Source organism: Diadema setosum, chromosome 12 (assembly GCF_964275005.1).
Source record: "Diadema setosum chromosome 12, eeDiaSeto1, whole genome shotgun sequence".
Taxonomy (NCBI): Eukaryota; Metazoa; Echinodermata; class Echinoidea; order Diadematoida; family Diadematidae; genus Diadema; species Diadema setosum.
In genome coordinates this window covers 36,569,424-36,641,512 of record NC_092696.1, presented here as the reverse complement: position 1 = coordinate 36,641,512, position 72,089 = coordinate 36,569,424, and the positions used below count along the sequence as shown (strand labels likewise).

Here is a 72,089-nt window from a genome sequence, read left to right as displayed (position 1 = left end):
TTCATAACAAAATTTATGACATTGGGTATAACATGACATTATTAGACAATAGTTCAAAGGAAATCCCATCATAAATACTTCAAATTTAGAAGTATTATATGAATTTTCTAAAATTTAGGTTGCTTTTAATGAATATTCATGAGCTATGCAAAAATCTGTACCACAGGAATACCACAGGGATACCACAGTGTTACCACAGGAATACCACAGGAATACCACAGAAATACCACATGAAGTATCACATGCTGTACCTCAGCACTCCCACTTAATAGGTAATACTGTAGGAGTATAGTATAGGTTAAGTACTGCTTAAATCAATTGTCATAATTCACAGCATAACTCGCCTATTTATGAGATTCTGGAATATGCGTTTTGTTTTGTTTTTGCTTTGTTTTTTATTCCAGTTGGTACTACTGTGTGGTACTGATAGTCATGTGGCATAGCATGTCAAGAAAAAAAACCCCACAAGAATATCCTGTGTCATTTTTCTGTAATTAAAGTGTACAAGAAAGCAATTGTAAACACAGTTTGTATCCATGCTACTGAATATTCTCGGCACACTACCAGAGGAAATTATTGTGTGCAAGTAACAGGCAATGAAGTGGCATTTGTACATGGTTTTGTGGTTTTGGAAGATGATAGTGATGCCTTTGCTCTCATTAAGTATGTAGAGCATGATGGCCCATTTGTAAAGAATAGAGACGGGGAGAACCATGCTGATGCTGGACACATCAGAGTAGTGAAACGTGTGACCAATAGATTGTATGCAATACCTCCTCAGCTGGTGAAATCATAGGAAAGCATGTGATTTATGAGAGAAACAGGGAAGTTATAACATGTCGCTTTTTGTTCTCTTTCCACAACTACAGATACCCCTAGTATTATATCATTTCTAGTGTTTGATGTTATGCATCCGTAAACAGTATTAAAGGGACTGTACAGTAGTGGTTGAGGTGGGGATTCATGTTTTGAACATTCCTAAGTGAGATAATGAGAAACCTCTTATGAAATATGAAAGAGCATGTGATTTTAAGAAGGATTCAACGTTTATTTGATGAAAATTGGTTTTCAAATGGCTGAGATATCCCCAAAAGTGATAATAATAAAAGGCGACATGCCCCACCTTTATTAGGATCTCTTTGTTTCACCTTGTTTTTGGATATCTCAGACATTTCAAAACCGATTTTCATCAAATAAACTTTTGATACCCCTTAGAATTGCATGCTCTTTGACATCTCATAGAGTGGTTTCTGAATATCTCGCAAAACGTTAAAAGATAAATCCTCAACCCGACCAGAACTGTACACACCCTTTAACACAACATTAAATGCATGATTTATTCATCTGAAGGTTGGATAAATGACACATATAGGTCATATTCTCACATTAAATGAATCTGTTCTTCCATGCCAGTATTTGAAATTTAAAAGATATCAACTGAAATTAGAAAAATAAATAAGTATTGAACATTTGCAACTACCGTGTACTTAAATTGTGTTGTATATTGCCCAGCTATAAGTTATTGGTTTATTACTTCACTGGATAATAAGACCAGATAAGTTGCTTTACAAACTCGATAAAAATCTCTGGTAATTTGATACATACATGTACATTTATTAATAAACTACAATACTTGAATCCTTTGACCACACTGGTAAAATGCTCTCTCCCCCCTCCCCACAAAACCAGAAATAGCCTGGTTTTATAAGGATTAACATGTCATGTGGTAGTAAAAGATCTGAAATCCCATACTGACAATACTATAGCAAAGTTCAATATACACCACAATGTGGTAAACATGACTCATTGTGTGTCAAAGTACTAGATGTTTAAAAAGATAGTTTACGCTTTTGATTGTGAATAACTGAAAACCCATGAAAATATAACGTTCTACAAATTTACACAGTAGGTAGCTAATATAGGCATATAATTTTTTGTTGCATGCTGTTTCCTGCAATATTTTGAAACAGTACACAACAAAATTGTGCGTTATTCAGCAGCTACCCACTGGGTAAATTTGAGGGAAGTTAATTTCATTATTTTTTAGTTATTCAAAAAAAAATGTAGTGTTTTTCCTAAACATCTAGTATGCGGATATTATTGTGTTAAATCAATGATCTGAAATCCCACTGTGTAACAAGATTATGGACACAGGAGTACACATATTTCTATATATACCACACTGTGTGTTCAGTATGCCAAGTATGTGGAGATGATGTAGGTGAATGATCTGAAACCCACAAAGTGACAACACCGAGCACAGGGTTTACACATAGTTCAATATATACCACACTGTGGTAAGCACAAGTCACAGTGTCCGGTATGCCAAGTCTGTGTGGATTATGTGGTAAATGAATGATCTGAAATCCCACAGTGTGGCAACACTATCAACACAGAGTGTACACATAGTTAAAAATGTACCACACTGTGTCAAACATGATTCACAGTGTGTTCAGTATGTCATCTATGTGGGGATTATGTGGTAAACCACTTAAACTGAAATATCAGACTGTGGTAGCATTATGAACCAGGGTTTACACATAGTTCAATACATACCACACTGTGGTATATGTGTACCACTCTGTGTTCAGTATGCCAATAATGTGGTACACTATGTGATCTCAAATCCCACACCGTGACAACGCTTTGACCACATGGTTATCACATTGTTTACACATAGTTAACTATGTGAACACACTGTCGTAACACTATACCACACTGTGGTATATGTGTGCCACTCTGTGTTCGGTATGCCAGTTATGTGGTACACTATGTGATCTCAAATACCACACTGTGACAACGCTGTGACCACATGGTTAACACATTGTTTACACATAGTCAACTATGTGAACACACTGTGGTAACACTGTGTTTGTTCCATAAGGGTTACCCAAACACTGGAATGAGCTCCACCCCCCCCCCCCCAAAAAAAAGACCCTCAATATGGTTTACACTAGTACAATATCGTTCGGATGTATAGAAACATGTAATAGACAGCAATATAAGAAGATTTAAAAAATATATCAAATTATAAGTTACAGTATATAAGTTGAGATTTAACTTTCACGCAACACACTAAAGGTAGTGTTTACCACTGGGATAAATATCACATTCGATTATTATGTGCAGGTTAGTTGTATCACAAAACATTCTACCATGTAAAAAAAAAAATATATATATATATATATAATAAAGCCTAAACCATACGGAGATATCACCATTTCTTTTCAAGAAACCATAACCATGATAACTGTCAACAATTTAGTATATAAAAAAATATTCCTATCAGATCTATTTAGTATATCCGAACAATATAGCATTAATTTTACTGATTTAAGTTTGTGCATTAGTTGTGCTATCCCTAAGTCACAGTTTAGAACTAGTTTGAGGCATTATAAGTAAAGCTGGGTTTTTGTTTTACGTGCACTAGTGGTAAATAATGCCTTGAACGACAACCTTGATTAATTACCGCCATCTTGAATTTTGTGTGGATACTATTTTTATCGCTAAATATTACACATTGGCAAAATTTGTGCCAAATTCCAAGCTCCTATCTCTTTTTGGAAAATACTTTCTGTTCAATCTTATCTGCCTCAGAACAATCTACTGTGGTGAAATGCTACAGTATAGCGACACCTATACACCACTTGGCATGAAAAGTTAGTTTGCAGGTACTTGCAAGTCACTAAATCATAACAATATTGCATGTGACCATGTAAACACATTGTATGCAAAATTTATAATGCATAGATATAATCTTTTCAAGTTTTAGATGTTAACTTGTCAACAGTGTATGATATTACCTATAATTCCAGAAATGTCTCAATCTCAATAAATCTCAATCTCAATCTCGCAGGTTTCAAAACAATTCTTCAGTTTTTCTTTGATGAATATTAAATCATGCATTTTTACATTTCTTCCTTTTTTCAAAACAATATAAAATATGTATTCCCTCCCCCCCCCCAAAAAAAAGAGAAGCAAACAACCCCCCCCCCCCCAATTTATCACAATACACAGCTAAAGTGGTATCAACTTTTATGAAGTTTTGCTCTCCTTCATATGACATCAAATTTGTTGCAATCCAATGTCTCTATCAAATTTTATGTTTGAAATGTTAAATTCAATAAAAATGGCGGCCCTATTGGACCGCATCTGTACTTTGGAGGTTTTTGCAACAAATCTACTGAGGTGTACCTACGGAACTTTGCTTAGTATACTTAATATTATGTATGGTCTTGTTTATAGAGAGAGTGGAACTCGAAAAGTAAGCACGATCTTGGATTTGACCCCCTGTGACGTCTTTGGGAACAGATGCGTGCAAATATATGTAAAATTGGATTTCAAGTTTGAGACATTATAACTCCTGAACCAAATACAATACTGACCCCTAATTTTCTCCAAATATTGATTATATTATGAGAAAGATGTTAATTTCTGCATGGTTTTCATAAACATTTTTAATTTTATTTGTTTTTTTACTTTTTAGAGAAATATTCATGGTGCATTGTGAAAAATGTCTCCATAAAAGCCTAAGATGGTTTGAAATACCATTAAAATGTTCAGAATATATAAAACCATATAAATAGACAGCAAAACAGACAAAATTGTATCAAAATCAAAATGATACATTTACTTTGGCGCAATACACTATGTCAGCTCTGATGGCCTGCAATCTTGAATTTTTTGAGTGATTGATCCAAATTTTGTTTTAAACTTTCTATAGCAAGGTTAGTGTTTCAAGCTTCTACCTCTATTTGAAAGATATTTTTTGCTTCATTTCATCCGCTTCAGAACAATCTACTTTGAAATAATAGCAATCAGCGTCACTTGAGCTACCACTTGGTATGAAAAGTTAGTTTGCAGGCACAAACCCTTGTTTGTCAAAGAAAAAGTCTGCGTTTGCCAAGACTACTACACGCACCACTGGCACTGCTACAAGCGCCAGTGCCAGAGGTGCGTGTAGTAGTCTTGGCGCGCGCAGGCTTTTTTCACAACCAACAAGATCTTGTCACAACTAAAGTGGCCATTTTTACGTAGTGATTTTTCAAGTTTGAAACATTATAACTCCTGATCCAAAGATGGTACTAACTCCTAATTTTCTCCAAATATTAATTATATGTCAATCAAAATTTTTGAAATGTTTCAAGATAATTCTTCAGTCTTTCTGTGATTTATGCTGAATCAAACATTTTCATGATTTTCCTTTTTTCAGAAAAATATCAAAAAATGAGTGTTTTTTCCTTAAAATCTCAATCCAATGATCATAATAACCCACAAAAATGATATCAACTTGTAGATAATTTTATTCTCTTTCATATGACATCAAATTTGTTGAAGTCTGATGTTTCAATCAAATTCTATCTTGCATATAACAAATTCAGTAAATATGGCGGCCATCTTGGACGCCATCTTGGATTTGGAGGCTTTCGCAACAAATTTTTTGAGGTAGACCAGTGGAATGTTGTTTGTTACAATAAAAACTTGAAAATAAGCATGGTCTACTTAGTTTGTAGAGAGAGTGCAACTCACTCGTTAAGTAAGCGACTTTTTGGGGTTTGGCCCTCCGGTTATTGTAGAACTTGTTCACTTAGTATCTAGCTAGTGGGCTATATGACTCGTGGGCAGTAGGTCCTATGATTCGTGGGCTCTATGGCTCGTGAGCTGCGTGACGTGCACCCCAGCTTTGATACGATGCAGGTTTGATGAACACATCTGGTGACTTTACTTTCGATAGACAGGTTTTTCTAAACTGTCGAATGGGAAAAAGTTCACAAATCATTTTTGATTTGTTGCACCGCAACAAATTAGACCTCTAAAGAGTCTGTCCAAGTACACGAAGTAAGGACTTCCGATGAAATACTAATAGTGAAGAGAATTCACCTTTCGGAGTCTCTTGATCAGTCTACAGTTAGATTCTCAGAGTAGACAAGTTGACAACTATTATTCGACAGGTATCCAGGATGATTGGATTTTTCTTTCTGATAGCAAGCTGATGGCGTGCTTTGGATTGACGAGCATCATTTCATAAGCATGTACAAGCTAGCTGGACACTCGTTTCTCCCATCCCCACCCCATAGAATTAAAACAAGACAAAACATTTACCCTGTCAATAGGAGGAGAAAGACGAAAGCCGCAAGCTTCCTCTCCATGCCGAATCCTGACACTGCAATCATGGCAGAAAGACGTAAAGCTTGATAAGTTTAAAAACGAAAAATGAGAAGTTGCTTTTTCGGAGAAAAAGCTGAAATAGATTACTCATCTGATTTCTTTTGGTAAATTTAATGAGTACAAAAATAATGTACTACTTTGCAGAGAATTGGCCACAAGCGTGAATAAATTCATTAATACTAGTCGTGTTAGTATCAGAGTTCCGTTGATTATACAAAGTTTCCTCTTTCAATCAAGGAGGTGAGACGTTCCATCCCCCTGTTTCAGTACAATACATATCAACTTTGTGGTAAAATAAAGTGTTCTAGAGTTTATGAGTAGGAAGTTACATGTACGGTTACTTAAACACTATAGCGGTTACAGCGATCAATATTTGTCTGGGTGCCAGGGGCTGAAACTTGTTTTTGATGCTTTCCCCCTTTTTCGGGGGTGCTTAATCCCAATCTGGATGATACAACTCTTGCATCATTGAGGATTTCGAGATATTCAAGATGACCGCAAAAAAATTGAAGTTCCCACGCATTTCGATAATTACAAATGGTAGAAAAATTTCAAAAATTTGATGGTTTTGACCTATTTCTGGGATGCTGAATCCAAATTCAGATGAAGCAAATCTTGCATCCCTGTGGTTTTTTTTAGATATCCAAAATGGCCGCAAAAATGGAAATTTAAATAGAAGCATTTCCTTATAAAATGTGAGTAAATTAGAAATAACTTCATGGGTTTACCCTATTTCGAGGGTGCTGAATCCGAATCCGGCTGATGCAACTCTTGCATCATTGAAGTTTTTGAGATATTCAAGATGGCCGCCTATATGAATATCAAAAATCTTGACTATCTCAAAATCCTCATCGATTCAAGAGGGCATCAATCAGATTCGGACTCGGATTTTCGTATTCATTTATTCACAATTTATAAGGGAATGCTTAAATTGGAGTTTCAATTCTTTGCAGCCCTCTTACAATAGATATGAAAAAAAAATCGTCATTGCTTTAAGAGTTGTATCAACTAGATTTGGATTCACCATCCTCGAAATAGGATAAACCCATCAATTTATTCTCATTTTTTAAACAATATATACAGAAATACTTAATATTAACATTTAAATGTTTGGCGGCCATTTTGGATATCTCAAATCCTTCAGGGATTCAGAAAATGCCAAACCTGTATTCGGATTCAGCACTCTCGAGATATCTTCAACTTTTCGTCATCTAAAAGGAAATAATATTCCGGAATTTGAATTTTGGTGGCCATCTTGAATATCGCGGAATCCTCAAGAATACAAAAGTTGCATCATCCAGATTTGGATTCAGCACCCTCCAAATACGGTAAAATTTCATTTTTGGCAATTTTTTAACCATTTCTAAGTAAATATAGGGATTTCAGAATTTGGGGGCTATTATATTTGGCGGCCACAACATCCAGTTTCGAATTCGACACCCTCGAAATATAGGGGAAAACATTAAAAGAAAAATCTGGTGTACGGTAAACCAAGGTTAGGCCCAAATCTGACTTTGGCACCCAGATTACCTACAACGTTAAACGATTAGAACGCTGACCAAATGTTACTTACATGAGCAGCCGATGATGAGGTTGGAGGTTAGCAATAGATTCCAAGAAGCGCAGAGTTGTATCGAGCTGAAATGAAGAGCTTTCTATTATCACTGATTATAAACTGATCTTACTTCTAGCATTCTGGTTGTATTTGAGCTAGTTTGACAGGAAATTATAAACTGCGAAATTTGCCAAAACATTTTTGGGACATTACGCAACCCTCAACGCAGTCGCGGTACACCCCCCTAACACCAACTATGTCAACCTGCAATAATATTCTGGTTGGGATGGTTGTGACTCAAAATGAACCAATGACACTAAACGCATAAAACGCAAGATGAAATTGCGCACAAAGTAGGAAAATGAAAAAAAAAAATACAAACAGTGTGCAACGAGACATATACACAAAGCTAATTCATGGTGGTCATATTGAATGAAACATTTTCTGTGTTTAAATAGCAGATTCATATTTTTTTTTATTTATTCATATGCCATGATAGTGCATTTTAAGTAATGTTTAAGGTCTTAAGAGCAGAGGGGCGTAAGACACTCAATATCAGGTTCATCATCTTCTTCCTCTCTCTCTCTCTCTCTCTCTCTTTGCCACGTATTGGGAAAGAACGAACAATATTAGATTTTTAGAGATATTTTATACAATAATCTTAAAAACCTTATCTATACTTCATCAAGAGGGAATTTCTTGTATGTTGTCAGATGCGACTTAACACAGATAGACAATCAAAATGTTGCATTTTGCTCCACATTGAAAGATTCAAAGATTTGAAAGTAGAACAGTTTATTGACGAAAGCTAGAAGTGAGACTTATTAGAAGCTTTCGAAGTGCAATCCAATATGCTTCACGACAAAACACAAATCAGCGAAGTCCAACAACATGTAGGCCTATAGAGAATGACGAAACACTATCAGTAAGGTGCACAGGACATTCTGACCAAATATTTGCAGTTTATCTGGAAATTATTAGGTTAGAAAGTCATAACGCGTCAAATAGGGTCCCGGGTATCATTTCTTCAGGCCTTTATATACAGTCGGCAAAGACAGAATTGATATTAACTAAAATACCAAAAGAGAGAGCTCTAGATATACTTCGTAGTTAAATAAACTTGACAGTATCGATAGTTCCTCAGAATCACAGTCATTTCTTTAGATAAAACCAACAATTTTCCCTGATAAAGGCAAAGTCAGGTTTAGCTCAAACGGATAGCGTGCCTTCCCAGCCTTATAAAGGGGTCTAGTGATCTTTGAATTAGAGCTAGTTTCACAGGAACTCACGAAATTGCGAAATTTGTCAAACAAGATTGCGACATTGGTCAATGTGCACTAAGTAGATAGTTGCACAAAGCCAAATCGAATGTCTGTGACACAAAATGTCACTGTGCGCATAGAGCGGAAGTTGAAAGTTTACACACTTACAGGAGAAAGTAAAAAACACAGACAATGTACCATGGTACTCACGGCTGTATCCAGGATTACTCACGGCTGTATCCAGGATCGGGGGGGGGGGGGGAGGGCGCTTTTCATCAGGTGTTTTGTTAATAATTTCCACTGACAAATTTGCTCTCTGCCAATCAGATGCAAGGATTTCCGTAGCTTAAAACAGTTGTCGGTGACTGACACATTTCACGAAACTCTGCCCTGTGCTCACAAAATGAATTTTCCAGGCTAGTTTAAACAGTTCGGTCCGAATTCACGAAGGTGGTACAATAATATTGAAACCATGGATCAAACCATGGACAATTTGTATGGAGCGCCTAGTGTCGCATGGCCTATTTCGTTACGAAATCAGTCATTTCGTTGTATGTTCATCTACGTAACGCCGTCTTTGAGTATTCCTAGAAAACGAAGACTGTAAAATAGTTAGAAAAGTATTTTCCTTTTTATTCACATTCGTCAAATGCCCATTCCTTTCTCTTTTTCAAAGGCCCATGCGATATCGTTAGCACAATCGCGAGCAAGCTTGCTCGCCTGCGTGTAGGCCCTTTTGGGGTCTCTGAACTTGTGATTATCATTCATGGCTGGCAGAAAGCCTAACCCAAGCACCATTAAACTAAGTAATTCAGACATGAATAATTAGGTTAGCCGCATCGACCAATGAAATTGCTTTAGTCACCCATCGGCTGTCAGTACATTAATTAAATATGCATGAGCTTCTTCGGAGGGCGCTTTACTGATTGGCTGTGACTTTGCTAGCAGACGCCGGCGGGTTCAATCGGTAAATGGTTCAAGAGGCCCTCTCGCTGTTGGCTTGTGTATAATCTCGCGTTAAGACCCTCTGCTCTCTCATCTTGCAATCACTTTAGCGGAAAGGCCTTTGACAAAGACTACGGGGGGTGGGCGGAGTGGTATACTGAAGCTTTTCCTTACTTAACATTTTGTTTTGCTCTATTCTCAGTTTAATACAACGTCTTTTGACGCCGAGAAACTTATCATATTACATGTTTTAAAAAATGAAGTAGCTCCTATTGATTGAGTAGAAGTCTGCATTCGCGAAATTCATAATGTAGTCCATGTGTCAGACTATCATGTGATTAAGAGGTCGTCGTGTGATGTTGTGCCCAGGAAACACATCTGCAGGCGAGTCTAGGGTAATTATCCCCTGGGCAATTACCCCCAGACCCTTCCCCTGAGCTTAACCCTGATCATAAATCCTGAACCTAAACCTAATCCTAACCCAAACTCTAACCCGAACCCTACTCTAACCTTAAACCTACTCTTTATTTACTCTAACCTTATCACTAACCAGTATTTAGCCGGGGGGGGGGGGGGTAATTGCCCTGATACGCTGCAGGCCTATTAATAGAGTCGTGATAGACAAATTTGGTGACAAAAATGCCAAAACAATCACTCTCGATCTACAATGATTAGTGCTTTATTTTGTAAAAGGTGAATGATACGTTCTTAAGATTTAAAATTTTAGATTTTTTTTTTTCATGCAGCTCGTGAACAGTTTTTCTTCTTTTAATACTTTATATTTGTTCATATGTCCATGTATGTTATTTATTCTATTCAACTTATTTTCAGCCAGTGGAGGTTACTTTTTTATGTATTTCATTCCAAACGAATAAATGAAATGATTATCACTTGTCAAGAAGCACAGAGTCATTCCGAGCTGGAACGGATACCCCTGGTAATATCATTAAGTGATCTCGGCCTAACGATTGTATTTGATCTAGTTTGGCAAGAAATGATAAATTGCGAAATTTGCCACATGAGGTTGCGACACTTGCTAAACGTTCCACGTGATCGTTCTCAATACGGGTTGAACAATTTACGTCAATTAGCTAAACCGGATGGTTGGGTGTAAAAAAAATGCAAAAAACGGAAGACTAGTCAGAGGAGAAAGTGAAAAGCACCTAGGCCTACGCAGTGGACGACACACAAGTGTAATTCAGGGGGTCTAGGGCAGTTACCCCCTGTGCAATTTTCTCAGACCCCTCAACTGATCCTAACCCTGATCCTAATCCTGAAATTAATCCTAGCCCTTAATCCGAACTCTAAACCTAATCCTAACCTTAACCCTAATCTTTACTCTTAACTTAAACCTTATGAATAACCAGTATTAACCGGGGGGGGGGGAGGGGGAGGAGGGTAATTGCCCTGATACGATGTAATTCAGGGCTGGGCAATAATTAACAAATTTCTTCTGTGTTTGAATGAGTGAACTGGTGATGTCATCGCCCCACAACTTGCCATGATAGTTTAAGCACATCATCTTGAACCTTCCAGGTTTTGTTTTGTGTCGATTGTTCGAAGACAATCATGCTTTAGTCAAAGCGTAACATATCGAACTGATCATTATTTTGAACTTATACAACATCGAATAACATTGTTTTACACGTTTATGGCAGAAAATCTGAATTTTCGTAGTTTTTTTAGTACACGATCAATGGAGAATTATGAGGCGATGTCATCATCAGCTCATTTGCATATTCATATTTCTGTTCGAGAACTGTTTTGCAAAAAATTAGTGTAACTTCACAATTTCATAAGTTCCCTCATTTTTATCCCATTTTGATAAAGTTTCCATTACTTACAAAATGTACCGTTTCTTTTCAAAATCTCTTTTATATCAATGGGTCTGGAATTCCCCTTGAGGAGTTCAGCACCATACCACTGTCTTCTCTGCCAAATGATATCATCCTCGCAATGAGTATGAAGATAAATATGATCACTGCTTTCTTTAGTTAAAACCAAATTTAGACAGAGAAACAGATCACACACACACACACACACACACACACGCACATCACTGGCGGATCCAGGCGGGGGCGCACATCCGGTGCACACCCGTTTATTTTTGTTAAAACTAAAGAAATAAAAAGAAAAAAATGGGGGGGGGGGCATGCGCTCCCCTTTAATTTTGTTAAGGCGCCTCCCCTTTATGGAATTCCTGGATCCGCCCCCGCACACACACACACGCACAAAGAAACCATACAGACAGGCTGGCAGAAATATCACAAATATGTGACAAGGACAGATGTTATTTAGTGGTATTCCTTCACTGCAAGCTGCAATAATTACAGTAACCATGGCAACAGCAGGCATATGACCAATCAGCTGCGACTATTTATCTCACTACCATGGTACTTGCATTCATGGCAATTGGTGATATTTTGAATTTGAAATGCTTTCATGAAACGGTTCTCTGGGCCCTGTTGCATAAAAGTTGAGATCAAACATAAGTCAAAAATCAAACATAAGACTCTGAATACTCAATCCTGATTGGCTGAAAACTGACTTATGCTTGATTTTTTTTAAAAACTTATGTTTGAATGCATCTTTTATTGCACCCGGGCCCTGGAATCATATTGAGGCTAAAAACAAGACAAAATACCAAAAAGGAGACAAAAGTCAGATTCAAAGTGCAGTAGAGAGTAGACCTGATTACAGGCCATAAACACAATTTAATTCCATTCCATACAATCTGATGTGATTTCTGGCAATATTTATTTACATTGCAACTTCTCTTTACATATCAAATTTCTATTTCAGTTTACAATCCCTCTAAATTTTCCCCAAACTACTACAATGACTGACAAGGAAAAATCATCATTTATAATATCAGAGCATAAAGGAATAATGATATTCTCCTCATCAAATACTCTATGACGACTCTAACTTCAGTGCATCCCGTAACTTCACGAAAAACATGACGGGAGAAAAATATGTTAACATCTGCTAAAATATTGCACCCTGTATCACAATAATCATTTTCCCATTCTCTCTCATTCACTTTTCAATTTCAAATGGAAAGAACAATGCGAGACGTTTTACAAGCGTCTGACAACAAAACAGGAACGTATATCCATTTGTCTGATGGCATATAAAATTGGCTGTTTCACACTCAACACAAAAACAACAACAACAAAGATAGAAATATCACCAATAGTTGTCAATAATAAATAATGTATATGCCACACATTTATACACAGATGACAATATAATGAAGAATAGCAAAAACACCACAATACTGCCTCCCATATGACAATTATTAATGTGTATTGTCTCCTTAAAGGAATTCGCTGACCTTGCTTCATAAGAGCGGACATCATTTTTTTTCTTCTCATCAATGGATCAGACACAAATGCCATCACTTGAAAAATTGTCTGGCGCTAGGCAGTCCTTAAGTCATGAAATAATATGCTCACAAAATACCTGGTACATGGTGCAATGAGTATTACCAACTTTTACAACTTAAAAATTATGGCTATCTCACATTTTCGTACAGTGCACTCCCATTATAATGAACACGGTTCTAAGAAAATTCCAATTACAACGAAGTGAAAATTCAGGCCACAACATTATCTGATTTATGTTACTTATTGTTTATTTGCTTGGCTTCAACAAAGTTTTGATATAATGACAGGAAAGGTGTCGGTTCCAAGGACTTTATTATAATGGGATTCCACTGTAATTTGAATAAAGGATTAAATGAATAAACAAGTTGATACAGGGTTATCAGAAGGGCATTAACTCAATGTGTTAGGTGGTGTGTGTTAGATGTCTCCACCCAGACCTAATACAACATTTTACCATCATTGATTTCCTGTGCGTACAAGCCTTAGGGACCTTCTGTCGGCCAGGCAACAATTTCTTTCAACTTAACAAGAATGGAGTTACCTCCATTTGTGATCAAACTCTTCATTTGTTTTTGTTTTTTGTTTCATCACGAATCAAGGGAGCTCCAAAAACAAGTAGTGAGAATGACACGAGTGTGTTCTCAGGTGAATATTACCTCTACTGGTAAGGCAGGGCTCGACACTAACGGTGGCCCGGTGGCCCGGGGCTACTAAAAACGCATGTCGGGCCACCAAAATTTCAGAAATGAAGAATGTGGTGGCCTGATCGGGCCACCAAAAAAGGTCGGATGTTTGCCTTTGGGCCACCAAAGATAAAAGTTAGTGTGGAGCCCTGGGTAAGGTACAGGGAATCCTCCTTGTAATGAGGAACTATTAAAACTGTGACAATTACCTTGTTATATCAGGCTTCTCAGTATCATCTGAGTACAAATACAACGAAATAGAAAGAGTTGAGACTTACAAAACCACCTTGTTACATATAAGAGGATTTTCTTATTGTATAGCCTTTCTATATTCAAAATGAAGTTCCCCTGAATACCTCATTCATATATCAAACCGTAATGCTATGGAAAGAGCATGATGAGGTATTTAAGAGAGTATTCCTTGGATAAAATCTTGGATTCTATGAGTGGAGATTTACACTTTGAAGTTGCACTCTTTATGGTGTTCACCTGAATGGAAGCCCAGTGAATACCAGTATCTGCAAAGCAAAACCAAATTTAACTCGTCCCTCCGGCTGGAATTCACAGAAACAACATCAACATACATTCCACATGCATGAAACTAAAACCAGGGGCCACTTCATTTAAAAGAAGAAGAAAAAAGCTGTCATTGCTGCCAGTTGGTGCCAGGAGTGTAGTAACCATAGCAACGTCTTGGAAATGACCAATCACATGTGAGCATTGAAGTAGTTGCTGTAATTTATACAGGTGTACTTAAAAATCACTGAAACACTGTAATAAACTGGGAATCTGGAGGTATGGTAAAGCTCTATGGGATTTGTCTTCTGTAAAAAGAGTAGTAATACAGTTGCTGCCACTTTACTGGGATGGCCTGGGTCTGGGAATAGGATCTCTGTCACATCGAAAATAAAATTACAGATTGAAGGGAAGCAAAAATTGAGTCATTTGTATACTACACGTTGTTCAACAAAGCATATGTGTGAACGCATACAAAGACATATACACGTTATGTACTGTCAAATGTTGTGACTTAAAAACAAGATTTTCTTCTTTAAGAAGAATTAAACCTATTGAGGATGAGTCCCTAGTATACTCCGGTAACTGTCTATGGGAAATGCGTGTTGTAGCAAAATTAGACCGTCCTCAACGGGTTAAACATTGTCATCATTCACTGATGCTCAAATACCTTAAGAGTGGGAAGGCTGGCCCAGCTCGTATACAGTGTATATTTGAGAATCTCCGTAACAAATTCTGCACAGCTTTATTACTATTACACACAAAACTAAAGAATTTTGACTGGAGTCGACCATTACCAATGTGTGTGCACTTCCATGCACACATTCGCTGGCCTGTGCTATTTGTGGTTTTCGAATGTACCCCTGTGGGGAGCGAATGAATCGGGCCACCTGTGTTCTACTAACATTGCTGCATTTACTCAATCCTTATGTATTATGCAGGTGAACTTTTAATTGGCCAAGGAGTGCATGTGATACATACTCAGGTAAATTTTCTGACTCCTAAAACTACCCTATATATGCATATTTTAGTGGTACAGACACTTAATAGTCACTTATGAGTGATTTCTACTTCATGAACTCTCCCCTATTCAATCTCTTAGGCTTTAGATGACAACAAATCGGAACACACCACAAATTGTTCTGAAATGAAAAATAATGTATAATTTATAGAAAAACCCCCAAAATAAATGAAGGCTGCCTCTACACATTGTGAGATGAATAAAGCCATAAACAACTAACAAAATGTTGCTTTTTTTCTGCAGCAGAATAACATTTCCCTCTTGACACGTTCTGTCAAGTGAAATTTTTGGCTGTTGTGGGAAATTACTATGGCTACCTATGCAGCAATGAGCATGCATAGCAAATTCATGGTATTAAAGCCTTATCAGGTCTGACTCAACATGCTACATAGAATAAGTCCACATGAATATACATGCAACAGTAGGCATGCTGTGTTTGGTGTACAGAGATAGGCTTAATAAAATTTGGTTTAAAAAATGAGATCATTCAGTTTCATTCGCTTTGGAGCTGTGATGGTGAACTTACTCATGAGTGCATACACAGTAACTCAAAATATTGACCAACATAGGCCAACAAAATTACGACAGTCAGCTGTAATGTTTCAAACACTAGGATAAATTATCTGCCCCGATATGTACAGAACATAACATTTTATTTACACAGCGGCTGACTGATGTCAAACGGCTAGATGTGATACAATTTCATGTTTGTGTTCCAGGTGAGCTTGACCTGCTGTTTGGTTCCTCTTTGACCTTTAACCCCTGCACTGGATGACCTTCCACATTTGACCCAAGTCCACCTGTAGGCCACGGAGAAGTCAAGGCCATCATAGACACACCCTCAATAGACTGATGCGTTGCCAAGGCAACGGGATCGTCCGGTAGAGTTGCCGGGGTGGAAGAGGTGGAGATGGATGGGGCAGCATGCGGCGACCTCTGACACGGGCTACCGGCATGGACGCGCCGGCCGTCACTGGCCACGAGACCGGAATTCGTGAAGACGTTTCTTTGGTCGTGACTTGAGGAGGACAAGAGAGAGGAAATCGATGATGGCGGGATCGATGAGGGAAGCGATGAGGGTAGCGATGAGTTTGGCAGTGAGGATGAAGATAACACAGCACTGGCAGACTGGGAGGATGATGATGATGCCGAGGGGAAAGCGTGGACAGGAGGCGACGTCGACGATGGCGATGACCTATCAACGTCGTGGTGGTCCGCCGCGTCCTTGTTACGACTCAACTTTGAAAATCTCTGACTGTTTGCGATGTCTTTAGGATCTTGTAGAAACCTTGAGTGTGAGATATGTTGAAGGGATTTAAAAGGAAAGATACTCAATACACTGATGTGTTGCCTTCTTTTTTTTTGTTTCAGTTCAGTTTCAGTTTATTTCCACAGTTCAGGTAAAAACATATAAATACACAATCAATCAGTTCTAACACATACATATACAAACCAAAAATTATTTTGGATAAATACATAATCACAGTTAAAAGTTAAAAAGTGTGTGTTCCAGATTGACATAACAATTAAAATAAATGGTGGAGGAAATCAGCAGTAGGCCATTGGCCTTTCGAGGCTGATCCCCTGAGCAAATATACAATATTAAAACTGTATGTCGTTATACATTGTTACATTAAACTTCAACTTTCTTGTACCCATACATCATCACAGAACATAAAACTCAGTTATGAAGTTGAGTCAACATCAGAGATAGTCCTAGCTAAAATCATCAGGTCCTTTTTTTTTTTACATTCTGGTAAAAGCCACGATTCAAAATAATTCTCCCATGGACCTTCAGCATTTGGCACAAGGCGACAAAAATGTGCATCAGTTGTAAGAGGTGACTTTAATAGAGTTCATACACAATCTCACTTGCATCCATGACACTATCATGCAATGGACACTGTTCTCTCAGTATGACATCACTACCTAATGATTCTCAATAATGAATTCCTCCTAACTACTGCTTTGAGGTTCCTGAAAATTTACTTAACAAATTATGAACTTTAATAAACATTTGAACGAAATCACTCTGTAAAACATCTGACATTACACAAAGGACTATTTGCAGTCTTATGAAGCTTGCTGAGATTCTCTGATCCTTTGTATTCTGTACTGAAGTACAATCCTACATGGTTCTAGTAATCTCACATTCCCTCCCAACACGAAATAGCATACATGGGACTACATGTCCAACACACCTGTAGGTCAGTTTCTGGCCCTGCTCCTTCTGCAAGATGCCCATCTTGTAGTAATAGCGCAGCGCCCTCGAGAGCTTCTCGTAGGTCATGTTGGTCCTGTTTTTCTGCAGACCCCACAGGTTGGCTATCTGGACCGGGTCTAGGATCCGGAAGACGCGTTGGTTCTGGTCCTCCCAGCGGATGTAGGGAGTGTAGGTCTTGTTCTTTAAGAGCTGGACCAGAAAGTCCCAGAGCAGACGACAATCTCCTCCTGAGTTTCCAAGACACAAAAAGAAAATAGAATTATGATCAATTAACCCGTTGAAGATAAGTCCCGAGTATACTCTGGCAGGTGTTTATGGGAAATGAGTGTTGTACGTAGCAATATCAGCCGGTTCTCAACGGGCTAAAATGACAATTTACAAAACGGTTCATGAATGTACATTCTGAACATATTCAAATACACAATGTATATGTGTTTGTTTGTAAGTGCATATAATGTGCAGCTGTGTGGATACATAGATATACACACTAATAAGAAACAATAAACTATTGCAGATATACAACTTACACAATAGACAACAAAGAAAACATGTTTGGATATGTAGAGTATATTTGTACATCATGCAAACTTTGTACATAAATACAAGGGTGTAAACACCCTAGCACACATAAATTCTCCCATACACACACATGAACATATAAACATAAATGTGCATACACACATACATACATACAGACATACAGACAGAAAAGACACATATATTATATGTATAAAGGAATGTCACACACATACACACGTTACACACAAACCCATTTCCTTTTACAACTCAGTAAAATGTACAACTAATGTATACAAAGAAAAAAAAAAATTATGTTAAAAAACCCCACACACAATCAAATATCATACAATCCATTTCCTGATATTTCAAAAATGACCCCAGACTGAACAGCACTCAAATGCTATGATTTTGCAATTTTAAAAACAATTTTTACAACTTTCGGTCTTATTCACATATTGATTAAACAGAACAGACAACTTGGTCTGAAGTCTCAGAGAGTTTCTCTAGTGTTCATCATTTTTACTTATTAGCACTTGTTAGTATCATCATTATTACGCTCAATTTGGCATTTTAGACGTGTCTACATAGTAGAAAGGCCCAAACCAATTTCGAATCAGAATGACATAAAAACGAAATAAAATTAAAGAATAGTAATGAAGCAGAAAGGGAAAAGAAGATCGTGACAATAAACACGACTGCCAAGAGGGGCAGTCGTGAGCCACAGGCCTTCTATCTCACATCCCATGAACTATGTCAAAATATATACATGACATAGCAAATGACAGTCACAAATTGAACATGAAGTCATACACCAAAAGTTGGATGGGGAAGACAATAAAAATTTCATTACGTTGATCTTCGCTGAATTATCAAATGATATCAAGACTACAAATAACATCCTCTTCAAAATTTCTCTTTCGAGAATTCGTGGAGTGTGTGAAATATATCCCAAGAAACCAATCTAGGAAAAACCCCACAAGATAAACACACAATGCACTACTGAGTGATCAATGTTGGCTTGTAGATTACTTTTAATTTCTTTCCAGACATACACACACACACACACACAAAAAAATCAACTTTTGGTGACTAAGGAACTGTTCAGATATCACCGCACAGCAATTACATCTAGATACTTTGTACATCCGGTCTAGGATTGGTTTCAATTCCTAGGAAACCGGGTGTGATGTAAAAATTCATGTTGTCAAATAGGGTGAGTTGTGATGTGGAAAATGGGGAATACCTCTATTTACATATATACTTACTGCATCATGTTTCACTACCGGAATACAGTAAGTGATGGTAACCTGAGGCACCGTGTTTTACAACTAACCTATATCCTGTTTCATAAAGTTTCAGAAGTTCTTGATTCCAAAGAACCTCAGCCACAGGTAATGACTAGGAGAATCTTAAAAGAAAACCCCAAAACAACAATAATATCAACAAGAGAAAGGAAATGAAGAGAAATACCCCCAAAAAGCCACACCTGGTAAGTGCTATTCCAGCTATTGAAGCATGTTAGATTCCATATAGTTAGGTGATACGCTATCAGCGTATCACCTATTGTGATTGTCAAAATCTCTCTTTATTTTTTTTTATTCTTCTTTCTTTCTGGACAATTTTGTGTCGTCAATATCTCAAGAATGACATTACGAAATAACATGACATTTTCAGTCAACATGTCTCATGACAAAATCTAGCCACAATAAGGTTTTCATTACAGTAACATATCTATGACGTCATCTAGGCGCCATTTTGTGATTTTCGGACCTTGTCACAGGATCGATCATAACTTCATAACTAGATGTCATTTCTGTATCATTTTCGGTGGACATGAAGTTCAGGTCACGCTCTATCTTACTTTTTAACGCTAGTTACACAGGTCATCATTACGCGCGCGTAAGCGCGCGTCAAAATTTTAAAAGGCTCAAAACGACTTCCCAATGGGAAATCTCGAAGTTTCAGACAATTTTAAGCGTTTCAAACATTTTCTCGCGTGCGCGTCCGTCCGCGCAATTTCGCGCGCAGAGCCGGTAAGCAACATGAAAATGCATTTTTTTTGACTGATTTGGATTCCTGATACTTTGAGTAACAATATCCATTGATTTCCGATCGATTTCGACCTATAACAAAGGAATGCACTGGCGTCAAAGTTGAATTTCCGCGTGCGCGTCTTTCTGCAAATATAGTGAAAAAATATGTCTTTGTTTATTTCGCCATAGCTCTTTAAATCGTCCGTCGACCCTATATTTCTATTGCATATTACAAAAGTATATGAATTGTAAATAACATTCCAAGTATCAATATTGCCAGGAAAACGCGATGACGTCATCATATCGTCATTTTAAATAAAAAAAGTGGAATTGATTTTTTTGAGGTACTGTTTCTGACATTCATTTGCTCGTATCTCTGTTGTTTAAGCTCAATATTATCCCAAATTCAGATATGTTGTACTTTGAACATTTGCCTCTCAAGTCCACGTGATGGTTTTGAAATATGATGACGTCATCATACTAGTAATTGTGATTAAAGGTAAAGACTCAAAATTGGACAGGTTTACGTGTTATGTCTATGGGAGGTGATTTTTTTTAGAACCATGCATTCACTTGACAACGTTTAAGCACCTTTACCTCAGCTGATTTTGCTTCATTTCCTCTGAAACTTAAGTATGTTGTAGCTCAGACAATAAGCTGCAGTCATCATGCATTTTATATTTTCAAATCTCCTCATCAGGTCGACAATTTTGTAGTTAAAGACTGAAAATGAGAACGGAATCTGTACGGAACGATTCCCGATTGTTCTTTGCAACTGTATATTGGTCGAATCCACGCGGCCACTTGTGGGAAGTTGAATAGCGCCATCTCAATCAGCAGTGTCACGATAGTATTATCATATATTTAAGTTTCTCATGGGATCTTCAGGATAGCCGTGTGGCGTAATCGCTTAGCGCGCTGGGTGTTAATAACTCCATACCCGGACGGCGAGAAGTTCGACTCCCGCAGGAGTTTTCTCTTTCTTTCTTTTTTTTTTCGGCAGTTCAGCTTTACTCCGATGTCATTTATCGTATTATTTTATCAAGTATACGTAACCCGTGAGCACGGCTGCTCTATTTCCCTTGTTTTGTATTGGAGATTTGGAGATTGGGTTTGCTTCATTAATTTTGTCACACTTAATGTTGTAAATTGCCCCTTGTTACAGTGTCCCGCTTGCCACCTTTCGTTTGCTCGTTCCTTTTCTCTTCATTGGTTCTTGTTATATTGTAACAGGATAGGTAGGAACATGTACGTTTAGATAACTGGCAGGAATGGGAGCTGATATGATTAACTCTAGTCCAGGTGTATGGCGTCTCGCTCATCTCTTTGAAATTCCAGGTTGTTATTGTTTGACCCAATATCGGAGTTGTATACAGGTATTATGTTGCTATAGAGGTATCTTGTGCCACATGAATGGAAGGCATCACTGTTTAGTAGTAGTAATGAACTTTTTCATGTTGTAAATGATATAAAGATATGAATTTCACATCCAATCTTCGGGACAGCCGTGTGGCCTTATAGTCGCTTAGCGCGCTGCATGGTCATTATGCACTACCTTAGGACGAGATGTTCGGGACCAGCAGGACGCTATTATTTTTTTTTTCTCTCTCTTTCTTTGTTTTTCTTTTGGCAGTTCAGCTTCATTCCGATGTCATTACCCCACGACACACAGTCACTCAAGTTCCTTTTTTTTTTGTCGGAGGCTGGAGGTTGGATTTGCTTCATTTATCATACGTAATGTTGTAAATTGCCCTTGGTATACAGTGCCCCGCTTGCCACCTTTCGTTTTCTCTTTCCTTTTCTCTACGTTTGTTCCTGTTATACACTGCACAAGACAGGTCGGAAAATAATTTACATAACTCAACTGGAGCAGGAATGGCAACTGAATAAATCAACTCTAGGCCAGGTGTATGGCGTCTCGCTCGTCTCTTTGAAATTCCAGGTTGTTATTGTTTGACCCAATAACGGAATTGTAGACAGGTTTTATGTTGCTATAGAGGTATTTTGTGCCACATGAGTAGAAGGCATCACTGTTTAGTAGTAGTAATGAACTTTTTCATGTCCCTCCATGTCAATTATAGTGTGTTCAAAGGGGTTGTGTGTCTATCTGCCGAACAAAAGGAAAACCTTATTTTCGTCATTGCTATTTCTCTATACGTAACCGTAGGTGATGAGTGTTGTTGGTATCTGAGCAGTGAATAACACAGCATCAGGCTAAAATCCCCCCTAGTTATACGCGCTAAGCGTTCAATTTGATATATCTTTATTTATGTAGTCAATCCCTGCTAATGGAGTTACAGAATTATGTTATGACACCTTTCACTGAAAGTTTGTAAAGCAAAGTTTATGGACAAGGCAAGCAATTGTACATGAATAATACCAATGATTTCAGAGGGAAATTATGGTATACCTAAATATAAGGGTATCATTGCCTTGGAATTGCTGAGACAATAATTATCTTGGCACGAGGGCTTCCACTTCTGATAACTGATCCCTTTGAAGATGTGTCGGTCACGGGTGATCATCGTGATTCATCTTTCACGTAGAAGCTTCCGTTCCACACTCTTAGTTCGAGAAGACTTACCATCATACTTCAAATTATGATTAAAGGTAAAGACTCAAAATCAGACAAGTTGACGTGTTATGTCTATGGGAGGTGATTTTTTTTAAAACCATGCATTGACTTGACAACGTTTAAGCACCTTTATTTCAGCTGATTTTGCTCCATTTCCTCTGAAACTTAAGTATGTGGTAGCTCAGACAATAAGCTGCAGTAATCATGCATTTTATTTTTTTCAAATCTCCTCATCAGGTTGATAATTTTGCAGCTAAAAACTGAAAATGAGAATGGAATGTGGACCAAACGATTCCTGAATTATCTTTCACATAGTAAGCTTACGTTCCTCACATTTTCTCGTCAAGACGTACATGGCCGAGAGGATAAAGGCGACGTCACAAGAGACGTGAGGTTGCATACGTACGGGTTCGAACCCCATAAGAGCACGAAACAATTAAAATGCTTACATCTTTTGCTTTTTTTCTTTTATGGAGTATTCACCTTCGTCCATGTAGAAATCACGTTTTCATGTAAACGTACACACACACACAGGTACACACACACACACACACACATACAATATCCCTTTGTTTTGTGCTGGAGACCACATTGCTTTGACTGTCAACTTGGACTTGAAATTACAAATGTTAAAGTGAAGATGGCTCTTAAAAGACCGCATGGCCATGTTTGATTTTCTTTTACAATATAAAGACCTATTGGTAAATACTCATTCACATATCCTTTCCAATCAACTTACTTGGACACGCCGACACCACACGAAATTTTCAATTGGTTGCATGACAGAAACAATTCCATCTGAATTATGTAGGACTGTATAAAGAATTGGACTTCACGAATATTTCTCAATATTACTTCAAGTCGCTACATAACATTATTTTCGTTGTCGATCACTGAAAATGAGAATGGAATCTGGTCGAAACGATTCCCGATTTATCTTTGCAACTGTATAATGATCGAATCTACGCGGCCACTCGTGGGAAGTTGAATAGCGCTATCAGTCACTTGACGTATATCGCCAAAAAACTGAATATCAATGTAAATTTGTGTTGTGTATAGCATCCATAGATAGATTTAAGTTTCGCAGAAGATCTTCGGATCTTCCGTGAGGCAGAATCGCTTAGCACGCTGCGTGTTTATAATGCCCGACCGGAAGGAGAGAAGTTAATCGAGTCCCGCAGGACTTTTTCCTTTTATTTCTTTTTTCTTTTTTTTTCTGCAGTTCAGCTTCACTCTGATGTCATGAACACAGCTACTCTATTTCCCTTGTTTTGTATTGGAGTTTGGAGGTTGGGTTTGCTTCTTTAATTTTGTCACACGTTATGTTGTAAATTGCCCCTTGAAACAGTACCCCGCTTGCCACCATTCGTTTTCTCTTTCCTTTTCTCTTCATTTGTTCTTGTTATACTGTAGTAGGATATTTAGGAATGTGTACGTTTACATAACTAACAGGAATGGGAACTGAATTAATTAACTCTAGTCCAGGACAGGTGCATGGCGTCTCGCTTTGTATCTCTTTGGAATTCCAGGTTGTCGGTTATTGTTTGACCAAATAACGGAGTTAAAGACAGGCAGGGAAGGAAGTGACTTGATATTGCTTCATAATGAGGAATTTCGGGCAACACCTTTCCAAGTGTAGTGATTATGACGGGGTTCTCTGTCGTTTATTTTCGTCATGGCTGTTTCACTAGTTTAGCCATAGGTGATATTATGTTGTTGGCATCTGGGAGAATAGAACAGATGAGTACCAAACTGGAATAGCCCTATAAGCAATGTGGTAAGCGTTCAATTTTTTGCATTATCTTTCTTCTTTAAAGTCAATCACTACTGATCGAAATACACAATATAATATGACACGTTCCATTGGTAGTTAAGGAAAAGGGAGTTAATGCACGATGCAATGATAAATGTGCTACCATTGATTTTAGAGACGTCATTGTGGTGTGGTACTGGTGATGGTAAGGGAACCATAGATTGCTTTTAAAGTAATGAGACAATCATTGGACCTTTGCATCAAGACCGTATTCCCATCTAGAATATAATGCATGTTCGTGCGGCGTTTTTTTTTTTTTTTAATCCTGACGTGGACATTTTCTTTTTCTTGTTTTTAATTTAAGAATGTTATATCTAAATTTGTTTCTTTCCCCTAACATGTTTTTTGGTTGAATATAAAGTTGGACGTTCCGTGACCGAGCAGCGATTTAGTTACAGTTTCAATGCATCTTGTTTACCATCTTCTCTGACATTAAATTGATGGTTTTTATATTTGACATTGTCTGTCTATTTGCCTGTTTATGCTCATAAAACACTGCTATAACAACTAATACATTTGCTTCACATGTCACACGCAATGATATGGATTGCAGTTGTGCATGCAGTTTTACTTCCGCCACCTTTCGTTTTTCTCTCCCCTTTTCCCTCACTTTGGTTTTGTTATACTGCAGATGGGAATGATTACAATAACATAACCCAACTTGAAGTAGGAATGAGAACTGAATATAGATTAACTCTAGGCCAGGTGTATATAGCGTCTCGCTCATCTCTTTGAAATTTCAGGTTGTCATTGTTCGATCAACGGAGTTGAAGACAGGCTTTATGTTGCTATAGAGGTATCTCGCGCCACATGAATGGAATGCATACGCTGTTTAGTATTAGTAATGAATTTTTTCATGTCCATCCCTGCCAATAAAAGTGAAGTGTGTTTGACGGGGTTCTGTGTCATTCTGCCTATGAGAAAGCAAAGTTTTATTTTCGCCATGGCTGTTTCTCTATGCGTGGCCGTGGGTGATGGGTGTTGTTGGCATCTGGGCAGAAAAGAACCGAGTATCATGCTATAATACCCCCCCCCCCCCCCCCGTTAGGTTCTAAGCGTTCAATACGGTGATATATCTCTCTTCTTTATTATGTCAATCACTGCTGATGGAATTACAGAATTATGTTATGACACGTTTCACTCAAAGCTTAAAAAACAAAGTTTATGCACGATACAAGTAATGGTGCATGAGTCCTATAGGCCATTGATTTTAGATGAGAAATTATGATATGCCTATAGTAGTGGTGTCATTGATTAGGAATTAATGACACGATTAAGCACTCCTTCCACTTCTAACTGTCCCCTTTGAATGTGTGTCGATCACGTGAGATCGTCATAAATTATCATTCACGTAATAAGCTTACGTTCAAAGTGTACTCTTAGTTGGAGGAGACCTATAGTTACATGGTTAAAGGCGATGTCTCTTTCGCTGGAGCCGTACGTTTGGCCCGTTTTTCTTTTGCCCTTTTCTCTTTAATTGAGGCATCACTTTCGTCCAGGATAAATCACATTCTCATGTAAACAGACTCACTTGCTCAATATCCCTTGTTTTGTATCGGAGGCTTCATTGGTTTTACTGCTGGTAAATCTCACAGGCTTGTACATAGCTGTAAGAGCTCTCTGAAAGAATCATTATGATAGCAAGATTAGAGGGAGTCATAATGGTCAAAGGTCATGTTTTAAAAGGCCACTGTTAAAGCCAAGATGGTTATAAACACTTAATTGTCATGTTTTAGTTGTACGTGTCGAGGATCACTTGGACCCCGTTTACAGTGCGAGGCTCGTCCGCGGCTCGGCCGCGCCGAGCCCACCTTCATTTCGGTGTAAATGCGCAAAAGGCCCAATGCGGGGCCAAAATTGGCCTCGCATTAGGCCACGCTCTGGAGGTGGTCTCGGCCGCGGCCGAGCCGCGGTCGCGCCCGGCCTTTTTCTCAGTGTATTAAACGCAAACTGGGCTAAATGCGCGGCCAATTTTAGTCTGGTTTCCAAACCCTAGCCTGTACTATTTCGCTATTCAGGATATTAACCACTTCAACGTCGAAAACTAGTATAGTTTAAGGTAGTTTTGTCCTGCAAAGGATTTTCTCCTTCGGCAAAGGCCTTTGCCCGAACGGCGACTTTGTCGCCACGGAATTCAGTTGGCAAAGGATCTGAAAACCAGACAATACCAAATTGCGTTTGTTTACAAGTAGAGCGCCACTACGACAAAATATTGAAAGGTTTGAATTAAAAGCGCGGCCGAGCCCGGCAGTGTAAACGGACTAACTTGCGGGGTTCGGCCTCGCAATTGAGGTTGGCCGCGGCCGCGGCAAATGTGATCTGAATAATGTAGGCCTAAAAAAGTTCAACTAAGTATCTCATTATAACTTCAAGGTGCTATATTACATTCTTTTCTTTGTCGATCACGGATGACCGACATCTGATGACCCCCAGCGTATCACCTAACTCGTCTTCAGTGTGACGAGTTTCATATCTCGTTACTCTTGTTTTTGCAGGTCAACCTTCTTTACTGAAGAAAAAAATATGTGATGATGACAAATGAAAGGTATTGTGAGATCATACAGTGACACTCTTGCCGTCTCAAATCGGCGTTTCTAAATGCAACTGAAAACACGGCTGCATATATCTATCACCCGAACATGCCTCAAAAACATTTGGGTTCATAATTTTGCCTACAATTTTTTTTAGATAAATTTACACATCTTTACGCTATTTCAACCCTTTACATACTCGAGCACCTAAGGAAGCTTCACGTGCCACACTCTTTTTATCAACATTCAGTAATCCGTAATCAGTGATGGGGATTTTTTTTTTTTTTTTTTTTTTTTTTAGCAGAACTTATCTAGGAATGTCCAGTGAAAGTATGATTGCCTTGAAATGATTGTAGTGTGGGGTCAAAGGACAAGGTCACTGTATCTTCTCTAAAAAAAAAAAAAAAAAAAAAAAAAAAAAAATCAAGAAATCAAAAAAAGAAAAGAAAAGAAAAGAAAAGAAAAGAGGAAGACATAATTTCCAAACAATTATTTCAGCTATCTAAAGAATGTCTAGTGATGGTGTGAGTTGGTGGAAAGGGTCATGATAAATTTACATAATGAACATGATATCAGTGACAGGTCAAAGGTCATTGTCAAAGGTAACTGTGCAGGCAATTTGGGGTAAAGATGTTATTTTTGAGACATAACTCTAGTATAGAAATGAATCAACATTTTTGTTGAATGAAATGACAGGTCAAGAGTCAAGGTCACCAAAATTTTTTGGTTGAAATGATTTCTGGTCTTAAATTTCAGAAGGTATAGCATTAATGTCACATTATGTAATGGATATATGTAAACTCTGAAAGTACTTACAGGTACATTGTGCAGAGAAGATGAGTTTTAGCAAAATGAGTTTTAGCAAAATGTAAATGAAGGCCCATGTTCTTATGGCAGATAAAATGTGATCTCTCAAAGGGGAAATCCAGTCCAAATATAAGTTAGTTTGATAAGAAAGAGTAAAGTATTACGAGTTCAATGGTACAATTTTGATCGAAAATGGATGAAAAAAAGGAAGTTATGACATTTTGAAATTTTGCTTTTTATTCAGGAAACAGTTCTTGAATGATCAATATGAATATGCAAATGGAAAAGTGAGCATGTCATCCCCTCACAACTTGCCATATAGTTTGTACATGAAATTTTGATATTTCCAGTTTTTCACTCAAATGCAATAATGCCCAGGGCTCAAATCCTCGTATAGATAACTGATCACTAAATATTCTGAAGTTATTCAACCAGGAATAACACCATGTTTACAGACTGCAGTGACAGAGACACTGAATCTTCATTTTTTTTGTACACAATCAATGGAAAATTGTGAGGTTATGACATGGTTAGCTTACTTACTGTATTTGCATATTCATATCCACTGTACAAGAACTCTTTTGCAGAAACTAGCAAAACTCAAAATGTCAAAACTTTCTTATTTTTCATCCAATTTCAGTCAAATTTTTACCATTAAACTCATGAGATTTTACTCCTTTTTATCAGACTAACTTATATTTGGATCGGATTTCCTCTTAACCCGTTGAGGACGGACTGATTTTGCTACAACACGCATCTCCCATAGACAACTGCCCGAGTATACTCGGGACTCGTCCTCAACGGGTTAACCCTAACTTACCTGGGCTATTTAGCAAGCTTGAATTCCTGGGGGGGGGGGGGGGCCATTATGGCCCCCCCTTCAGATCTCGGCCGTTGATCGCGCGATCGCCGCAAAATTTTGCATGAACATAAAGCCGGATGTAATCTACAAGACTGTTAAGTTCAATTTTCAAAAAATTTGCAGTTTTTATTTTAAATTAATTAATTATGCAAATATATGCAAAAAAACTCATTTTCGTCTATAATTGGCTTATAAAAGCTTATGGAATGCTGATTTTTGTTTTAAATTTTCCTAGTGACATTCCGAACATTTGTACGTAAAAAGAAAATCAGTATCAAAATTAATTTCCTATGTTTTCTATTGTTTTATCATTTTTTAATGTATTTCTTTGTTTTTTCGAACTTTTGTTTTTGTTGTTTTTTTCAGCAGAATTTGTCATACACATCTTTAGAAGCATAGCTATACTAAAATACATTTATTTCAGCCATTAAAATTAAAAATATGAATCTTTATATGAATTAATTGAAAAAACACAATTTGTATTGACTTTGTACACAAAATCACGTTTTTGAGCAATTTTGGGGTGGACGAACATTTTTTGAAGGGGCGTGGCTTCGGAACGGTATGCCCGGTCGCGACAAATTTGGTCTCAAAAGTTGCGCGAGACTTGAAAGTAAAAAGTCAGTGAGCGGCGCGGTCAAAAAATTTTGCGCGGCGGAATGGTCGCGGAATTTGTCGAGGGGGGGGCCATTATGGCCCCCCCCCCCCAGGTAAGTTAGGGTTAAAGAACGGTGCTCATTTGACTGTGTGCAACATTGTAAATACTCTATTTAATTTCTATTACTGTAAGAAACATTAACACGGAATAGTAAAAGTTATAATCCTGGGAAAATAGCAGCAATCCACTGAAATGTGACTTGACAGCTGAACTAATGGCTAGCCCGTCAAAGCGTGAACTACTGTGTATGTCGTATATTTCGCTGAGTTTTATTTTTGCGAATTTTGAGAGTCGGGTGCTATTCACAAATTCAACAACATGCAAAAATATTAGCTCTGATCCCGCCATGAACTTGATGAGCAGGCATATACATTACTCCATTCGCTACTGCAATCCAAGATTGTGAATTCAACCACTCGCCAAATTGTTGGGACTTGTGAAAGTACTGGGAAGTCCCAATTTGTGGAAAAACAAGACTTGCTATCTACAATATACGGCGTGTACAGTGTTCCGGGATTTGTGTTGACTGTAATGTATACTTTTCAATGTAGATTTTGAACTGTTGTATATGTTTCTGCTCTTCAGCGCTTTTTTTTTTTTTCATACTAAAAAAAAAAAAAAAAAATCAGGGTGTAAACAGAAGACTGGTACAATGCCAAGCAGGATCCACGAGTCTAGGATGGAAAAAGGGGAAGCTCACGGCGAGAGCTTACGTGTTGATTTTCAGCACAGGACATGCCGTATTGCTGCTTAATACAAACCTCAAACCCTACCCTGGGGTGTGCCGGTGCATGGATCTGCGACAAACAACTCTTCTATCCCGGGATTTCTTAGAATCTTGTCTTGGAATCTCATTATAATTTGTTGCAGCCCAGATTGTAGTCTACTCCATTCAGACCCACATTTTATGCCACATATATGAATAATCATTCTTCTAACTCGCCCATTTTAGGAAGCACATTTTAAGAACAAAACTGAATGAAAATTCGAGTCCACAAATATCATCTAGACTTCTTCAGTGTTCACAAATCAATATTCTAACTTGCTGTTTATTTATTCATTTATGTATTTATTCATTTATGTATTTATTAGTCTTCTTTTTTATACAGAGTGGCTCCATTAATGAGTTGAACACTATTAACTTATATGTGACCCGCTACGACAAAAAATATCCTAAAGTCGCTGACGTCTGAGCCGAAAATATTGAGTTTGATGTCACATCATCAAAATTGGTCAAGACAATCGGATTTCTGTTTTTGGTATAATTCTGTACTCTAATGGTTTATCTATCATCTGCTGAAATTTCGAAGCTAAGTGATCAAAGGAAAGGCAAGAAATCAGCGTTTTTCTGAGCTATGATTTTCCGACTTTCAACGTAACAGAAACGTGTCCGAAGATTTGGATTTACCGCCGCAGCTAGGCTCCGCCCCTAGCAACGAGGGAGTGATCTTATTGGTCAGTGCGTGGCATCCTGATTACTGATTGGTCGTGCGTAGACCGCTGGCGCTAAGCTTGAATGAACATTGCAGAGGTTGCTAGGAGCCTAGCTTCTTTTGTCAAGCGGTGAAAACTGTCTCGCCTCCCCTTGATCTTGATAGCGTCGGAGGGATAACTTTGAAGGCGCTTTTCTCGAAACACTAATTTCTTCAACACTTGACATGCGCTAATAAAAAAAAAATTAAAAAATATCTCTGTAGCACTTTTATGAGTTGTGCTATAAATGAAATTAAAGTAGAAGATCAGGGAATAAAATCATGCAGTTTTCAGAAAATTGTCCTCCCCGAATTTCGGATTCTTTTGTTGTAGTGGGTCACATATATGTGTGTATTGATATTCATCAGCTCACATAGCACAGGCAATTACACTGCCCATGTATGTGATGTTCTTCACAAAACACAAAACAAAGCAAAACCAAACAAAGGAAAGAAAAAATTTAAAGGACAAGTTCACCTTCATTAACATAAGGATTAAGAGAATGCAGCAATATTAGTAGAACACATCAGTGAAAGTTTGAGGAAAATTGGACAATTGATGCAAAAGTTATGAATTTGTAAAATTTTTGTGTTGGAACCACTGGATGAGGAGACTACTATTGCGCGTGATGTCATATGAGTACAACAGTATAAAGAAAATGTAGAGAAAATTCAACATATTTTCACTTTTTTCGCATAATAAAAGAGCACTTGACTTGCCTCTTTCTAAAGGCAATGGGAATAATATTACCCATAACATATATGTCAGTAATGAGTCAAGGGAATGTGTACTTTTTTCAAAAGAGGAAATTTTGTGAAATTCTCTTTATATTTTCCTTATATTGTTGTACGCATGTGACATCATACACTGCAGTAGTCTTCTCATCCAGCGGTGACTAAATAAAAACTTCAAAAATTCATAACTCATGAACGGATTGCCCGATTTTCCTCAAACTGTCAAAGATGTGTTCTACTAATATTGCTGCATTCTCTCAATCCTTATGTTAATGAAGGTGAACTTGTCCTTTAATATTTATTATTCACTGGTCTTTCAAAAACTATTTGATTTACTGAAAATGGGTCACCACTTCGCCATGAGACGTGTACAATAAGCAGCAAAAGAATGTTGGGCAAAACACAACGACATCTAGGGGTATGCTGCATGTTCTGCATTTATTAATCACAGACATTAAATACAAAAATAAATGTTCACTTTGTTACATCTACTCTATTCTACATAATTTGGATAGCATGCCAAAAATATTTTATAGACTTCTGCCATACAATGAGCACACAAGAAAAATACAATACACATGCCTATACATGTACATCTCATGACAAAGTAGAACAATTTGGTATATTACGTACACCAGTAAAACTTCCCCTCAAAGAATGACATCCCTAGCTCGCTGGATGTTTCCGCACTCTCAAAACTAATCCGCGATGTGAAACTCAATCTTGGCTGGACATCCTTTCCGCCAAAGTTTCCCCTTTACCGAGAAAGCACAATGACTTTCGGTTTCACACAAACACGACTTCTGGTAAACTCCCCACCGGCATGAGCTATAAATATATCTGTCTGGCTTTGCTATAGAGAAAAACATAAAAAGTCTCTGGACGTAAAGGCTGTAGTCTTCAAATCATCAGACCCTTCAAATTAGAGGTGACAAAAATTTGAGAAAATCTCCTCACTTTTGAGTTTCTTCTGCAATGAGAGGAGATCTGGGGGGTGTTTCATGAAGGAACTTGTCGGATAAAATATCTGACAAGTCAATTATATCCGACAAGTTTTGAGAAATTCTTTAGTCTGATAGGCTGATTTCTCTGAACTTGTCGGATATAATTGACTTGTCGGACATTGACTTGTGGTCTTCTGTATTATAAATACTGTTCATTTTTTTTTCCCCTTAAACTGTCCCATGACATTTACCAGTTAAATACAGTTTACAGTTAAAACAGTGAGGGACAGACAGGAGACAAATAGAGATAGTGATATATAGATAGATAGATAAGTAGATAAATAGATAGATAGATAGATAAGTAGATAGATAGATAGATAGATAGATAGATACGTAGATAAATAGATAGATAGATAGATAGAGAAGTAGATAGATAGATAGATAGATAGATACATAGATAAATAAATAGATAGACAGATAGATAGATAGATATGTAGATAAATAGATAGATAGATAGATAAGTAGATAGATAGATAGATAGATAGATACGTAGATAAATAGATAGATAGGTAGATATGTAGATAAATAGAGAGATAGATAGGTAGGTAGATTGATAGAGACAGAAGAATAGACAGAGAGAGAGAGAGATAGAAAGGGAGAGATAGATGGAGGGATAGATAGATAAAAATTAATAGAGAGATAGATAAAGAGATAGATAGATACAGACAGACAGGCAGACAGAGAGGTGGAATACTGGAAGAGATAGAGATAAATAGGGAAAGAGATGAAGTAAAAAAGTGTAAGAAAGACAAAGAAAATAAAGACAGACACATAAACAAAAAATCAGAGATGAATTACCTGCAGCTTTCCTCGTCTCAAAGGCATCATCATCCATGAGGAAAACATCATCCAAGTCTACACTCCGTCGCCGTGGTAACCCTGCATTGCAGCAAAGATGGAGGTAAGTTTATAAATTTTTCATCATGTCCAGCATGCATACTGATTACAAATGTGCTAGTCTCTTGTAGAATATAGTTTATTGCTGTCTCAGGTGTTTAATAAAAGAAGCTTTTGAAATAGCTTACATTCTGGGGAGAGAAAAGGGGGAAAAAAACCCACAATCATATTTACCCTCTGTTCCTCCCGTGCTGTTCCGTCTATGCTGTAGTCTTGATATCACAGCTGAATCTCCGGCTAGACTTGGAATGGTGCAAGGTACATGGACAGCTGCACCCTGGTGGTAAGCCACGCCTATCGGTCCAGCGCGATCTGTCAAGTAGCTCGCCGATGATCCGTGCGCGGTAGAGCCGTCGTCCGAACTCATCCTACGCACCAAGAGACGGGAGGCCGTCATGGGATGCAGTCCCTCTGAGTGTCGGTCCTGTTGGAGCCCGTCTGTTCGGTGCCTCAGCTCTATGTGTCCGTTGAGCTGTGGAAAGATGGAAGCTGGGGTTGAGGCGGTGCTATGCTGGTGCATCGGGTAGTCGTACCTGACCCGCTTCGTTGGCGACGCCGGTACGTCATCATCCATGGCCGACTCATGGGCGTCTTGCAGATTCTTCCATCCCAATATGCGCATGTGCTTGTCGTAAATACGCATCTTCGAGGCCCGGCTTGTTGGTGTGAGAGTGATCATGGGCGGGGCATTGTGCCGCCTGATGTGAGTGGACGTCGCTGTCGATGCCGATGTCGTGTTCGGGAGGCGGAGGTCTTCTGCCATATCAGGTGAGCTGTGGCCTGAATCACTACAAGGCGTGCTGGATTTGTCTGTGAAGATGAATACCATCAGATACCAACATGAGTTAATGTGTCAGAGAAAGCTGAGGGCTCTTTGAAACTCCCAATACCTTTGATGTATACTGCATACGGTAAAACATGATATTCGCAGCATTAATTTTCGTGAACTGGAGCCAACAGCCTTTTTCATGGCATGAAATTTTCGCAAATTGTCGCTGGCATTCCGTGCATATGGTGTAGGTGTGCTGAACTTTTGCGTGCATTTTAATCTCGCGAATCTTGGCTCTCGCGAAATTCACGAAATTAAAATGCAAGCGAACATTCCTTATTTTGTTTACAGCATGTCATTGAAATTTGAAATATTAAAACATTAAAACATTGCCTCTCATCACAAATATGCAAGGTTTATTTCTCCTAGGTGGAATTTGTTTCTTGGAAAATGGTGATCCTTATCTTTTCTAGTTATTGTGGATCTCAGATTTAATTTTAGGTGTATGAAATCGTATCCGGGCAATTACCCCCAGAGGGCAATTACCCCCCGGCTAAATACTGGTTAGTGGCAAGGTTAGAGTTAAGATTAGGGTTAGGGTTGGGTTTAGTGTTAGGAGTTTGGGTTATGGTTAGGATTAGTTTCAGGATTAGGATTAGGACTAGGGACAGGGGAAGGGTCCGGGGTAATTGCCCAGGGGGTAATTGCCCTAGACCCGTATGAAATATACTGCTTGCAAATATTTGGCAAACACAGCATCAGATGACATCACTGGAAAATGGCTCATCTTTCACACAAAGTGTCCTCCCAGAGTTTAGACTCATTCAAGCTCCTGATTTGAAAACACACTATTTTGGTTTCATCATGTTGCTGCACTCAACCTTTAGAATAGGAATATATCATATCAACCTCACATACTAATTTCATTTTGTATTTGTGAATAACACCTTCAGTGCAAAAACATTCAAGCTTCAATTTCAGGTTGTCAATGTAGCCACCGTAAGACCGGAAGATACGAATCATTCCTACATTGATGCCAATTAAACCTGATAGCTTATCAGTTAGATAACTATGACATATAAAGTTCAGATCTTTGGTGATTAACCCTCTGTTTGCAGTGAGTGCAAATAGGTACAGAAAATCCCGTAACCGCCTAGTAAACACTTTTCAAAGACACTGACAAGGAGAAGGTTAATAGAAAGGCCTCCCCTGGCATGGAAAGGGTTAACAGCAAGTGGAGTGAAGGTTAAAGGTGAATGACCTGGGGCAGAGAGGTCTATTGGGAGTCGAGGGCTTGAGCTGGTTGATGTCTGAGCAGTGTTGCCATGGTACATGCCTTCCAATCGTAGCTGGTCTGTGGGCAAAAAGAGAATCAGGGTGAATAATCTACCAAGTTTTCATAACCCATACACAAAAAATAATGGGGGTGGAGGAAGAATATAAAAATTGAAATCATAGTTTGTAGCAAAAAATGCTGCCCTCGTGTGCAAAAGCATCACTCTCTTTTAATATGACAGGACACACGGTGTATATCACATGCTTTTAACCCATTGAGGACGGACTAATTTTGGTACAACACGCATTTCCAACAGACACCTGCCCAAGTATTCTCGGGACATGAATTGATATCTGTCTCATATTATGAGCATTATGTTGGAAAGCTTGTATTAAAGGGAGACATGGTCAATCACGATTTACATATGCAAAACTAATTTAAGGCAAGTCACGAGCTCACTCTTTACATTATCCATCATGATGAAGTGGTACATACAAATGTAATTACCTCATGATATGCAAATTACATACTTGTATGCACGGCATGTTGGTGGGGTTGTCTTGCAGAGTACAGCTACAATTGTATTTATAGTGTCTTCTCCATCCAAATCATCAGAAAACAGAGATGTCTCCTTTGTAATAATAATCATTAAAAAATATATGAAAGGCTCCCTCACCTGTCCTGCTACCTTTACTTCCGTCGTAGTATGGCTGGTTGTCTGGAGAGGACCTCTGTCTGCCTTGGTCCCTCTCACCACTGGAGTGATAAAATCTGCACTCTATGACAATGTGTGAGAAAGAGTCATTTCATTTCATTTCATTCCATTTCCATTTTCAATGTCATTTTTCACGTAAGCACTTGCTTCAGCCTCCCTCTCGCCACTGGAGTGATAAAATCTGCACTATATGACAATGTGTGAGAAAGAGTCATTTCATTTCTTCATTTCATTTCATTTTATTTCATTTCATTTCGCTTCATTTCATTTCATTTTGCTTCATTTCATTTTGCTTTATTTCATGTCATTTCGCTTCATTTCATTTCATTTCATTTCATTTCGCTTCATTTCATTACATTTCATTTCATTTCGCTTCATTTCGCTTCATTTCATTTCATTTCATTTCATTCCATTTGCATTTGCATTTGCATTTCCACTTCCACACAAGCACTTGCCTCAACCAAAGGCTGCTTTGCCACAAGTCTGTACATATGTTCATTTCTTTTTAATACAATAAACTTTGATATACAGCAACAATACAAACACCAATCAAAAATGAAAATGAAACCCAATGGAAGGGGGTACTCATGATGTTTGTTAGCAATGCATCATGTGGCTCAAACATTCTAAAAAGAAGTGGCAAGTGAAGTGTTCTTTTTTGCATCAGCACTTTGAGATGACTACCATTGTGCTGAACAAAATTCAGTTGGGCTTTAATAGCTCCTCAGAATTAATTTTTCTTCAGATCAGTTCTCTTTTTGTCTAGCTCCTTTTGATTGTTAGAAGTTCTTTCTATTTCAGAGATTTTATTCATTTTTTAATGATATCTCCCCTGAGTTGTACTGTGTTGATTTCTCTATGGGGTTCAACCTCCAAGTATACCATACATGAGTTCAACTCTTTTGACTTTTGAGTTCAGCAATTTAGAATTTTCATACCCTAATATTTCACCCTTTACAGTTTTGCCCACAGTTAAAAGGCCACTGAATGCATTGTGTAAACAAAACTTTTCTCACTTGTATATTTTACTTTCGCAAATCTTGGCTCTCGCAAAATTCACAGATGTTTCATGCAGGCAAAATATTTCTGGTTTTACAGTACGCAAAGAAAATTCAGTTTACCTTTGCGAAATAGTTTCTGGAAGAGTTCATAGAGGATATCTCCACACTCAGGGGCCCGGTCCCTGAAAGCCTGCATCGGCATCAGACAGAGAGCTTTCCCGTTCATGCTGAACTTGTCGGCATTGACATTATCCAGGGAAAATTCTTCCTGACACCATTTCAGCCATGCGTGGACCTCTTCTCTGGACCACTTCACTGGGTCCTGGTCTAGTAGAAGAGATGGGAGATTCCAGACAAAATGATAACAAGTTTTCTTCAGGGCAACATGGTGCCATTGTTCCTCTTAAAAGTTCTGTGGCAGTGTGTATTAAGTATGTATGTACTATCATGGTGATATATGGATCATAATCAATTGATTAGCTGAGAGTTATCATGTGACCAGTCTCTTATTTTGCTTTAAGGACCAACTTCATTTTTCAGTGGGTAGCATACTACTGAGCAATACATCTGCTCATCTGCACTCAGATCACTGCCTGTGTCTTAACAGTGCATTGCTGTGTGGGCAATTTAGTTTGCTTGCAGCTAGGGCTGGCCTCAGAATCTTATCATGGTTTCTGTGGAATTTAAATTATGTCACCTTTTTGTAAAACAACAAGGAAAAGTAGAAATTACGCGGTGCGTAAAATATGTCCCCGCCGGAAGTAGCATTTAGTAGCAAAATGTACAATATCGGTAAAAAATCAAGGTCAAAGGTCAAAGAAGTCAAAGGTCAAAATTCTGTGTAGAAGTTTTGAAGCCCTCACCTAGTGCCATCACAAAAAGCAAACGGAATCAAAATCGGGTTAGAAATGGCGAAGGAGTAGCATTTTGTAGCCAATGTACAATATAGGTCAAAAAACAAGGTCAAAGGTCAAAGAAGTCAAAGGTCAAAATTCTGTGTAGAAGTTTTGAAGCCCTCACCTAGTGCCATCACATAAAGCAAACGGAATCAAAATCGGGTTAGAAATGGCGAAGGAGTAGCATTTTGTAGCAAAATGTACAATATAGGTCAAAAAATCAAGGTCAAAGGTCAAAGAAGTCAAAGGTCAAAATTCTGTGTAGAAGTTTTGAAGCCCTCACCTAGTGCCATCACATAAAGCAAACGGAATCGAAATCGGGTTAGAAATGGCGAAGGAGTAGCATTTTGTAGCCAATGTACAATATAGGTAAAAAATCAAGGTCAAAGGTCAAAGAAGTCAAAGGTCAAAATTCTGTGTAGAAGTTTTGAAGCCCTCACCTAGTGCCATCACATAAAGCAAACGGAATTGAAATCGGGTTAGAAATGGCGAAGTAGTAGCATTTTGTAGCAAAATGTACAATATAGGTCAAAAAATCAAGGTCAAAGGTCAAAGAAGTCAAAGGTCAAAATTCTGCGCAGAAGTTTTGAAGCCCTCACCTAGTGCCATCACATAAAGCAAACGGAATCGAAATCGGGTTAGAAATGGCGAAGGAGTAGCATTTTGTAGCAAAATGTACAATACAGGTCAAAAATCAAGGTCAAAGGTCAAAGAAGTCAAAGGTCAAAATTCTGTGTAGAAGTTTTGAAGCCCTCACCTAGTGCCATCATATAAAGCAAACGGAATCGAAATCGGGTTAGAAATGGCGAAGGAGTAGCATTTTGTAGCAAAATGTACAATATAGGTCAAAGGTCAAGGTCAAAGGTCACGACTGAAATTCTGTGTAGAAGTTTCAAAGCTCCCATGTAGTGCTATCATATAAAGCAAACAGAATCAAAATTGGCTCATAAATGACAGAGAAGTAGCAAATTGAAGATTTTGATCACACACGGACGCACACACGGACGGACACACGGACGGACGGACGGACGGACACACGGACGGACACACACGTACGGAGCCCGTTTCATAGTCCCCTGCTCGAACTCGTTCGGCGGGGACAAATATTAAATGCCCATTAGTTGGTCAGCCATTAGTAAATCTTTTATCCACCCTCCATACATTTTCAACCATCCAAAACACAGATGGCAAACCTAACAGTTCATAGGTTGCTATCAGGTGGATAATTTCTACAGATTTTACACATATGATCTGCGTAATACATGTTTATTATTCTTTATCCAAAAAGTTTGCCATGAGACACTAAAACATGAATGAGTGTTATTACGTACATGATGACTGCTACCTGAACTTGCAGCAAATCTTCAATCCTACAAAAACGTAATCCATACAAATACTTTATATAAAGAAATGAGCCAGGCAACTCTGACACAATGCCTTGAAGAAGAAAATGAGGGTTTCTATTTTCTTCTTTCTAGGGGATGTGGATTTTGATGTTCAAATATGGAAGATTTGAAGCTACTGTAGAAGTTATATCCTAGTGAAAATATGTAAGCACTTAAGTATCAATACCAGTATCAATACCTACAGTATTCAGGAAGCAAGCAAGCATAAAAAAGGACCAAAAATGCTGATCAATATCCTTTCAGATGAGAAGTACAAACAACAAAAGGTGAGTTGAAATACATACTGGGCAAACAAAGGTAGTATTAAATTTGATCATGATGCTAAAAAGTGTTGCCCTTGGAATGAAATGCAGTGTGCGGGAATCAGCATAATATGCTTTTAAAGGGTGTGTACAGTTCTGGTCCAGGTGAAGATCAATTAGCTTTTAACGTTTTGCGAGATATTCAAAAACCACTCTATGAAATGTCAAAGAGCATGCAGTTCTAAAGGGTATCAAAAGTTTATTCGATGAAAATCGGTTTTGAAATGGCTGAGATATCCAAAAACAAGGTGAAACAAAGAGATCCTAATAAAGTTGTGGCATGTCGCCTTTTATTATTATCACTTTTTTGGATATCTCAGCCATTTGAAAACCAATTTTTATCAAATAAACGTTCAATCCTTCTTAGAATTACATGCTCTTTCATATTTCATAAGAGGCTTTTCATTATCTCACTTAGGAATGTTCAAAACATGAATCCCCACCTCAACCAGTACTGTACAGTCCCTTTAAGAAAGGGCGGGAGTGGGTTGAACATGTTACACAGTCCCTTTAAGAAAGGGTGGGAGTGGGTTGAACATGTTACATACTGTACTGTATGTACCGGTACACAAGCAGAAGGCTATGACTGAACTTTGAACTAGGTACTCATTTGGACTGCCATTCTACATATATCTGAATTTAGCTGATACTCGCAAACAAGCATCTACACAATGCCAATATTGACTATCCTTCTTGTCATACCAAGAAATGGGATCATTGTTCTTCCTATGCCCCCCCCCCCCCCCAAGGAAAAACGCAGTATCTAACATTTTTGGCGATTTTCACTTTTTTGCATAAATATAGTCAGTGGGCAATCCTTCTTCATATGACATATTCAGATTTTTGAAAAAATGTTTAGAAAGCCACTTTTCCGTAACTGCCAAACGCAGTATCTACACTTAACTTGCACTTTCCCCAAGGAAAAACGCAGTATCTACATGATGAATATTTCCCCAAGGAAAAACGCAGTATCTACAAAGCTAGTCTTAATTACCAGACACTGTTATTTATATATGTGAATACTTTGCCGATTGTTCTGTATTTTGAACGTAAATTGCTTTCTTTAGACATACTTGCTCAATAATAAGACATAATGTTCAAAATATCTAACCGAAACAATACTGATTAGTAAATATTTTGATGAGATCGTGATCCTAATATAAAACACAGTGTGTGATTAAGACTAACCGAGTGCACATTAAACAATACAACACAACACTGACAGCTTGCAGCTAGCTGCACTGATGCTGTGCAGCATCATGCAGTCAGCACAGGGCCCAGCTAGTCAGCATACAGTGGGAGTGTGTACTTGGAATAAAACAAAATGTTGTCGTGGGGAAAATTACTCGTGAGCCTAGCCCTCAAGAAAAATTTATCTGCAGATAATGAGTAAGTTATTCAAAACTATTTCAATATTGAAAGAATAAAGCTGATTGTTTGTCACACGAAGCGAAGTAAACACATACAAATGCATGTTTGTCACACGAAGCGAGGTAAACACAAATGCATACATTTGTGTTTAGGCCCTACTTCGCTTCGTGTGATAAACGATCAGCTTTATTCTTTCATATTCTACCTCAATGATTAACATTATCCGTAGGTCCTACTATTTCAATATTAACTTGTTGTGAAGTAACTTTGTTATGCCTAGACCCTTGTCAAAATTCCTCAGGCTCCGAATCCGAAAGTTTCGTCGAAAGGCAATAGGCCTAGATCTAGGCCTAGACTATTTGTGTTGTATCGGATAAACGTCAGGTTATGTAACATGTTACACCCTCCCTTAGATCTCAGTCTAGATTGTAGACTTGTCTAGACAGTAACGTTTTAGTCTTGCGTCTCTTTTCTAATGTTAGACTTAACGTTAATCAGAACTTTCAGGGTCCGTATTCCGAAAGTCTAAAGAAAAATCTAGTGTTGGACTTGAATAGGCCTAGGCCTTCTCTAGGGCAGGCCTGTAGTAAGAAGTCTAAAACTTAACCACTTTTTAGAATCCTAAGTCTAGTGAAGTGTCAATGTTCAATTATCTACTCCATACCATACTGTCTTAAAATTACATAGTTGACAATAGATAAGGGTCCATGTGAAAAATAGGTACCCACGGTAAATGGACAAAATAGAGACAGTTAAGAATAAGTTGTATTTTAATTCTTATCGGATCTAGACAGTGTCTAGACCCTAGTGAGACTGGGTTGCGTAAAATGCATGCATGATCCCAGAATGATGCTGCATGCTACATAACTTACAAGTAAAAAAAAGTTAGGCCTGCATTACAAATTTACATGACGTTAAACTTAGGTTCAATCCAGAAGGAATAGGCCTAGAGAGCGGATGTCACTTCATTCTAGACCGGTTCTAGATGTATTTTTTTTTCTAATCAAAGAGTCCTGGCTCGTGTAGGGCTTAAACCTTCTGCAGTTCTAACGTTAGGCTATTTTTGTTTTTTCTGTGAGCATCGTGCGTGTATAGCCTGAGGTGGTAGACTCGTGTAGCCTGCTACGTAGCCAGCCCAGAATAAACGATATAAAAACTAGACCTAGTCTAGGTCGATCTAGGTCCAGACATCCGATTTAGATTTATTTTGGTCTAGACAGACTGTAACCTAGACTGTACAGATCTAGATCTAGTATTCTAGATGCTAGTTAGCGGCTAGGCCATGTAGCATCACATTACAGCCCTGGCAAGCTTCATATTAAACACGTATCGACGTAACGCTAGGCCTACAGCAAGATCGGTCTGGGATACACTTTTAAGCAAACGTTCCAAGAACGATCTGTTATTTAACAATCTTATGAAGCCTGCTCTGTAATCAGGGCATAAATGGGGGGGGGGGGGGTGGAGGATGCATCCCCCAGGGCCAGAGAATACTTGAACAATGATGTATACATGCATACATAATTATGGCAGAAGATTAATCCTAGTCATTCCGCTGTAGATACTGCGTTTTTCCTTGGGGAAATTCGTTCCATTGTAGATACTGCGTTTTTCCTTGGGGAAATCAGTCAATTGCGTGGGGTTTCCCCAAAGTATCTACATTTTCATCAATAACTGAAAAACAAAACAAAAACACAAAATGATATTTTCCAGGAAAATTGGTAGCTAGATAGACTAAAATTCCACAATGAAGGAATTTTTCAAAAGAGTATATTTTCCAGGGGCTTTGGCAAAAATATAAAATGGTGAATATCTCGGTTGTTTAGAAATGGAGCTGGATGTAGATACTGCGTTTTTCCTTGGGGGGGCAGTATAGATGAGTAGCATAGATTGATTTGATTTAAGAAAGAAGAAGAAGAAGAAGTTCACTGGCATCTCGCTACATGTCCTTGGGTTCACCTGTTTCAAGAAAGACTATAATCTATTAAAAATGTCAGAAGATAGGATTGTATGTAAGAAGCTCATCTTTACTGTTTGGACAAAGTGTCTAATCTTAGTCAAGAGGGGGTAGGGACTGGTGTTTGGGTGATCAATTTAACCCTAGCCTTTAGATTTTTTTTTTTTTAAACTACCCATAGACATGACAGGTCTGCCCTATTAAAGAGGAAAATGATACCCAACATGGCATGCGGTTTGAGTAAAAATGCAGCAATATAATTTTTATAGCACAACAAATTACTATAAGTTTGTAGAAAATGCCATTGTCCTACATCAACACTGCACACTGGCACTGGTCCGACGGTCCCTGACCAAAGATCACTGTCAGACCAGTAACTTTTTCAGAAATGGGCCAGTAAAAAAAAAAATGGAAAAACTGGGAACCTACTGGTCTGATAGACAGGACAGACCAGTAGAAAAAGTGGGTTAGTGTGCAGCACTGCCTACAGTAATGTTACAAACTGTTGTCTTCTCATCCAATGCTGGCAGCACAGAAACTCTAAAAAAATCAACACTTTATAAGAACAGATTTTCTAACTTTCCTCAACCTTCGCTATGTGTTCTACTATACATTCAATCTACATATGTGACCGTGCACCTCAAAACGAACATAAAGTCGCACACACTGATTTTGCGTGAGGACTGAAAATAAGTGAAATGGGTCAACCTAGCCGAACTTGACTTTTTCATATTTTCTGAAAGAGCGGGTCTTCTTTTACATTATGCTAAAATTTGGTATCATAAAACGGGCAGGAAAGTGTGCTTTTTTAGCAGTTTATCTCGAGCATTTTTGGTAGAATAGTGTGATTATGTGTGTCTTTAGAATCCCTTTTTCATTTCTGAAAAACCTTGTCCACACTCTTCACTTTCAATTCTAATAACTTTTGAAAGGACAGTGCTACTGTTTTGAAAGTTGGCATTAATTATGGACAGAATGTGTTAATGAGGCATGCTTAATTTCAGTTTAATCTGATAATCCCTTCATTGTCGTTACTCTGGTGGTTTACTTCCTGTTTTTTGTCCCATTCATGGCACAGCCAGCACGGTTTTGTAAAGATTAAGCGCTTGAATAGACACTGTACTTCAGAGCCTCTTTTCTCAGTTCACACTTTTCCTGAGTTTGTGCTTTCTTTCCAAGATTTAGATTGTTAGGAGAGTCCATTTGATTTGAGTTATACATCATTTTAAAGCTTAAAGTCTGCTCTTTCAGAATATGTTCTTAACTAAAAATTCATGTCTGGCGACTTTTTGTTTGTTTTGAGGTGCACAGTCACATATTATTGTAGGTTCCTATATTTGGGTACTATTCCTCTTCAAGCTGCATCATCAAAGAATGTTTTGTAAATACACAGAATAAATTTGTAAGGACCAAACAAGACTCTTTGACATTATGTGACCATAAAGATCAAAGGTCATAAAAGGAAACAAACAAATAAACAAATAAATGAGCATACAAACTAGTGTAAAACATTCAGTTTTGCAAATAAATCCATTTGTATCAAATCAAAATGAGCTGTCATATGAAAAAGACCTTTATCTACTTCTCTGAAATTCACTGTAACATTATGCTTGCATAGCAACTATTGATGTAAAATGGACCTAATCATGCAAATTCATAAACAATGACACACCAGGGAAAGCAATCCTAGAAAACACATTAAAATCATGCCACAATCGCTTTCTCAGCCTTCATCAGGCCTTTTATTTTACTTTAATATCTTTGATCAAAAAAAAAAATGGTAATATTAAAGCAAAAGCATTTTGTGATAGATTGAAAGGTGTACAATTTCTACATTGTAAATCTTTCATTGAAAATGCATTGTCATTGTCTCACATTATCTGTTATCAAATATATTCAGAATAGATGAAAGTGAAACATACTGTGGGTACAAAGAAATGCGCGTCAATAGAGTAGAGTTTAGCAAACCTCTCATTCTTGACGGAATGTGGTCTGCTGAAATATTCTTGGAAGTTTGTTGGCATAATTTTTGGAGGGTGTCTGCCCAACCAAGATACAGAAAGTGACAAAGAATGAATAAAGTGAATATATTTGGAAATGCTTCTTGTCATCACATATCATTTTATGTTAGCATGTATTTCTCCTTAAAAATCTTGTGCTGGGATAGGACTTACTGGTAGGCATTGGAGAGCTGGTTGGGAAAACCATCGTGCTAAGACCGCTTGAGTCCGAAGGAGACTGGTACTCCTTACTCCGCCTCGCCCCGTCCCATTCGCCCGCCGGTCTGTGGAAGCCAGCGGCAGTCGGAGGGGACGGAGACTGGTGGATCTGCCGGAGAGGGCTGGTATCCATGGACGGCCAGAAGATGACCGGTGGTGGCCAGCGAGAACGATCGACGACAGTGGCTGAGGCGGCAGCGGCTGTGACGGCAGAGCGAGGGCGCTTCTTCCTGCCCAGCGAGTGCGGGGAAGACTTCACAAACGTTGAGATGGGTGGTTTACCGGTTTACCTGCGCATCACAGCATCTTGGAAAGCTTGATAAGCCCTGCTGAGACCCTGCATGATGTAACACAAAAATACAAGCACTGATGTTACTGGTCCATCAATCAGTTGTTGTTGTTGTTGTTGCTGCTGCTGCTGCTCCTGTTGTAAATCTACATGTACTTTGCATTTCAAGAAACATGAAGACAACCATTGTTCCACAAGTAACTGTGACATCCAAGTGAACAGCTTGCAGATCTGTGATGAATATTAGATGTATAAGTTTGCAGAATGCTTCTGAACCAGATTTAAGCAAACGCCACACTGACATGAAAATCTCCTGATTGAGAAGCTTTAATATAGATTGCCAGACTGTTGTTTGTTTGTTGTTTTCTTCACTGGAATTCAAAAGTATAAGAGTAGGCATAACATGGTATAAGCCAAAAAAAAAAGAAAAAAAAGAGAGGACTTTTTTGAACAAACTATCTAGGTAACAAAGGGTGACATAAAAAGTACAAAACATGTATGTAATCATTGAAACATTGATTTACGATAACTGTATGGAAAATAATGAAGATCATATATTATATGTAGAGGATTCAAAAACATCGACCACAAAAAGAAGCTACAGTGTCATGATTAACACATTAAAATGATACACAAGAAACTACAGGCCATCTCTTAGCATTGCAGGGTACAGTTTGATGTGCAAATGAACCAAGGATGACAACAATAGTGGCAAAGAAAGGAAAAAAAAAAAGAAGAAAGAATCATGACTAAACACATTAGCCACTAATCAAACACGGAGACATTAGCTCTATCCTAATCTTTGGCACATCAAATATTGAACAAATTGATCAGTTACCACGACTCGTCCCTCTATCCACCAGAGGAAATGCAACAAAAAGTTCTGACTGCAGCTTTCAAGATATACTTGTAGAGTGAAGAAAAGTGGCATGTAGATATTCCGTGCTCTGATTATGATCTCAGAGGAGGACTGCCTGTCCGTTTCCTTAAATGTGATTATATGGCAGTTTTTCTTCCTCAAGCTCTCTGGCGGACGAGACACGCTGGTGAATTTCACCCATGAGCTTGTCTTTTCCTGGAAAGACTCGCATGTTAAATATGTGGTAACGTGCTATAAATAGCATGGCCTGATATTATATCCCCATCCATTAAAACTACAACTTCCAAGTAACGGGCTTCAAAAGTAATATTGCTAGTCTGTGCACAAGCAACCTTTAAGAGATCAAAAGAAAATGTAAATAATGCATGCTGCCTGGTATTTAAAGCAAAACAAGTCACAACCATCGAAAGGAAAGACTTTCACATCTGTTCCTTCACAGACGCTCAATCTTCTCAGCAAAAGAAATTGGTGCACCAAACGTCTGCCTGGTATTCCTTCGGGGGCTGCAGAACAGGGTCTGAAGTGAGAGACTAGACGATATGAGTTCTTTCCTAGTAACTTCACGCCCCCCACAGCAGCAGAGGGTGCCTGGTAAAGTTCACGACACTCTTCACCAATAGTGCGTGTGTTTGTGTGTGCAATGCCAGACAACTGCTGCATAGTGATACTGGCAATTCATCAACCGGTGGTGTGCAGTCGAGACGGCATTCATCAAATTGTATGGAGTATAACTGAGTTCCCTGCCATCTTCCACAGATAATCTCCAAATCGCACCAGCATTTTGCCATTACAAAAAAAGGAGAAAAAAAAATCCAGTCAAATGAGACGTGATATATCCAATGCATATCTTGTAATTTATATTCAATAATTTGCCTTTAACAATCACTGTTCATGCACCATAAAGCATGGGTTTAACCTGCACTTCGCAGAAATGTGATTCGTGACTCACAAGATTCTTAGTCTATGAGGCAGTTCAGTCACCAAAACTTGCCGTTTTGCTTGGACTTTTTTTGTCTTGAAGCTTTACTTGCACAGAGAGAAAAAAAAAAGATTTTTTTTTTTTCTCTATTAATTGCAGTTCAGTCACCGAAACATGTCGTTTTGCTTGGACTTTTTTGTCTGGAAGCATTACTTGCATGGAGGAAAAAAAAAGATTTTTTTTTCCTATTAATTGCACCAATACCTCAACTCTTTCATGTACAGGACATATTGGCATACATCTAAATGACACTTTGATACCTATCTCCCCTCTTATTCTACAGACTGTATCTGAGGATATACAGTAGGTATATAAGAGAGAGAGAGAGAGAGGGATTTATAGTCACAAGTGTGTGTGTGTGTGTGTGTACAACTGTATGTTTGTGCATAAACAAGTATTAAAACATGTACATAAAATGTATAGATTGTCTCTGTTTGCATGTCTGCACACACACACACACACACACACACACAATGTACATGCTTTTCGTGAGATATACATGTACCACGTTTATACAGTACATGTATGTATGTGTTGATATATATTTTAGTCAAACCTCTCTATAGGGGCCACCCAAGGGAGATGAAAAAGTGGCCATTATAGACAGGTGGCCACTAAGGCAGTTTGACTGTATACATGCATTTTGCTTATCCTACAAGGGAGAAAATTTTCATAGGACGTAACCCACTTATTCAAGGCATTATCAAAGGTCAAACACGACCAAAAAAGAAAAAAGAACAAATGAGACTAACTAACTGCAGTGTATTTAAAGGGACATTCCAGACGATTTTCATAATTTCACATCATGTAGCACATAAACGAACAACTCTATGTATAGATTTGTGGAATTTATTGGATGTCTTGAGCAGAGAAACAATACTTTGAAAAAACTTAAACAAATGACACTGAACAAGGATGATGACATAGGAGGTTCACATATTTCAGAAATGTAGCAGTGTAATTCCATTACAATAGCATTTACTTGCGAGTTCACCTGTGTATAATCTATGCATGCCTTCTTCTTTTGTTCTGCTTCCTTGAGCCCCAACTCATGCATTCTTATGGTGACTCTGCCATGTCATCATCCTTGTTTATTGCAATTTGTTCTAAATTTAGAAAATATTCTTACTCTTTATCCCAATTCTCACAAATTCTGAAACTCTGTCCTCAGTATAACTAATTTATAGTTGTTCGAATGTAAAAATCTTAAAATCATCCGGAGGTCTCCTTTAAAGGACAAGTCCACCTTCATATACATGTGGATTGAGTGAATGCAACAATATTAGTAGAACAGATCAGTGAAAGTTAGGGGAAAATCTGACAATCCATTCAGAAGTTACGAATCTTTAAAGCACCTGTGCAATCACTGCTGAATGAGGAGACTAATACAGTGTATGATGTCACATGCCTACAACGGTATAAGGAAAATAACAAGAGAATTTCACAAAACTTTGTTTTTTTAATAAAGTTCACATTTCTTCGACTCGTTACTGACATATGTTAAGGGAAATATTATTCCCCTTGCCTTCTGAAAGAGAGAAGTCGAGTATTCTTTTGTTATGCGAGAAAAGTGAAAATATGTTGAATTTTCTTCATACTTTCTTTATATCGTTGTACTCATGTGACATCACAGGCTATAGTAGTCTTCTCATCCAGCCGTGACTGGGCAGAAACTTCAAAAATTCATAACTTTTGAACGGATTGTCAGATTTTCCTCAAACTCTCACTGGTGTGCTCTACTATTATTGCTGCATTCACTCAACCCACATGTCTATGAAGGTGAACTTGTCCTTTAAACGCTTGGTTGCTTAGCCCAACAATAGATATTCCTCTTTTGGACGACTGCCCTCCAAAAGCAGCCAGCGAGAAATGATAGCATTGTATTGCAAAGCAGTTTTCTCAGAATTCCACGCCCCTTAAAGCACGCGATATATCATGAAGAACTTTGCATTAAACATTCTTTTCATTGTAGTGTTTGCATTGTAGCTGTTATCTTGTCTTTTTTTTATAGACATTACTCTGTTTGTTTGATACCTTTCGGTATTTCATCGGCTAAACAATGATATTTTTAATTTGACGCACTTTGGACCCTGAGGGATATTTACTGGTATGATAGATCACTCAGATATCATGTTTCATATGACCTGAACCATGTTTTGTTCTCAAATTTGTATGTTTTTATGGGGTCAATTCTAATATCAATTTCAAATCCCATCTTAATTTTTTATATAAAAAAAATTACTTCTACTGCAAAATATAGTGGTAATATTTTCTCTTGTCACTTTCAGGGCAGTCACACCACTAAACGCTAACATAATCTGAGAGTTCAGTTTCCCTGACTTGTCACTCTTTAATTAAAAGAGTTCCCACCAGTAAAACAGATGGGGTCATTCCACGAGACTGACACCAAAGAATCATACATTGTACAGCCAAAGCATTCGACATTGAAAAAAAGGTCCAGAGTTATGTAGTCCACGAGTCATACGGCCCATCAGTTCGACACTAGGCAAATATGGTCCATGGGTTCGACACTAGGACAGGTAAAATCAGCTATAGAGTTCGACATTACAACAAAGGGCTTAGTGTTTCTGTCTCATGGGCCCTGTTTGCTATCCAGTAAGCATTGAACTCATGGGCTGTCCATCTCATCGGTGTCCGTTTCATGACGTGCACCCAAACAAACAAGCAAACACAAACACACACACACTATGAGAATTAAACAGTGATCAGAACTTTAAAACCATGTCCTCCAGTCTTCTTGGAAACAAAAGCAGGAACCTAGATACTCACATCCTTTCTCACAATCCACGGCAGTAATAGAAACAGGAAATGAAACAAAGCATTCGTGCAGATGCAATATTGTATCTCCAAACGCTGTATCTCAAATCTACGATGTACTTGTATGCCCGACATCTTAAGCAATCTCCCAGCTGTCATGTGTGTATGTGTGTGTGTGTATGTGTTTTCTAAAGTTCAGCATACATCATCCTTGAGAATTTCTTGCTTGTTACATGAAGCTACGTGTAGAAAGATTTTTTTGATGAACTAATGAACTTTTGGAATAAGAAATATACACATATTTTTTTTTTTTTTCATTTTCAGATCAATGTACCTTTTTTCATTTGGGGATTAACAGACTTTGGGGAATAACAAACCTTTTTTTTTTTTCATTTTCAGATTTCATATATGGACCTTTGGAATAACACAGTGTAACCTTTAATGCCACTGTAATTTGAATGTGAATGCACTTCACGTGATGTTCTGTGGTTTGGAATGTTTCACTCATTTACTTCATAAACTCCAAGAAGGAGGACACGGAATCAATGTAACTGTAAGGAGATACCACTTATAGCGGATATTTGCATTACCGGTATTTGGGGAAATATCCCCATAGCAAGTATTCAGTTTCTCTTTCGCAATTACATTATTTAAAAGGAAAAGAGATAGCTGTGGTAAAGCAATAACGTTTCAAAAGATATTAGCATTAGCAATTATCTAAATATTGTGCTACCAAATAATGATATTAAAAAAAAATAAAAAAAAAAAAATCCCCGGTATTCTGGAACTTGAGGAGTTGGGGAAGCATGGTAACACAAATCTGTATACAAACACTCTGCTGGTTATATTTGGTAGGAGGTAATCTTTGTGGTAAAGTCTGGCTGCAAAAATGTATACATGTGGGACTAGCAGGCATGATAATTTCTTCTTTCTTTGCTTTGGACTATTATCAATCATCTTTATTCTCAACTGTAAGGTAAATAAAGATGTGTAGTAATCTCAAGAGATATAAAAGTAATATAAATGATTACTTGTCACCTAAAAGTATGAACCCTTGCCAAAACCATTTTTAATAGCACGTGGGTAAAATATATTTTCATAGTGCCCTGAACCATGGACCTACAACAGGGAACACACGCTGTGAGTAAGTTACAGTGAGCACATATTTCTCATTTCACATACTTGCTGCAAGTACGCCGCTACAGTAACTTGCCAACTTAGATGCGCAGTGTCTACTCCTAAAGTAATGCACTATCTTCTCCAGGCCCAGGGCTGCTATCTTTCCATGTCTCTCACAAGAGGGTGACGGTCTACGGCATAGTCTCTAAATCTAGACCCTAAAACACAACTTTTAGTCTGACACCTCAGAATCACCTGCTCTACAAATAATCTGCTCTTTACGCCAATGTTTCTCATCAAAATGTTTTTCTTTCCAATGGGGGGGGGGGGGGGGACATTGTAAGGCATATAGCAACAAGAAAAGAATAGCTTAAACAGCTTTAGTTAATTGTTGTATATACCAAGTGAGGAAAAAATAACGTCTCAAAACACATAAAAACACAAAGCAAACAAATAAACAAACAAACAAACACAGAAACGAGACCCATGCACTGTAAAACCAACCCAAGGTACACAGAATTCAAAAAGCCTACCGCAGGAAACAAAGATTATTTTGTTTTCAGTATTAACCATTATAATACATCAGAGCCTGAAACTAAAGCTAGATATGGTCATATCAATGACAATGCACTTCATAGAAAGTCTGAACTACAGTTGTAGAATACTATTAAAGGGACGGTACAGTATTGGTGGAGATGAACATTGGGCTTTAAATACCAAGAAAACACTTATGAAATAGTATAGAACATACCATTTTAAGAGGAATTCAAAGTTTATTTGATGAAAATTGGGTGTGGAATAGCTGAAACATCCAAAAACAAAGTAAAACAAAACGATCGTAATGAAATGTGGGTCCCACACTTTATTAGGATCACTCTGTTTTGGATATCTCAGCCATTCCAATGTCAATTTCCATCAAATAAACATTGATATCCTCATGGAATTACATACTCTTTCATATTTCATAAAGAGGTTTCTCACTATCTCACCAAAAAATGAAAAAAAAAAACCCTGAAGTTAAGTCTCAACCAAAACTATACGATCCCTTTAAAGGGAGTGATAAAGAAACTTAATATAACCTTTGCCTGGCAATCCCAAAAACAAATTTCTTGTAAAAGCTGCAAGTGTATAATTCAGGAAACTGCCAAATAAATCAGAATTGTAGAATTCCCAATTCTACTCCTCTACAAATGTAGATGTCATGAGAATGACAAAATACTACCAAGTATGTGGCTAATTTTCTCAGAACTCCATTTTTTTTTTACTCTGGTAAACTACCAAAGAGGAGGAAACGGATGTTGAATGCCACTTGTGACAGCATCATCATCGGATTTTTCTTCGCAGAAAACAAATTTATTTGAATAATGGAATTACATTGTTTTCTCACCATGGCCTGGTTATACTATTTATAAAGGAGCCCGACAGTGGTAACATTTGTGGAGCTAGTTGTATGATAATACCCTCACAGTATGAGTCATACTATCACGCATGAACTGCAAAAATCCAGTCTTTGACATATATCTGTTTGTACAAACAATATGTACACTATCAGAACAACAACAGGGTACACTATCCACACAGTTTTCATGTTTCCGGATATATCATTCATGTTGCACAAATTTCATCAGAAGAAAAATGTTGTTGGACAATATACTAGCATAGATTTACAATACCTCTGAGGCATTATACATGAAAAAACTAGAAATATCACTGAAGGTGATTAATACCCCCGCCCCGTGACGACAGTCTTACCCAAGGAATGATCTTTCCTTGATCTTCTGCCATTTAAATGCCGTTACCATGTCAACGCAGCTTCCGACACGTCCGAAAAATATGTCTTGCACATCTTCCCACCAAGACTATTGTGTGTGCCACATTTCATAAGCTTTTGTCAAAAACTGAGGAAGTAGTTCAATCCACAAGATCTTTCCTTGATCTTCCGCCATTAATATGCCGTTACCATGGCAACACAGCTTCCGACACGTCCAAAAAATATGTCTTGCACATCTTCCCACCAAGACCAATGTGTGTGCCACATTTCATGAGCTTCAGTCGAATACAGAGGAAGTAGTTCAATCCGCAAGATCTTTCCTTGATCTTCTGCCATTTATATGCCGTTACCATGGCAACGCAGCTTCTGACACGTCCAAAAAATATGTCTTCCACATCTTCCCACCAAGATCAAGGTGTGTGCCACATTTCATAAGCTTTGGTCAAAAAACTGAGGAAGTAGTTAAATCCGCAAGATCTTTCCTTGATCTTCTGCCATTAATATGCCGTTACCATGGCAACGTACTTTCGGGTACTGTCAAAAAATGCGTCTTGCACATCTACAACCAAAGGCACACATCTGTACCAAGTTTCATGGAAATTGGGCAAAAACTGAGGAAGTAGTTTGCAACACAAAATTTTCCATCATTTTGGCTCATAATATGTGAGCTGTTACCATGGCAACATACTTTTTGTCACTGTCAAGAAATGTGTCATGCTGACCTATATCCTAAGACAAACATTCAATATGAATTCCATGAGAATTGGAAGAACACTGATGAAGCAGTTTTGCCATGAAGCATTTTGCCCTATATTTTACCAATAACATGCCGTTACCATGGCAACGCACTGTTTGCCACTGCGGAAATATGTGTCTTGCACATTAACATATTCAGATGAACATCTGTACCTAATTTCATAAAAATTGATCAAAAACTGTGGGAGGAATTCGCGACGCAAGATTTGTACCCATTTTTGCCCATAATATGCCGTTACCATGTCAACGCACTTTTGGGTACTGTCAAAAAATATGTCTTGCACATCTACAACCCAAGGCACACATCTGTGCCAAGTTTTATGGGAATCGGTTGAAAACTGAGGAAGTAGTTCGCGACGCAAGATTTGCAACGGACCGACCGCCCGACCGACCGCCCGACTGACCGCCCGACCGACCGCCCGACCGACCGTCCGCTGATTCCTATATACCCCCTTCAAACTTCGTTTGGCGGGGGTATAGAAAGAAAAAAAGAACAGAGAACTTCTCATCCAGGGCCTACAGCTAGAAATAGTATCCTCTTCCGAGGAAATAAACATACGTATGATATTAAACAGCTGTTTGAAGAAGACAAACCCGACTCTGCCAAGATATCTGGTAAATTAACTTGAAAAGTGATGAAATCTATATTCCATCTTCCAGCTAGTTTGTTATTTTCAACAAATCTACGCTGAGAGAGAAAAGTTGGTGAAAGCGAGGCAGAGGGGGAGAAAGAGATAACGGCTGAAAGCAAAGAAGTGCTAATTACCTTCGGGGGAATTTTGTGCACATCATTCACAAGGGCTTTTTTCCCCTCGAATCCCGGGGAAAAGTTGAAAGAGGAGCTGCCTCGTAGCTGGAAGCAACTATTATCACATCTTCACTCATAACTGTCACTTTTCTTTTTTTCCCTACTGTCAGACAACTGCAAAAACACCATAGCATTGATTTTAGGGGTTTTCCCTAGAAATAAGACTAATTAACATATCTGCAATATCATACTTGAATGCATGTGGACATAGAGCACAGAATTTAGTGAATCAAAAGGAAAGAATATTTAGAAAATATCTATGATTTGTTGTTTATGTACTGGCCAAGATCTAGAGTTGCATTGTTGTCATAGACCCTTTCCAAGAACTTGTTTGGAAATATAGAAACATGATGTAAGGCCATAGATTTCATAATTGTTGTCAGCTCGAAGAAAGCAGCGGATGGTCATACCTTTTGTAATAGTTTACACGACACAACTATGTACAGTTTTTCATGAATTGGAATAATCATTATTACGCAGTACCCGCTGCATGCTATAGGATTAGAACCAGCACTTGCTGTCGGGCGAAAGCTCGGTGGTCTAGTGGAGATGACGCCTGTCCGGTGATCAGAAGGTCGTGGGTTCGAATCCCGCTCGAGTATGTACGCCCATGATTTTTTTATCATGGCTACTACTAAAACACTGATCAATTCAGTGCTTAATCACGTCGATGCAGGGCAATTTGTCAATCAGTTGCAATGAAAGCATCTCAACGGAAGAATATCATGAATTGGAATAATCATTATTACACAGTACCCGCTGCATGCTATAGGATTAGAACCAACACTTGCTGTCGGACGAAAGCTCGGTGGTCTAGTGGAGATGATGCCTGTCCGGTGATCAGGAGGTCGTGGGTTCGAATCCCGCTCGAGTAAGTACGGCCATGATTTTTTATCATGGCTACTACTAAAACAATTCAGTGCTTAATCACGTCGATGCAGGGCAATTTGTTAATCAGTTGCTATGCACAGTTTTTTAAAAGAATGTAATGTTGCAGACGGAGGAAAATACAGGAACATTATGAATAAACATAATCAGTAAATGCAACATGAATTTATCACTCTGGCGTGTCAAAAATGCATAGACACAAACACACACACACACTTGTATGGGTGTGGCAACAATCAGTTCCATGAGGTTTGCTACACTGTGTGTGTGTGGGTGGGTGTGGGTGTGGGTGTGGGTGTGGGTGTGGTGGGTCACTGGGGGTGTTCAAGAGTTGAAGCCTTTCCGATATCTACTGGTAACAAGTTTTAGCCAACAATAGTTACGTTCAGACAACAAGCCTTAACCTCGAGGTTAGGAAACCTCGAGGTTAGAGCTTGTAGTTAGGGACCGTGAAGACGCACTCGTAGTTAGCTAACCTCGAGGTTAGCTCGATGTTAAGAGCCACGAGAAATCTTATGGTTAGCGCTCTAACCACGAGCGGTGGGGGGTCCCCACCCGTAGTTAAGCACTGTGTGGACACAAAAATCAACGCACTCAAAGGGGAAGGAATTTAACCTTGAGGTTTCGTAACCTCGAGGTTAAGATTCATCGTGTGGACACACGTCGAAGTTAGGGGGCAAGAGCTTAACCTCAAGGTTTCCTAACCTCGAGGTTAGGGTTTGTTGTCTGAACGTAAGTACTTGCTAGAAGAACACTGTGCCCCAAGATTTAGCTCAATTTACTCACAAACAAATCAGTGATATTGAAAGTCAAAGCATTCTCACATCTTCTTACAACTGTTTAGGTGCCATCTTTCGTAATTTTTATAAAAATATATTTCATGTTTGTAACCTTTATAAAAAAATTTAAAAAAACTCTCCTCTCATCAAGAACATGTTTAATTCATAATGTCGAGTGGACATCTACAGTTGTGTATCACACGAGTATTACCAGTGACTGAGTCTCTGTCGAGGCAAAAAATATCCACAGACTTTTACATACAATGGCTGCAATCTTTACACACAAAAGAGCATTAACAGCTATCAAAAGCAATTGACCAAACACACCACAAAAAATTAAACTGCAGACAGACTTGCTGGTATGTGAATTTGTGATCGAAAAGCCATCATCTCACCCCATTTCTCTAGTCTACCTTGTAAGGGCATGCTGTAAAACCTGCGGTTAAACTGTGTCTCAGCGCCAGAGAATTTGCAAATCACTGTTCCTGGAAATCGGGAGTGTTACCCAACCTTTATGACCGTTAACCCATTGAGGATGGGCTGACTTTGCAACAACCCGACAACACGCATTTTCCATAAACACTTGCCTAAGTATACTAGGGACTCATCCTCCAACGGGCTACAGCATACATCAACGCCATGTTTCATTCAACTTTTAAAGTTACAACGTACATATGGTAGAAGTTTCCGTGAAATCAGAGATACAAAGAAAGTGAGGGCACTGGAGGTGTTACATGATTGGCCACAATCACTTTTATAAATATTACACAAGGCGAAATTAAATGTGTCGCCTCTCAAGTCAAGTGAACACTGCAGTACTTAAATTTCATTGTTTTGTTTCTACATTTCATGATTTATTTATTCATTTTTTTTAAGAATAAATTTTATCTTGCACATCAAATGACTTGAGAATTGTAACAGAAGTAGGAGAGTTGAAAAGCAATATAATACATTATCCCCTCGCTTTTTGTATACTGACTATGAAACTGTTGACAAAGGTTTGAAATAAAAAAATCTTAAAATTGAAAATTTCCTCACTCTTCTATACTTCTTGAACAGTGTACATGAAAATTTCACTGTTATGTTTCTTTGCTTTTTACTTAAATTGTCACGGCAAGTAATATTGTATTGCAATCGCCAAACTGGCTCTGCAAACTTTACATATGCACATACGGTACAATGTATACTTGTTTGCACTACAGTTTGTGTTTTGGATTTTGTTTAATCTCCTCCATATTGGCATGTGAACAACAGCAGTTATTACAAGCAGCTGATGACTGCAACAAAAATTAATATTCCTCTTTTGTGAGGGCCGAAAAAAAAAAGAGAAATCCATAACAATCTTATTTCAGGTTCAATTCTGATCAAGCACTTGTCACTCTGTTTGATATCACTATTATTCATTATTCATAAAGTTAATTTCACCAGAGTCCAAGAATTTGGATAGAAGACAAAATATTATTGATGAAAGTTGAATATGAAGAATTGATGTAATTTCCTTTGAATTTCTAGAACAATGATTCTAATGCATGTTGAGCTTATACCATTATTGTACAATGAATCTGTGCTATTACCCAGCAAATGTACGACTGTAGTGTACATTATATGTCTGTGATGGTGTAATTACTGTAACCTGTATGATTTTCATTTTACTATTAAAAGGCTATTAACACAACACTCTCATTCAGCACACATATAGTACCTTGGAAATTTATAATCAAACACTATGATACATTTGTATCAACTGTTCAACATATACAACAGACTCACTCTCAAGTGCTCTACGTAGTGTACATGCCCCCCAAAAAACAAACAAACAAACAAACAAACAAAAACAAAAACGAATGAATCCAACAAACCACTGCTAGATGTGATAGGACTGTCAGTGTTAATGCATACCAGCCCCGTGTCTACCGACAGTGACGATAATGAATGAAATGTACGCAGCAGTCCAAAGAGGTGTTTTAAAAGCCCCTTCCCTTCCCACCTCCCCACCCCCTCCTTCCCACCCCCATCCCCCCCCCCCCCCACCCCCACACCAAAAGGAGACCGTATTTGGCCTGCAGATGATTTCCCATGACAAAGGAGCTGCGCTTCGCTGGCACGTTTTGCCAGACATGATGGGGGGAAAAAAGAAAATATGGACGGCTAAAAGCGCTCTTCGCACGAGACCTTGTGGTTGAATTGTTGACATGGAAGCGCGTGGAAACTGCCAAATGGGTACTTCCTCTTGTGGCGGGCTAAGAAAGGAAGACGCCCCAATTTCCTGCTTCCTTTTTCCCCTCTCAAAAGGGCAGAGCCAGAGATGTTAAATTCCCTCTTGCTTTTTTCTCTCCCTTTTTCCTCTCTCACTCTCACTCCCTTCCTTTTTCTCTCTATCATGTGAATTTTTCCTCTCTTTATGTCAACTACATGTATATTCCATACTGTAGCCTTTTTCCTCTCTCTATTATTTGAGATTTTCCTTTCTTTTATATGTCAACTACATGTATATTCCATACTGTAGCCTTTTTTTTTTTCTTTCTCTATTATATGAGGTTTTCCTCTCTTTTATGTCAACTACATGTTTTCTAGCCCTTTTTTCTTTCTATCTCTCACTCCATCTATTACATTAGTTCCTCACTTTGACTGTCAACTGTATAACCATCTCTCCACATTTTTTTCTTCTTCCTTTCCCTGTCTATCTCTCTAGATCTACACAGGTCTGTAGTAAAGGATTTTCTCTCTTTCTATCAACTTTGTTTTCTTCTATTTATCTTTTCCTATATATCTCTATCATATGATTTTGTCACTGTTTAATGTAAACTATATCCCTTCTGGTATTTCATCTTTCTCTTTTCATATTCATCTATCTACTGTCTTTAAATGAGTTATCTTTCTGTCAACTACACGTACATATGCCTTCTTGCTCTTTTTTCTGCTTTCCTATTTTCCTCTATTACATACAATGTGTGTTTCTCTTTTTCTGTAAATTTCATATATACAGTGTATGCCTTATCCCTTTCTCTCTCTCCCTGTACATAACTTCTATCTTATCTATCTGATTCTGATTTTATTTCTGAATTTCTTTTTCATACATAAATGAAATACAAAGTCGATTGAACAAACAAATTGAGAACAGTATAAATTGAATCTGACAGTTAGATACATAGATCTGTCTATCTATGTATCTATTAATCTATCTATGTATCATATATCTATCTATCTAGATCTATCTATCTATAGATCTATCTCTCCCTCTATATGTCTATATTATCTATATCTCTCCCTCTATATATGCCAGAATATCTCATTCTCCCTCTATACATGCATTTGTATGCCAGTGTCTTCCCCCCCCCCCCCCCCGATCTCTCTCACTATCTGTCTGCGATTCCTGTCCCTTTGTTCATCATCACAAATGACAATATGATACAGCCCCATTGTATGCCATCCACAGAGTCATGTATGACTTCAACAGTCTACCCTCAGCATATTGTACAACTGTACAGTTTTTTTTTTTGCTGTTTTTTTTTTTTTTTTTGCATTGCATCGTACATGTATACATGTAAAGACATCCACATGACTGTAACATCTGCCATTGTCAAATTGGTGAATGTTGCCATCTCAGAAGGTTGCAAAAAAATTTTCATCTTGAGATTTCATTGATTTGTGAGAGTTTTGAATATAACTAGTCAATCTATACAAGGTTTATTGTCAGTACAACTGTATTAAAACCACTATGAACTCTAGGGACTGGGAATACAAGAGCATTCTGTGATCTCAATTTGGCACACAATACTCCCGATAACCATTTGATTAAGGCACGATAACTCTTGCTAGTGTATGTACATGAACCTGAACTTTATTAGTCTTCCTTTTCTCACTATACAAATCATATCGTACATTACAATCATATACGGCTACTAATAAAACATGTGTCCAGTTTAAATACTGGACGATGAGATTTTTGAGAAGCATACGATAATGGCTACACCTGTCGCGCTACAGATATTTTGCATCCTTTTCAAAACACTGAAACTCGTAGATACAATGTACATGTATAACTACAAGCCTCATCTAAAATGTACAGACATGCTGAATTAACTGGCACTTCTGCCATCCTGTCGGTATACTCTTGACACGCGGATCACATCAAATGAAGCAGGTAATTTTGCCATATCCAATGTAAAACATATAATTCAAGTTTGAAGTATGTACAGTATGTCGTAGAACCAGCAGGGACACAAACGCATGTTACACACGCAAAAACAAAACTGTGAAGTACTCACAAAGGCCACCCTACCTGTACCAAGAACAAAAACGAAAAAAAATGCTGGCACCTTGCACACGCTGTGAAAGGTATTGCTATGAAAACTAGGCATACATTTGGATGGCAGACCAAGCCTTTTTTTTTTTTTTGAACAGGAATAGAGAAGTGTCAAGGAAAGTTATACCTGGCTTTTAAAATGTCTGATGCCCAGCACTGTACATAATGTCCATCTTACCACCTGTATAACAACTTGAATGACATAGAGATGTAGGAGACTATATGGGCAATTCCATGAGAAATGTTCACTTTGGTGAAAAAATGAAGTTTTGAGTTTCACTTAAGTTCTCAAATATTCTGAAAAAGTAACATATATACTTTCATTTTTCACTAGTCTCATCTTTGTCATTACAAAATTTTGTATTTTTCTCAGTCAATGAAAATACTGTATGATGTGTGGCAATGAGGCAAAAATTTGGCTATTTTTAAAGAGTTTAGTGTTCCTGTCTCTAAAGCAGGCCAGATATGTCCTAGAGGCCTTGCTCAGCTTTTGAATTATAGTCCAGTGTATATATCAACGGAAAATCACAACCAACTTCCTTAGCATTCATCATTTTTTGACCCATTGATCCTCAAAGTTGTGTGATTTCTCTAACATTTGAAGCGTCATGTCCGTTACGTTTTTTACTATAAGTTTTCATAGCCGAGAGGAAATTAGTGTAAAGTTGCTGCAAATTCATTTTCTATGTTAGGATTGAATCCCCTTGCATGTGTGGAAACCACTTTTCTATACCACTTCTAGTTTTCCTGTAAATGGCGTAACGGACATGACGCTTTGCGTAACGGACGTGACACCTCATATTAGACAAGTGGCACAAATAACACTGTGGCTCAGTGAAACAGGGTGGTGATTAGTTTTAATTGCTTGAGGATAGTAGAACATTTCTATACTTGAGTAAATAATTAAGTCTGCACATCACTCAATAAAACAAAAACAAGCAGACTTTGCTTTCTGCCACTGGAAGACTGTTGATTTTAGATGATCTTGCTACCCTGTTACACCAGTTTGATCCATTCCCACCTCTTGTAATCCTGACTGACAATAAACAGCAGCTGTCATTCCAAGGAGTATTTAGACAATGGAGTTTTCACTGTTGGCCTTCCCTTCAATACTTAAAATGAGCACTTTCTACATATAAGTACATTGTAGACAACATTTAACACATATTTGCCATGGAGTCAACACAACAGCCAGGAACTCCTGCACAAAATTAATGGATCCTCGTGCATCCAATGAACATGATCACTGATGATACAACAAAGGATCCAAATGTTACCAGCATCAATGTCTTCAATGATGGTGTTGTCTCATAATCTAAAAAAAAAAAGTTTGTGCTGCATCCATACATGTACTTCTCTGATCTCTATGACTCTATAAATCCACACCTTCAGTGGCACGTTAATGAGACATCACTTGCCAAGAGGGCTGAGAATGGAATTGTTTCTTTATTCAGCGTGTTGACAGTACATGTAGCTCTATCGTCAGAGAAAGTCGGTCTGAATGCTGCCTATCCATTTCATCAATACAACTAAACTAGATGTACCTCTATGCCAAGGGATATACCGGTATATATGACAGCGCACAGCATCGTACAAAAAGCACAATTTTGAGATGCTATGAGAAGATGTTTATCCACTGAAAGGTACACTGTATAATCATTTACAACCTGTTTGTAGGGAAAGCATCCAGTATTTCAAAAAGTCCTACTCACAAGCTGGTGAGAATAATGTAACCAGTACACCACTCTGGCAAGCCTTAAGAAGTGCCTAAGCAAGCAAGAAGTTGATTATACAATTTGTACGAGTTGAATTTGCCGTGAAGAAAACAAGAAATACTTTGTTGCCCAGGTGACCACTCTACATGGAAATGGATTACCGGTATATGTTGTGAAAATTCTCAGAAAAAAAAAGGGGCTTGATGATTCACTTCTAGCCAAGAAAATAAAGCATTTGTTGACAATGATAAAGTACTGGTACTAGCAGTGGAAGTTTTTACAATAGTCTATCCAAGATTGGATAACAGAGGATGATTCTACTCCAAGGATGACATTAATGCCAAATGAAAGAACTTTGCAGAAATAAAATTTACATACCTTATTTCTTTCAGATGATAACATTAATTTGATAATGGTACCACACAGTTTTGTGGTCCTGTTTCATTGCATAAAAGTTGATGCAATCCTGGGTTCATTTTAATGATGTTGTATTCAAACTTTTCATTTCATACAGATCTGGTTCTGGTTTGTTCTGTTTTCTTTGCCTATCTGCAGATATGGAGACATGATCTTCTGTGTTGTACATGTATGCCATTGTGGTACTCTGGGCATTGTACTCCATGTGCTTTAGAGTAGCTGTTAGATCACTGAAACCTGCAATAAAAGGACTTTTTGATGTTTTGTTCAAGAACATAATGTAGTTAGCAGTGTGCAGTTATTTTAATCTTTTTATTTTGAAACAAAGAAGTGAAAATATGGTTCACCTTACAAGGGTGTCATGTCCGTTACGCTAGTGTATAATACTAGGTATCAAATATTAGGCCACTAAGAAAAAAATAACCACAGTATAAGATAGTAATATGTCCTGTTTTGCTATGGTGGGTGGTAGTAACTGGAAATTTGTCACTAATTGTAGCTAGCTGGTGCAGGAGCGATTTTTTTTTTATATTTGTTTGTTTTGTAAATATATACAAAGACTAACCCCCCTAAAATGATATAAATATAAGAAATATTACATGATTGCAGTTATGATGTGTGTCCCTATGTTCTAACCTTACTATGCCAACAATTGAATATCTGCTATACCTTGTAATAAAAAAATTCTCTTAGCTTACAAAAAGTGGACAAAACTGTCATGTCCGTTACACTCGAAGTGTCATGTCCGTTACGCAATATTTTAAACTATTAAAAAAGAATGAACAGTAAAACTACTCTAAATTAGGACTTTATGAGTAAAGCATGACCTAAAGGTTTAATCAAGACCAAAACCAGCTGCATCTTATCCAAAAATTCACAGGAATTTTCATAATGGTAAGTAGATCAAAATGCCTTGTCCATTTAGTGTCATGTCCGTTACGCTCGCTAAAAATGCAATTTCTCAACAACCACTTGATAAATTTTCATGAAATTTTCAGTGTACGTTCCATATACTTAAATGTGTCTGATAAACTCAATTAGAATCTTTTGGAGACTCCCAATTTCACTGTGTGATGGTTTGAATCACAAAAAAGTGGTCTGAATGTCATGTCCGTTACGCTGGAATTGACCATATATGTAAACATCTACCCTATTAAACACCATCATATTCACCAAGTCTAATCCTCAACGAATGAGGACTTTAGCAATTGGTTAAACTTGCTGTAGTGGAGTACAACAGTGACGGAGAAATGTACAAATGTACGCATGCACGTTGAAGTCATGTCGGATCAGAGTTGCTATTTTTGCTGTACGTTGATATTGTTAAATTCAAAACAGCACCTGACTCACAAAATCAGTGAAAATAAAAACTCTGCAAGAAATAAAGCGTACAAAGAGCATCATACGGTACTCCAGTAAAGTCAATAAATAAAAAGCATACTGTAAGATATGTATCAATATAATATATGATACCCAATCAGCTCAGTATTACACATTCATTTCAAGTAAAAGGTACTGGAAATTGTTTCCTTATGGACAAGTACATTTGAATGACAAATAACTGAAAGGTACTGTATGTGAGTGCAGTCTTTCCATAATGACCAGTGTTGCCATGGTAACATCATGCTGTACACTGTATCTTCTGACAGTATAAAGACTAATAGCCAGTTCAGTGGTTGCAGCCCTCGAGTTCAATGCACTTTCTGATTGTGAATAAAAGAGAAATTACGGTATGATACAGTAATTACCACCTAATCCTGTGCAGTGTCTAGGGCTGTGTATTTCTAACTTGAGAGAGAGAATCACGTTTCCAAACGCGTTTGGAACGGTGTTTGTAAACGTGGTTTGAGCCGCGTTTATCTAACCATCATACAATCGCGATTCCAGTGGTGTCACTGCGCAGCTGCTTTGCACCGTTTAACCCAGGAAATAAAGGTCAACTGCAACCACAAAACATGCCTCCTCAGTCACACACAAATAATGGGTAGAGAGTACAACCGGAAACAGCTGGGATTTGACCTTGACATATAAACGCGTTTCAAAACGGCATTGCGTTTATCTACTCACAGAACAGCGATCGTGGTCTCAAACGCATTTCAAAACGCCCTTTGAAAGGCGTTTCAAAATGGCGTTCCTAAACGCGTTTGAAAACACGGTTACGTTTACCTAACCCCTTAAAATGCCTCAAACGCGTTTAGGATCGTGATTCTGCCTCAGAAAATTTTTAGATAAACGCAGCCTAGATTGTACAGAAGAGATACAATGAATAACAGAATGGGTACACTCAATGATAAACTCTACCAGTAGCAGCATGAAGTGTCAATTTAAACTTTGTCATTAGAAAGTGGAGCATTGAGAATGCACAAAAACTTCAAAAAATATTGCAATTCTCTTCGCAAAAAAAAAACAACAACAACAACAAAAACACAGCAACAACAACAGGTACATTTGTAGGTCAGGCTATGTATAAACATTTGATGGTTGCAATTCTGAAGTCAATTACTGCACTACACTGATCAGGTGGCACAGGTTAAGACCAGGGGTGGTTAATGTTGAAGGTTTTTAACCTACTGAAGACGAGTTCCAAGTATACATGGGTTGTATACTATACAGTTGAACCTCTCGTATCCGGACAAGTCGGGACCGGGGCTCATCCGGATAAGGGATTTGGCCGGATACGGGAGACTCAATGCTTTATACATGTACAGATACACATGTACTGATGTAGCCCATCGTAGTACCACATAGTTTTGTAGTAATGTGTATACTGCAACCTTTTCATTGTTACACTCAGTAACAGACCCCAAAATACTGTATGTTAATGTTGGAAGTAATATGTAATTCATGTGTGTTTGTGTAGGAGTTCTCAAGGAGTTGGGAATCCCCCTTTCCTCCCGTAATTATTTAAAAAAAATAAATAAATCACGGCGAGATTGCGTCCGTATAATAGAGAGATCCAGATAAAGGGAGGCCGGATAAGAGAGGTTCAACTGTACATGTACTGAGATCTCCAAAACTTGTATGGGAAATGTCATAGCAAGATCAGCTCATTCTCAATGGGTTAAAGCCTGACTGTACGAAGTGGAAAAGTAGGTCTTGAGCGCTCTGAGAGGGAAACCCTTCCTTCCGGTAATTTGAGCCGCCATGAAATTTGACCCAGGCTACAAAACAATACTAAACAGCATCACATCCCTTTAAAAACTACAACGTGTACTACTCTAGAATATTACTGATGTTCAATGCTTAAAGGCATAATTTACCATTTGCAGATGAAACAAAAACCCAGCATTAGTGCTTTAAACTGGTTCTAAAATGTGAGTTACATGCAGGGATAGAAACAACCACTGTCAAAATTTAAACTGGTAAAATTGATGTAAGTATTGTTAAATATACAAAATGAGAACAATAGTTATGATAAAAATGTTTCTGTCTACAGTTACTTTTTATTGAGAAAAATACAGATATATCTCCTTATATTTCAGGCTTCATTGCAAAAAAAAAAGTTATATGATAGGATGTTTTGTGGTACAATGGACCTACACACATGCATTAAATGTCATATCTTGAACATTTTTAAAATCACTGTTATCAAAGGTAAACTGTACCTTTAACCCTTTCAGTGTAAGTGACTCTTGACTGTGTGTGTAATGCTGTGGGGGTTTCTGTACTAAATGACATTCAATGTACACAAAGGGTTAAAAGTTGCAGGTGGCAAAAACAGGAATATGCAGTCAGTGGATATAAATGTAAATGAGGTGTGGGGAAGGGGTGGGGGGGGGGGGACTTGCTATGAGAGGTACTACTACTGACAACTGTGGTGACTTCAAAACTCTGTTGATCTAGATTTCAGGGGCGGATCCAAGAATTCCGTAAAGGGGAGGCGCCTCTACAAAATTTAAGGGGGAGCACGTGACCCCCTCATTTTTTTCTTATTATTTCTTTTGTTTTAACAAAAAATAAAGAGGGGGCACGCGCTTGGTGCACCCCCCTCTGGGGCTGCCACTGGGTATCTGATTCCTAGTCTGCCTGCAGGACTTTAAAAAATTGTCCATACATTATTATGAATCACCAGCTAACACAAACAAATAAATACAAAGTATGCATGTTGTTTGCACTCATGTACAATTTGTATGTAGTTGTGCACTCGTCACATTTAAGAAACTCAAATCAAATCAATCAATTCAATAATAATAGATGAATATTTAGTATTATTTAATAAACTTGATTACTGGATAGAAATTTGAACATATAAACCAATGATAGACAAACTATAAGCAGTGCTAGCAACAACACAACAGAACTACTGACATTTTTCTATATACTCACTGATGATATTTTGGAATAAAAACTTACTTCAATCGGAAAGTATCACACGCTTAGTCCCAGGAATAGAAATCTGTGTACCCATGGAGCACTTCCCTTGTTTATCCACGACTGCGACATGAATAATATAATCACAAAAGAGTTCTTCTCACAGCTTTGAGTTCAAAATCTCAACCAGCCACTGAAATCTTGAAGGGATTCCACCTCACAGCAGCCACGATGACAACAAAAATCAAACGAAGATGGAATACGGTTGAAAGATATTTTTTTTTTTTTTTTTAAAGAAGGAAATGGGAAAGAAAAAAACTGGAACTATGACGATACCCTTTGAGGCAGACAGTGTTGATGTCACTAAAGTTGTGGTATATTCCTGTATTCACTCTAATCTCCCATCCATGTGTCAGCACAGCGAATGTGAGCTCACATACTGTGTACTTCAGCGTTGACCATGGGATGACAGTCTCCAACGTACCACAAAGCGGCAATTAAGCCCACGGAGGGAAAAAATAGCACAGACTAGTCGGTTTGTCATCCAGAAAAGAAATACCACCAAACAAGCATAGTCTCATTTTTCAGACCTCATACTCAGCTAATATATCACAAATTACGTACTTTAGCTAATCTCAATGTGAGTACAAGTAACTATGTTTCAAAATAGACTCTGAATGCTTTATGAAACTTGTGGGAAGATAGTTTTACAACAATCAAAATTTTAGTCCGAAGAGCATTTCAAACTTTTACTATTCACAGAAATTCTCGTGAAGAAGCAATCATGCTATTACAAACCTACTGAACACCCGCCCTGCTGGCTTACAAACAATAATACACCACATTAGACATACTGTTGACAACTGGGTGTTCCACGTCAACGGCAGATTTGGGTCTGTTTCTGGCAAGACTATCACAATGTCCAGGACTCCATTTAGTTGCATTGATTGCCACAGAAGGAACAGTGCCAAACTTAACTTCCTCCTAGTGAAACAGGAAATTACTTGTAGGTCTTCTCATGCATTGTCTACTTCGACATTCTCTCTTTCTGATTTTCCCTGTCTCTCCACCCCCCACCCCCCCCCCCCCACATACATACTCTCTCCCTTTTTTTCTTTCCTCGTTCATTTTCCAATGAGGTCCTAATATTAAAGGGTGTGTACAGTTCTGGTTGAGGTGAAGATTTACTGTAGCTTTTAACGTTTTGCGAGATATTCAGAAACCACTCTATGAGATGTCAAAGACCATGCAATTCTAAGGGGTATCAAAATTGATTTGATGAAAATCTGTTTTGAAATGGCTGAGATATCCAAAAACAAGGTGAAACAAAGAGATCCTAATAAAAGGCGTGGCCTGTCGCCTTTTATTACTATCACTTTTTTGGATATCTCAGCAATTTGAAAACCAATTTTCATCAAATAAATATTGAATCCTTCTTAAAAATACATGCTCTTTGATATTTCATAAGAGGTTTCTCATTATCTCACTTAGGAATGTTCAAAACATGAATCCCCACCTCAACCAGTACTGTACAGTCCCTTTAAGCTCGGTTTACTGGGGATCCTCCTGTATGGTACTTTGATTTTTGGGGTCCTTTCTTATATCTCCGTTCTCTGTCACAATGATTTGCTTATAAATACAGTATCTTTCATGAGCAAAATCAGCCATGAATAATGATGAACTATGTGCATATTTCCAAACATGATCATAGTTGATTACTTGTACCAGGCAGAAACAGTAAAATTAAATGAAATGAATAGCAGCTTTTATTTGTTTCAAATTCCTGATAATGTAATCTCAACTCAAAAATCGAAATAGTTTTAACTGGACATTATACATCATGACATTTGATATCTCACTCATGGATATAGGTATCACTAACGGATAGGTAGGAATTTGATTTTTAACATTAATCAACAACCTTTCAGAAAATTACCTACATTTTTTTTTTTTTTTACCATTGCAATGGCATTCTCAAACAGCTTTGAATGTCTGAAATATGCACAATTCAGGAAATCTCTCGTCTGAAAAGAAATATAGGTATAATACTTGTTTTTTTTTTCTGCAATGATAGAATAAACTGTGTGTGTATTGACAAGTGACTATAAATACAATATATATCAAACATTTCTATAGTTGACTCTTATAGCGCCAAAAACAGCCAAAAGTATTATGCATACAAATTTGTAACATACACTACTGCAGTCCTACATACACGTACAACAAATGTCATTTGTGACTACATGTACACATTGTAGGCCCTACCCTTACATTATATGTGCTTGTGTTTGGTTATCTTTTGGATATGATTATCAGCCAACACCCTTCAGAACGCAACTTTGCATAGTTTAAAAAAAAAGAAGAAAAGTTTGGAAAGCTTTTCTTTTTATTGCTTCACCACCACTACAATTACTTCCCTGATGCTTTGCTTGAAAGGACTTTTCCTTCAAAAAATAAAAGAAAGAAAGGATAAGTTTAAAAAAAAAGAAGAAGAAGAAGAAGAAGAAGAAGAAAATCCGTAGGAGAAAAAAAAAGGAGTGTTAAATGTGGAAGTTTGAATCAACAGTAAACTGAACAATGGATACCGGTATACAATACATCCATTCTGTCACACAGTATAACGGACTGGTAGTATTTCCGCATACCCCGTGTAGCAACAATACAGGCTATTTGCAGCACCTATTGTGTCCAACAGGAAATACTGGGTTCATTTGGAAGGTAAAGGTACAACAACCCTGGATTTTTTCCTCCTCACTATCACATCCTCGTTTCTATATTCTGGGTTTTTTTTTTTTTCTCTCTCTCTCTCTCTCTCTCTCTCTTGAGATCTCTTCCTCTCTCTTTCCTATTGTCTCTGTCTATTTGTGCTTTATGTCTCAAAGTCTTCTCTTTCTCTCTCTCTTTTATTATCACCCTGATGTTTCCGACATTTTTTATAAAGTCATGTTTTACAGGACTTGCTGTAAACATCACTGTTTTGACATGTTTTTCTAGTTACTGGTCAAGGTCTATTTCTGATGAGGGTTGGTTACACTATACTTGGTTAGTTGTGTAAATGCTAATTCATATACTATAGTCTATCACAAAAGTACATGGGAGAACAGGTGATTTCATGATCCCTCAACACCCCCCCCCCCCCAATTTCTGTACCTTGCCAATACCTTGCCAGTACCTTGCAAAAACAAAACAACAACAAATGTTACTATGCATAATGGAGAATATATAACTCATGATTATTTTGCCAAGTACAAATCGCCAGCTGAGAAAAGAAAGGATGCTATCAGGCTCTTACATAGTAGATTGAGTGTTAAAATCAAAACTTTAATTAATTTTCATTAAATAAATACAATGTAATTACTTGTTATTTTAATCAACAGTGGGTAGATTTATATTTTATAAGCATTGTTCCAAATATCAGGTATAATAGGGTCTGATCCAAAAATCAAGGGAGCGCGACGGGACGGAATTTGAATGGGTTTTTTATTTAAAACAAAAAAAGTTTAAGTGTTAGCAGCCATTTATTACTACAAATGTGTTAAGCTTACATGAAGACATCACACTGCACTATGGACAAGATCGGCATCTGTTTTGTTTCCATGGCAACAACAAATTTTATAAGCGCGACGGGACGGACTGAAAAAATCACTGGTTTTTGTGAAGAAAATTCAAAGGAGAATTAATTCAAAGTTAATGAGCAATACAGACCATGACATGTGGTGTTTGTTTGTCAATGTTCCAAACATTACTTCCACAAATAGAGAAACATCTAGATCTAATAGATTTTATTTTTTAGGTGATTTTCTCAAAAGCTGTTGAAATCCGTCCCGTCGCGCGACGGGACGGACAAAAATGAACTATGTACAAAACGAATGGGAAATTCTAGAGAATCGGCTAATTTTCATCAAAATGTATTTAAACTTTGGAAAACACAGTTTTATAACATTTTAGTGTAGATTAAGCACACCAAGATTCAAACTGCTAATGAATGCTGAAAAATTTGATCAACAATTATTATCATAAGGCCAAAAATTCTCATTTTACAAGAATTCTTACACTTTTGGTATGGTAATCCTTGATTTTCTTTCTCGAGGAAAATTACTTTTCATGAATGATAATGTTGCAATGGCATTTCATTTGCCCAAAGATTGAATCTTTCCACCAAGATTTGATCACCAATGCAAAGGCTGTCTTTAATGACGATCTTGGCAACTGTGGATACTCTTCATTTTCTCTTCCATTTTTTTTTTCCAATTTCCAGCGAGAAAAACAAAAATGTACCTCTGAGTCTGATCCAAAAAATCAAGGGACAGCAATGAGATGGAATTTAAGAGAATTTTTTGCTCACAAAAAGAAATGTTAGCATTATAGCAGCCATATGTATCAAGCTTACATGACAGCATGAAAGTGCACTATAAACAAGGCAGACATTTGTTTTGTTTCCATGGAACCAAAAATTTTACTGGCGTGACGGGACAGAATTAAAAAAATCACTGTTTTTTTAAACAAAATTCAAAGGAGAATTGTATCAACATTGATGAGCCAGACTTGCCATGCTATGTGGCATTGTTTGCTACTATTCCCTACATTACTTCAACAAAAGAGCTAACATACAGATCTAATATATTATAGTTTTTAAGTAATTTCCTCGAAAGGTGTTGAATTCCGTCCCATAGTGCAACGGGACGTAACGATATGCACTATGTACAAAACGA

General features: G+C 37.8%; 1 protein-coding gene across 1 annotated transcript; it reads right to left on the bottom strand.

The window, feature by feature from the left end:
- Positions 1-15,975: 15,975 nt before the first annotated feature.
- On the bottom strand, positions 15,976-37,739 carry LOC140235671 (uncharacterized). Its single transcript, XM_072315689.1, has 7 exons — positions 37,551-37,739; positions 36,391-36,492; positions 35,700-35,792; positions 33,844-34,479; positions 33,571-33,651; positions 17,741-17,990; positions 15,976-16,827 (listed from the first exon to the last, which is right to left on the bottom strand). Exons 1-7 carry the CDS (start codon positions 37,654-37,656, stop codon positions 16,242-16,244), a joined length of 1,854 nt encoding a protein of 617 aa, XP_072171790.1. The 5' UTR covers positions 37,657-37,739; the 3' UTR covers positions 15,976-16,241.
- Positions 37,740-72,089: the final 34,350 nt, after the last annotated feature.

What these genes read in the sequence shown, in the direction of transcription:
- LOC140235671 (XM_072315689.1), bottom strand. Translation starts at nt 37,656, where the DNA reads ATGAACGGGAAAGCTCTCTGTCTGATGCCGATGCAGGCTTTCAGGGAC. An exon ending in TGAGACGAGGAAAGCTGCAG is followed by an intron (nt 17,991 to 33,570) that starts GTAATTCATCTC and finishes TTGGAAACTCAG; the next exon opens with GAGGAGATTGTCGTCTGCTC. An exon ending in GGCCAGAAACTGACCTACAG is followed by an intron (nt 16,828 to 17,740) that starts GTGTGTTGGACA and finishes CTCACACTCAAG; the next exon opens with GTTTCTACAAGATCCTAAAG.